The sequence below is a fragment of the Chrysemys picta genome, chromosome 5 (assembly GCF_011386835.1).
Source record: "Chrysemys picta bellii isolate R12L10 chromosome 5, ASM1138683v2, whole genome shotgun sequence".
Lineage (NCBI taxonomy): Eukaryota > Metazoa > Chordata > Testudines > Emydidae > Chrysemys > Chrysemys picta.
Window position 1 is genome coordinate 131,108,038 of NC_088795.1, and position 72,089 is coordinate 131,180,126.

Sequence of the window (72,089 nt, forward strand, 5' to 3'; positions counted from 1 at the left end):
ATGGTAGGAAATGAATACAAGTCTTTAGACATTTGCCCATTGATAACTATAACTTGGATTATATAGACAGGAAACAACGGTGAAGTCATGAGCATTATCAAGCTCGCTCTCTCTGGCTTTATACTATGCTCAATGCAGTGGCATCTAAACACATCCATGGCATTGCTAGCTATCTCTGTAGCCATAGTAAGTCTGGTTCCAGCTTATTTTCAGCAAGCGCTCTCAACCATAGCTTTGTCATTCTGCCCACAGCATATTGCTGCAGGAAAAATCAAGCAGGTTAAACCATGGGGCACTGCAAGAGTATGGATAGTTAATCCCCTTAAAAGGAATCCTTACTTCTGATTTTCTCTGTGTTATTTACAGATGGCAGATGAGAACAAAGCTGATGTTTCAGCCCCTCTGGGCCATTCTCAAAGGACTGAGATGTTGAGCTTTTATTCTTGCCTACCATCTGTCAATAAAACAGAGAAAATCACAAGCAAGACTTTCTGAAAGTTACTTCTTTATAAAGGGCATTAGCTCTCCTTACCAAAGCAGTGCTCTGGAGTTTATTCTGTTTGATGCATGCACACATCTGCAGGTTTTTACATTTAATCTGGGATTTGTCTTAATGGCCTGGGATTTATTGGAGGGAGTGTTAATGGGCTGCTCAGACTGTTGGCTCTTTAAGCTATTGCCTTGATGAAAGTTGGCAGCATAGTGCTCTGAAATGGTCCTTGCCTCTGAAACGCCTGCTTCCCTTACTGTTGCACCAGAGCCTTAAGTTGGCTAGTTCAAGTCTTATCTGTTTACCCAGGCCTTGAACTAGCAGCAGTTTAGGATGGATGTTTATGGTAAGGAAGGGTCAGTATTTCAATTAGACCATCCATATGGATGACTTGATCATTTGTTTGTTCTTAACGTGTGAGGCACCCAGAGACAAGGGTGATGGGTACTAGAGAGATAATGAAATTAATATTTATTTAATCTTCTCCTATAAAACTGTGATTCAGGGTCAGATCCTCAGCTGGTGTAACTAGGCGAAGCTCCAGTGAATTCAAGGAAGCGATTATGAAGCATTTATACCACCTGAGGATCTGGGCCTCAGTCTCAATTGTTCTCTGTAAAATCTGCTAAAATTAGACCCTAACTCTGTCTTATGCATTCATCAAAGGGCTCCTAATGCTACAGTAGGAGGATTGCAGGTCTGGAGTGCACAGAACAATGTGTTATGGATGGAATAAAGGTCTCTTTGCCATGGCCAATGCTAGGAGACAAACTCATTTGGCGTTCCAAACAGGAGGCACATAGCCTTTCCATGGGTTGAAATCTCAGGTGTCTACACAGGCTGTTTTTCCTTTGCTGCTCTGCAAACTGTATTGCATATATGGCCACTGACATGAATTAAATCTGCTGATTTTTTTTTTAAATATCCCTTTTAATATGTGGGCCATGCCTCCTGTCTGCTGGCCTCCTCCCAACATCTCATGGATCTTGCTGTTGTTATTATTTGTTTGCATTACAGTAGCATCCAGCAGATGCAACCGAGATTAGGGCCTCACTGTGCTAGGTGCTGTGTAAACTCATAGTGAGAAATGGTCCTCAACCCAAAGAACTTACAATCTAAACAGCTCAGACAGACAAAGGGTAGGAGAAGGAAAGTACTATTTTACAGGGAGAAAATGGAGCCACAGAGTGATTAAAGGCCAGATTTTCAAAGGCATTTGAATGCCTAAAGTAGGCACCTGTTAGGATTTTCAAAAGGCCTATGCAGGTTAGCCATGTAAGTCCCACTAATGATACTGGGAGTTAGGCTCTTAGCCTGAAAATCCTAGTAGGCATGTATCTGCAGCTGAAGGTGCCTAAATACCTTTGACAATCTGGCACATGGTGACTTGCCCAAGGTCACACAGGAAGTCTCTGACAGAATTAGGGGTGAAATCCAGATTTCATAAGTCCCAGTCTAGCACCTTGACCACAAGCTCATTATTCCTTTATATGATGGGTTCCCAACTTAGGGGTCACCATTTCTAGGTGTAAACAGGTCCTTTGAGATCACAATCACCCTCCCTTTCTTCATCGTTAGGTAGAAGTGGGGTGCCAACATGTTTTTGTTGTTGAAACATGAGGTCACAGCATGGAAAATGTTGAAAACTGCTGCTCTATATCCTTTGTACAGCACTCAGTGTGCATGATGCATAACAGACAGGTGCTGTGTGAAGAAAAGGTCCCTGGCCTGCAGATTTTACAAGCTAGAGATAAGAATTTACAAGTCGGGTAAACCTTATGTGCCAAGAAGGCACGACGTGATGAATGGACCTGCTGTAATAAATGACACCTACTAGGCCTACTCAGGGCCGGCTCCAGGCACCAGCTTAACAAGCAGGTGCTTGGGGCGGCCAAGGGAAAGGGGCGGCACCTGCGGCAATTTGGGGGCGGCACGTCCCTCACCCCCTCTAGGAGCGAAAAACCTGCCGCTGAACTGCCGCCGCCAATCGCGGCTTTTTTTTTTTTTTTTTTTGCTTGGGGCGGCAGAAATGCTGGAGCCGGCCCTGGGCCTACTCCAATTGTGAGCTCATCTGTCAGAAAGTGGGTGAAAGTTCATAAAAGTTACAATCACCAATAACAATGAATGTAGATAGAAAATGGTACAAAAGAGAGGCAGAGATTACTCCATATAAAAAGGTTTACTGATACCACGCAAAGACTGTGCTAAGAGCATGACAGGTAAATAAGAGGAGACTGGAACAGGAAATTATTGGACCAAATTGATGTGTCGTAAATTAGGCCTAATTGGCGGACAAAATAATGAGGCGATGGGCTCTTCCCACCCACCATTGCTTTTTTTGCATCCTTAAAAAGAGGGACTTTGAGGATTAAAATGGAGTGTATGGAACTAGCTATGTAGGATTCCCTGGGGAACAGCTGACAGGCCTCTGCTTCACACCAGTGTTGGTGAGCCTAGATCATTGGGATATCCTGATCAGCAAACAGGTGAGGATGCTTGACCATCACTGCTAGACCAGCAAGGACCCCAGGCTGATACATGTGACACATACTGCTTTGTCTTCTCTTCCCTTGTGTGTTCCTTTCTGCCCGCCATTGTTTTCCTCCTGTCCTCTCTCTCCCTCTCTCTCTTGCTCGCTCGGTCTTGTCTTTTCACCTAGTTCTGAAACCAATTGCATGCAGCACCAGTACAATGAGATCAGAGGGCACTGCCCATCCTTAAGAAGACCAGTAAAGGAGAGGGCCTGATCAGACTAGCTAGATTTCTTCCTAGACCAGGAAAGTGAGCCAGGGTCCAGAGCAACAGTTGTTGTGGCCAACCTGGCAGCCAGAACAGTTATCCAGGACTGACCAGCCACCTTGTCTCCCAAGAACCTCCACAAAAGCTGTATTTCCACCACTGTGAGTAACTACTTCCTTCTTGTGTCTGTCTGGTCTGTTTGTCAAAAGCAGGAAAAGTAACCACCATTCACAGCAGTCAATGCAAAATTCAGCAGCAGAACTAACTCTCTCTCCCCTACTGAACTGTTTGACAGAATAAGAGACTTTGATATCCTCTCTCTGAAAATGAGACTGTAAGTTTCAATTGGTTTTGCATAATCAATACATTTGAGTTTCAAAATGCCTTATGTTCTGTTTCCCTTTTCTCTTGTACAACCTAATCAATACATTTCCAAACTTTGGCATGAATTTTCTAATTTTTGCCATGGGACTATGAGGGTTGAGTCTCTGTACTCAAACACCTGAATCATGCTTAACTGTTTTGTTCTGTACCGTTTTGTGGTAGGGTCATGTTAACACCTTTGATCATCTGGGCCCAGTTATTCTATCAAAATTAACACATCAGGCCCTCTTGGCATGTATATGGTTAAATGAAGTCTGTGTCTCTCATGAACTTTGAGATCCACTGCTGTTAAGAGCATGAGTAGCCAGAGAGAATTGAATCTTCATGAAACCCACATTAGAAACGGTTCTCTCTGTTTTAGTACTACGTATGTTTGAACTGACTCTGATCTCAGTTACACTGAGGTATATCAAGAGTCAGTCTGTGATGTTACAATGGATTTACACTAGCACCAGTAACAGCAGAATTTGGTCTATTTTCTGTATCCTATTTGTCAAAACCCAGAAAGCCCATTTGTGGGAAATTCCAAAATGTTTTCCTTCCAAATCAGAATCATAAGAAGAAATTTTGAAATTTCTTGTGGAACAAAATTCTGAATTGTTTTGAAATTACATATCGCTTTGACCTCGTTGAAACATTTTGTTTTGATAAAATTGAAACATGTTTTGACTTTACTGACTTGACTCTATAATATAATATAATATAATATAATATAATATAATATAATTAATATAAGTAAAGGTTTCAGCTATTAATGCCATGTCATTGTTATTCTGATTGGTTTGGTAATTGGAATTTGATCTGCTCAACTGGTATTCTAGTTGGTCATTTGTAAATGCTGTTCTAAGTGGTAACTGGCATTTACTTTGGTAACTGGTTTGATAATGGATACTTTCCTATAGTAATTGGTATAACATGAAATATAAAAATAAAACAATAAAATAACAACATAAAATAAAAAAATATAAATGACATGAAAATTACATGAAAATATCACTATAAAATAAAAAAATAAAAACAACATAAAAGTAAGGTAATATAAAATACATTTTAAAAAACAGGAAGCTGTGGAACTGGCCAGCTGGCAAGCCATCAGGTCGGCCTGACCACCTGGTATGTCACCCAGGGAGCTGCCCCTGCCCACTCAGGCAACCAAGGGAGCTGGGAACCCAGCCATCCTGGTTTTGTGCCAGTTTACTGGCAGGCGGGCAGTGAGAAGGAAGGATGGCAGGAAACCAGGCAGGCTGGCCACATTGTTTGGTTTCCTTCAAAAGTTTCAACAGAATTGTTACGTTCCTGCAGAACATTTCATTTCTGTCAAATCTGCATTTTCAGACAGAAAACTGTTTCATGGGAAGTGTTTTCAGCCAGCTCTACTTGTCAGCATAGTATGTGGGTGCCCCACAATCTAGAGGTGTTACTCAACTCTGTGATCGCTTCTTCATGGTGCATGTAACAAACTTTGAAAATAATCATGATAAAAGGTTTAGAAAACCTGACCTATGAAGAAAGGTTAAAAAAAAACTGGGCATGTTTAGTCTTGAGAAAAGAAGACTGAGGGTGGACCTGATAACAGTTTTCAAATAAGTTAAAAGCTGTTATAAAAAGGATGGTGGTAGGACAAGAAGTAATCAACTTACTCTGCAGTAAGGGAGATTTAGGTTAGATATTAGGAAAAATTTTCGAACTATACAGGTAGTTAAACTCTGGAATAGGCTTCCAAGGGAGATTGTGGAATCACTGGCATTGGAGGGTTTTAAAAAGAGATTAGATAAAAACCTGTCAGGGATGGTTTAGGTTTACTTGGTCCTGCCTCAGGGCAGGGGGCTGGACTATATGACTTCTCAAGGTCCCTTACATCACTACTTTTCTATGATTCTACCTTTAACTAATGAACATGCAGGCCTGTAGCCCTTTGGGCACCCTAACCAAAATAAGCAAAAATATAATTTACAATAAGTAAGTAATAAGCCCAATTAGATTTCAAAACTGGAACCAAAGCATCTGAGTCTCTTCTCATTTATGTTGGTGTCAATTCAGAGTGACTAAACTGAAGTCAATGGGCCCTGTTCATAGGGAGCAGAATCAGACCCAAAGTCCAAAAAGCTCAGTATAAAATGCAAAACCACACAATGCATAAAGGCAGCAGAAACAAGTAAGCAGCAATCAAAAAGCTGCAGTGCTTTAAAATGTGAATCTATTCGGAAAGAACGTTGTGTGAAAATGACCTGGTGGGAAGAACATTGTGTGAAAATGACCTGGTGGGATTGATTCCATGTTTATTGTCTCCCAGAACCAATTTGCTCAGTTTACAAATAGAAAGATTTTTTTGTAAACCACCAGCCATTCAAACTTAAACTTGAGCAGAAAATGACTTGTGGTGTTTGCCCAGAATCACTCTACAGAGGCAAAAAAGGAAGTAGAGTAAAAAGGTACCATTTTTACATGCTCACTTTTCTAGCCATAATAACACTTTAACCGCTATTGTAAGAATAATCTGAAAATAAAGACTGGGTTTTGCATTGCTTCAAGGAGCTATTCTGGAAAACCAGAAGCCAAAATCAGGAAAGGGTGCAAAGGAGACCGACATATCATTCATCACTTTGTCCTGGGCTAGAGAAAGGTGTTGAGGACTGTTTCAGCACTGGTGACATCAAGTGCATGTTCACAAAATAAATAAAAAGGAAACTGAGACTTCAAAACAAAACAGTGTGCCATGCTGTCTTCTTTATTTTGGTCATAATAATACTGTCTTCCTCTATAGCATCTTCCATGAGAAAATCTCACAGCACTTTACAAACATAATTTTAGCTTCACAACAGTTTTTACTATCCATATTTTATAGATAGATCTATTATTTAGGAGTCTATATATGGATTTAGGTGCCTAGTTTTAAACTGCAGCTTTTGAACTAAATTACTAGCCTCAAGGAGACACAGAAGTTAGTGGCAGAATCAGGAACGGAACTCAAGAACTGCTGACTCCCAGCCTTGCTGTCATTCCAAGCCATCACACTGCTCCTCATGGATTTTGTACCACACAATGTTATTTTTATTACTTGTGTCACAGCAGTACCTGGCTGCCTTGACCAAGACTGGAAATGAGGTGTACATTTTTAATGGTGAGAGTAATTGATGATTGGAACAATTTACCAAGGGCCATGGTGGATTCTCCATCACTGGCCATTTTAAAATCAGGATTGGATGTATTTCTAAAAGCTCAGCTCTAGGAATTGTTTGGGGAGGTTCTATGGCCTATGTTATACAGGAGGTCAGACAAATGGTCACAATGGTCCCTTCTGGCCTTGAAATATAAGACAGATCATGTAGTCTTTCTGCTGTATTTTGGGAGGGTGCATTTGCTTTGTTGTGTACCTAGAAGTGTTCTGATCCCATACCAGTTTATGAACGTGTTGGTAATTGCTATATTATTCCTACCTAGACAGAACAAGTTCTTTCCTGGCAGTTTACCAAAGCAGTAAATTTAAGTGGTGTGAGTCACAGTGTTCTCTGGTGTGAGCCAGTCTATTGTCTTAAAAACGTGGAATTTTTTCCACCTCCACACATATATATACCCAATTATACATTTTCTAGCTGGGGATGGCCAGGCTTCTGTACCTTAATATTTTCTGATGTAATGATGATTAAAAACCTCCATGTATGTGAGGAGCCTGAAATGAACTTTCACATCCAGAAACAATGTTCAGGTTTTGAATGGCTAAAGGCCAATTTCAGCTTCTGGGGTTGGGAGTCGAAACTAAACCTTGACCATGCCTCTTTCCCCAGCAATACTCCAAAACGGAACACTTCTTATTTTTTTTCATACTACTCTCTTCATGCATGGATGTCCTTTCAATTTTGAAGCCCTGCAAGGTATTCACGGCTGGCATTCTTTTTGAGACCAAATATATTAATCTAAGATAAAAAGCACCATTATATAATCTAGAAGTGGACTCGTTCTTTAGCTCTGGATACTGCCAAAGTTAGAATTCAGGGATTGGATTCTTATCCAGCCCCTAACAATGGTGTAGATTTGAATTAGGCTCCAAAACATGAACCAAAATGAGGGAAATCTCTTGAGAACAGCTGTTTCTTTATTCTCCCTTTTTGTTTTCTTTATTCTCCTAATTTCATTCTTTCCTCTTCTCCACTTCATTTTCTGTCTTCGTTTTCTCCTTTTGAATGGCTGTCTCATGGCTGGGCAGTTTGTATAGAAATGGCTAACAGGAAAGATCAGCTACATATGCTGATAATAATACAATGGCTTCTCAACTAAAACTGCATAATCATTCCATGAGTCTCAGTGAAAGCCACATATTGAGGAAAATTAGGTTATCACATGGACCCAGGCATAAATCTTATGGCAGTCAATGTACTTCTAAAGCTAATGTGAGATGGTGGGGCAAAATTTAACTTCATCAGAAATTGAGCATCCAAAGGCTTAATTTAGCATTTAAGATCATTCTGATCTTAGTAACACTAGCATTAAGTGAATTGATTAATTTGAGATGTGCTGGTGTAGAATCAGTGTTTATTTTTACCTTAAAAAGGGTGCTTGAACTCTCTTTCTCTCTCTTAGTTTTCAGACCCCTGTGATTGATCATTGTTCTTGCCAACTTATCAGGTCCACAGTCATCTTGTCATCTGCCTGCCTAAATTATTCTGTCAAACTGGTAAATTTGGAAAATCAGCTGTGGGTGGGCACAAATTCCTCCAAGTTGTAGCTCAACTGTAATTTTTCAACACAAGAATGTAGTCATGACTGGTGTAAACTTCATCTATATAGTCTGTGGATGGGATTTTCAAAACTGCCTGTGTAATATAGGCATACAAGTCCCACTGAAAACCAATGGGATTTGTGCTGCTAAATCATTTAGGTGCCTTTGAAAATCTCCTCACTACCTAGAAAGATTCTGAACCAGATCCTCATCTGGTATTCATTGGTGTAGACCCATTGACTTCAGTTGGACTAAAGTATAATTCCAGTTATCCTAATTCCCTTTATCCGAAAATCCTATTTATATGAATCCACAGTGTGTCCCCCGCATAGTCTGATGTTAATCACCCACTATTAATTTCCCAATCAGTCTCTTACTGCCTGTTAGCCTTAATCTGTGACTTTGTATTTGTATAGCAGTTTTGACCCGTTACCTTAAATTACTGAGACCTAATACCATTTCAGCTGATTTTTTACTCTTTAATAAAGTACAAAGTGTTAAGCAAACATCAGCACTACTCTCTTTGTTCCCTGTATTTTTATATCAGGGACACTGCAGCTGAAAATAATACTTCCGTGTATCTGAAAGCCCAGTTATCCAAAAGTTTTGAATGTCTCTCAGGCCATTTGGATAAATGGACACGCACTGTATGTTGATTTACTCCAGCTGAGAATCTGGCAGGTATGTCAGCAAGTGATGGATGAATGAACATTCAAAGGTTTAGAGGAGAACCTAGAAGTTTAGAAGCTCATCCGGACATTACCCAAACTGCTTCAGTGTGCAAAAACTGGGCTGCAAATCTCACAAGAGCAGCTTATCTTGTGGTTATTTAAGCATTTCCTCTTTCAATACTGGCCACAAGAAGTGCAGGGGTGCATGAAACTTGGGAGAAAAACCTCAACCTTTATGAATCCTCCCCAAAAATTAAGTTTGAATTTTGGTTGAAGATTCAGGTGATTACTTAATTTATCCAAACATGTTCACTCACCCCTAAAGTCAGCCAAATCAGTAAACTTCACTGTACATGAGGAATAGGATTAGAAATTATTTTTCAATTCATTTCAAAATCATTTAATCTCCAACCATTTTGACAATGATTATGCAGTTTGTGTGTTGTGACTGTTGCTCATTATGCTGATCATAATCCCCTGACTGTTGCATCCGTCTGTTGCATCCAACTGTTGTCTCTTGTTTTATATTTACTTTGTTCTTTGGGGCAGAGACTGTTTTTTGTTGTTGTATGTTCGTATAGTGCCTAGCACACTGGACCCTGGTTCCTGACTGGGGCCATTATGTACTACTACAATGCAAATAAATAAATACATAATATTTGCTAGCTAAATGTTCTCAGTAATCAGTATGCCTTTTAACAGGGAACACTGGGTTCTATTGTTTGGCCAGTATCTTTTTAATTATTTTTGTTAAGTTCAAACAGGGAAATTGGGAGTTATGTGGGCCAGTTTTCATTGTCTTTCCTTTGTTTAGGTTGGTTATTATTGGCTTTTATTTTCATAAAATGATGGATGGCAAAGTCTGGCACAGTATAGGGAAACTCTTAATTAGAGATCAGTCCAAACTAAGGACTCAAGCCAGCAAGATGCCGAGCACTCTGGTGTCCAGATCTGATCTAGGGTTGCCAACTCTGACTGAAGCTATTCCGGGAAATTATTTTCCCCCACATGATGCAGTGTCATTTGCTTAAAATAGCCTATTAAAATCTCCCGGATTGCTTTCAATAGTCGCCGGGAGATGGACGCCAATTCCGGGAGACTCCAGGCCAATCCTGGTGGGTTGGCAACCCTAATCTGATCCAGTCAAGCACTTAAACTTGACTTGAATGGGTCTACTCAGATGCTTACATTTTGGCAAGTGTTTAAGAGCTTGTTTGCTGGATCAGGGCCAGGCTGTGCCACACCTTGTAGGGCTGAGTCCTAAATGGAGCCTATAAAACTGCACGGGTTGGCAACCCTTTTTTTCTGCTGCATTAAAACAGGGGCGGTAGCAAACACCAGAAGCCTATAGCCCGGTTTACACCAAGGCTCCATGCTTTGCCATGAGGGGTTGGGCTGAACTGATGGTGAAAGGAGCCTTACAACTGATTTGCTCTGAGTCTTGGATGAAAATCCCCCCTCTGCCCCCTTTTCCTTTGGCTCTTCCCCCTCACCTCTTCCCCTTCCCTAAGCTCTCAGCCTTCTCTGCTCTTCTCCCCTCCCTCTACCACTGAACTACAATCCCCACAACCCCCTGCGCGGCGGGGTCCTGCCCTCAGCTCGCGAGGACCCCTCCCGGCTGGCTGCGGAGTCGCCACCCAGGGCCGGATGTGGGATTGGTGGCCTGGCCAGCGCCGGGCCCCATATCCCCGTGGCAGGGCGGGGCTGTCCCGGGTTTAGGGGTGGTTTGGCCTCCGGCGTTCTCGCTGGCCGCCTGCGTGCGCGCGCGGAGCCGCCCGCCCGGGCCCCGTGTCATTGGCGAAGGAGACGATGTCTCACTGCAGCGGCGCTTCCCGCCTCCTGGGCCGCCTCCTGCTCTGTGAGTATCGGGCCGGGGCGGGGCCGGGCGGCAGCCCCGGACCCCGCGCTGACTGGGGCCCTCGGAGCCTCGCGGGCGCTAGGTCTGGCTGGGGGGAGGCCTCGCGGCCCCCCTCCCCCAGCTGGGCAGGGCCCTGGGGGCCTTACGCCGGTCTGGCCTGGGGCTGGGAGACACCCCCCCCCCGGGGCGTGGCTTGGTGTCTCCGGGCCCCGCGCGGCTGGGCTGCCCCCCCCCCCCCGGCTTCGTGCATCGCGGGGGGGGGGGGGGCTCCCAACTGCTCCTGCTTTTTGTGGGGACCGTCCGTGGGTAGCTGCCGTCTGGGGGAACAGGAGGGCGCGATTAGCTCCGCTTTGGCGGGCGGAGGCGATGGCTGCCCCCGTGGCGGCCCGGTTGGAAGTCATGCCTGGCTCTTGCACGGGGCTCTTCAGCCGTGGATCTCCAAGCGCCGTGCCGGTGAAGCTGGGATCGTTATCTCCCTCTGAGGGGTGCGGGGGACTTGCACCCAGAGCAGGGAAGTGACTTTCTGTAGGCTGGTGGCAGAGCCAGGAAAAGAGCCCAGGTCTCCTGTGTCCCAGTCCAATGCTCTAGTCCAGGGGTAGGCAACCTATGGCACGCGTGCCGATGTTCAGTGGCACTCACACTGCCCGGGTCCTGCCACTGGTCCGGGGGGCTCTGCATTTTAAGAAGCTTTGTTTAAAATTAAATTAAACATTTGAAAAACCTTATTTACTTTACATACAACAATAATTTAGTTCTATATTATAGACTTATAGAAAGAGACCGTCTAACAATGTTAAAATGTATGACTGGCACATGAAACCTTAAATTAAAGTGAATAAATGAAGACTCAGCACACCGCATCTGAAAGGTTGCTGACTCCTACTGTAGTCATTAACTTGCTTTTCAATATCCGATTAGAGCTGCACGGTGAGTGAAAACACTATCTTTTATTGGACCAACTTCTGTTGGTGAAAGAGGCAAGCTCTTGAGCTACACAGAGCTCTTTTTCAGACCCGGAAAGGTATTTAAAGTCGTATGTCAGTGCCTTGTCAGGCAATCCAACATGAGTGGCAGCCCTCAGTGGGCACTTTAGATGGTACAGGTGAGGTTGTCTTTTAGCAAAACTTTGTAGCTGTTCAAAAAAAGTTGAGTGTGATTGTTCTGCATACTTTTCTTTCTCACACTTAACACCTGTTGCTGACAGCCTGTATTTTTTTAAAAAAAGAGAGAGACAGATCTGAGTTATAAAGTTCAGTAAACATGTACTGGAGAAAACATTCTTTTTAGGACATAATTGTTTTATAGTACTGTAAATGGTGAGCAAAGCATGAACATGCAGGTCCAACTGTTGAGGGTGCTGGGTGGAGCTGTGCCAGTCAGCAAAACCAGAGGTGGTCATCGGTTACTCTTTCTTAAAATACCTTTAATTTTCTTTTCCTCTGTTAGCTGAGAGTCCTGTATGTCATAAGGCGAGCACTGAATGAACTGGGGAGTTTCTTGAAAGGATAAGAACAAATGGTATTTCTTTAAAGTCCAAATTCACAGTATATTTGGTCAATTTCATAGTCATAAGAGTTTAAAAATCATAACTATCATGATTTCAGCTATTTCAATCTGAAATTTCATGGTGTTGTAATTGTAGGGGTCCTGACCCAAAAAGGAGTTGAGAGGGGGTCACAAGGTTATTGTAGGGGACGTTGCAGTACTGCTACCCTTACTTCTGCGCTGCTGCTGATGATGGCGCTTCCTTTAGAGCTAGGCAACCGGAGAGCGACTGCTGCTGGCCGGGATCCCAGCTTTGAAGGCAGAGGCGCCGCCAGCAGCAGTGCAGAGGTAAGGATGGCATGGTATGGTATTGCCACCCTTACTTCTGCGCTGCTGCTGGTGGGGCACTGCCTTCCGAGCTGGGCGCCTGGCCAACTGCCGCTGCTCTCCGGCTGCCCAGCTCTGAAGGCAGCACAGAAGTAAGGATGGCAATACCGCACCCCCTCTAAATAACCTTGCAACACCCCTCCCCCTCTGCACCCCGCAACTCCTTTTTTGGTCAGGACCCCTAATTTGAGAAACACTGATCTCCCCTGTGAAATCTGTATAGTATAGGGTAAAAGCACAAAAGACCAGATGTCACGGGGAAACCAGATTTCACAGTCCGTGATGTATTTTTCATGGCTGCAAATTTGGTATGGTAGGGTCCTACTAATAACTAAAAAAATATGAAGTTTATTTAAACTTAAAAATCATAATTCTGCTTGAAAACTTTTTGTGGTCATAGGTGTTACTTGTAACTATTAAGATCACTGTAACCGAAAGAGATTAGCGAAAACATTCTTTGTCTTTACAGTTTGTTTACCTTGCAGTTGGCAGCGCTGTGTGTAGCAAATTTCACTGTATCCCTTTGTAATAAGTTAGACAGACACCGATCCCGCAGTGAGTGCTGAATGGACAGATTGAAGTCAATGGAGATCTGCACAGGGATCTGCTCCTTTGGAGTCCATTGAAGAATCGGTCCCTTAGTTGTCAGGCTTCTATCCTACAACTGATAGCATATGGACAGACTGGCGAGGCCCCCTGAATTCTTTGGCACTCCATGCAAGTGCAGCAATCTGCCTGTGTGCTTTAAATTACAGGATTGGAGCCCAAGTCAGTTTCCACTCTTGCTGAAACTAACATCCCTTTCTGCTCCCTTTACAAAACTTTGACAGGGCATCAGGAAGAAAGACACTCACATAAGTTTTTTGTTTTTGTTTTTTAAGGGATTTTTGGGAAGATATTTAGTATGTACTGGTTAACAGCTACTCTGTTAGGAAAAACACTTTTAAAAATAATATTTACAAAAATAAACTGCCAGTTGACAAATTCAAACACCTAAAGTTCCAAACGGGAAGGCTTGGTAAAACTTTTGTCCAGGAGTCCAAGCAACTGTATCTGTGCACCGAACAGCATGTGTTATTTTGGTCGTCATCCAACAACATACTCCATCATACAACTCCACTTAACAACACTTATTCTATAACAACATCTTCTGTCATACAATTTCACATTAACCTAGTCCCTTTTCCACAGGGATTTTGAGGCTGAACATATTTTTTTGTATAAAAACAGTTAATAAAGCTATTCTGCACAGTGATGATTTTGATCATAAGTTGCTGATTTTGATTGTAAAACAGGTACAAACTTATTCTTGTTTGTGCTTGATGATCTTGCAACATGCCCTTGATCATCTTAATTGTAAAGAATCAGCGTTTAAATCATGGTGTTGTGAAATAATTTCTGTAAAAGGCTAATGAATGGCAAACTAACTCAAAGGTTAGAAATTATGCACCACTTATATATGGAATGTTGAGGCGATAGAGACTGCTCACATATGTATGTAGACAAGCACACACTGTATTGTAAGTGAAGGTATTGCATGATTGAATTGAAATGAGTCAGGATGCTAGTTGTGGGGGGGGGGGGATCATGGGAATATTCTGAGTTTTTTTTTGTTTGTTTTTTTTTAAAACACCACCTTTTAAAAAAAAAATGGCTAGACATTCCTGGAATAGCTGGGTGTGGGTGGGAGATTTATAGGAAAATAAGAGAAACTTATAAGGTTGCTGTTTCAGCTACAAAGTTATCTTGAGTAACATAGTTATCATTTTGATATATAGATAAATATATTGAGGCTTTTGTATCTATAGGACAACTATAACAGTAGTCATTATTGGGTTTCCTTTCTCTTGGCATGAAGGGGAATGATTACACAAGATGGCTATCTGATATAGGGCTGATCAGCTCAGCCTGTCATAGCTAAAGCACCTACTATTGACGTGCTTCACTGCAGTATCCCAGGGTGGCCGTGGTGGTGGTTGTGTGTCTCCCCCCCCCCAAAAAAAAAGAGTTAGAGCAACTTCTCTTTTGGATGCCATAGTTGGTCCATTTCAATGCAACTGAATCAGCCATATGGTTTATCTGTGACCATATGGTTCATCTGTATGTTGGACTCCTTGATATAGGAGAAGATGGGGAGGTTGATAGGTACTGAGGTTTTGCTAGTCATTAGTGCAGGTGCCCATTAGTATTGGCTTCATTGGTAGAGACCTGCACGGATACAAAATTTTGATCCACATCCATCCACGATCCGCAAACATGGTCCGTGCATATGCACGGATATAAAGCAGATTTGCAGGACTCTATTCGTTCGGTGTGGTGAGTATAAGCACTCATAACGTTCAAGCTATTCCTTCCATACTGGCCTATCTAAACTCCTCAACTCTTGTCAAGTTTATCGCTGGGAATTTCCATGTCTGTAGGATATTTTTAGTTAAAACTTGAGTTATCTTTGGAACATATTCTTCAAATGAAATTAGAAGTAAATATAGAGTGAAAGCTGTATAAAGCAGCTCCTCAAAGGATTGACAATGAATTGCTTAATTGAAGTGGCCTTGTAAGGAGAGGCAAACACTTAAGACAGGCACCCAGTAAATGCTCCTCTTGGACAGGCAGGTCTTGAAAAATGTACCCAGCAAATACTAGCTTGGGGATTAAGCCCAACTATTAAACAAGATAGAAAAATAGCTGTATTGCTAGGCTCCTCCGTTGTTGCATTCTGTAATTTGAAGGAATGAAAGTTGGGTACTGTCTGGGCAGAGGGGGGTTGCTAGCTGTGGTAGGCAGTCCTCCTAGGAGAAGAGACTCGGGTTTCAAACCAAGAACATCAGTTGATCAGCCGGTTTGTAGAAGCTGTGCCAATCACACGTGCCCTTTGGATTTTTGTCTTCAGGTAGTTTATCACTACAATGGTAGGTTGTCCCCTGGAAGCGATGTGCAACCACTTTGCACGACTGCTGTGGAAAGGGCCTGAGAGTACAAGAGGTAGTAGCCCCGGGATAAAAACCATGCGGGGGAGGGGGGACAGCAGGGGAGGGGCCGGGGGCAAGTCTGCCGCTGGATGTGGCCCACAGGCTGGGGTTTGCCCACCCCTGGACTAGCTGAAGCAATCTCAGAACTGTTAGCAGTTACCTTTGAGAACTCATGGAGGACAAGTGAAGGTCCCCTGAGGATTGGAGAAGGACAACTCTAGCACCTATCTTTAAAAGGAAGAACAAAGAGGGCCTGGGGAATTATAGATGAGTCAGCCTGACTGATACCTGGAAAGATACTGGAACAAATTATTAAATCAGCTTGTAAGAAATTGGAGGATAATGGGACTGTAAAGAATATCCAGCACAGATCTGAACAAATAATGCCAAGCCAACCTAATTTTCTTTTTTTGACAGAGTTACTGGCTTACAAGGGGGGCAAGCTATAGATGTGATGTATCTTGATATTAGTAATGCTTTTGGCAGAGCCCCACATAACATTCTCCTAAGCAAACTAGAGAAATGTGGTCTAGATGAAATTACTGTAAGGGGGTGCACAACTAGTTGAAAGTCTGTACTCAGTATCAGTGGTTTCTGTCAAACTGAGAGGGCATATCTAGTGGGGTCCCGCAGGGGTCAGTCCTGGGTCCAGTACTAGTTAATTTCATGAATGACTTGGATAATGGAGTGGAGAGTGCGTATAAAACTTGCAGATGACACCAAACCTGCAAGGGGCTGCAAATACTATGTTGGCAAATTAGAGAATTAGTCTGAAATCAACAAGATGAAATTCAATGAAGTGCAAAGTGCTTCATTTAGGAAGGCAAAATCAAATGCACAACTACAAAATGGGGAATAACTGGCTAGGCAGTACTACTGCTGAAAAAGATCTTGATTATAGTGGATCACAAATTGAGTGTGAGTCAACAATGTGATGCAGTTGCAAAAAAGGCTAATATTCTGGGGTGTATTCACAGGAGTGTTGTATGTAAGACGTGGGAGGTAATTATCCCGCTCTATTCAACACTGGTGAGGCCTCAGCTGGAAAACTGTCCGATTCTGGACACCACACATTGGAAAGATGTGGATAAATTGGAGAGAGTCCAGAGGTGAGCAAAAAAAAAGATAAATGGTTTAGAAAACCTGACCTATAAGGAAAGCTTAAAAAATACTTAGTTGTGTTTAAATCTTGAGAAAACTGAGGGATATCTAATAACATGTGATGACTGTTGAGAGCTGTTATAGGAGAGGACTGTGATCAATTGTTTTCTGTGTGCAGTGAAGGTAGGACAAGAAGTGATGGGCTTAGTCTGGAGCAAGGGAGATTTAGATTAGATATTAGTAAAAAGCTTCAAACTATAAGGATACTTAACCACTGGACAGAAGGACACATATCTGTCAGGGGATGGTCTGCTTTTACGTGGTCTTGCCTCAGCCAGGGTGGTTGGACTAGATGACCTCTCAAGGTCCTTTCCAGCTCTACATTTCTATGATTCTGTGACATGAGGAAGGTTGGTGTCAGCCTGGAAGATGCGCTTGACAAGAATGCTTGGAGACGAGGAACAAGAGCTGCTCATCCTGATTGATGAAACAAGGCAAAGGTGAAGAGGAAAAGTGGGGTACCGTATGTGCGCGTAACAACAACTTGCTATTCAATAAACTATTTAAAAAATCTTGCTACAGCCCTCTTGCTTTTATTATACTTTCTTTCCCGTCATATTGTCACTCCATTTTTTTTTCCCCTTCACATAAGAGGTCATGGTGTATCTTTTCCAAAGTTGTCTTCTGCATGTTTCCTCTTATCTTAGAGTGGATTGATTTAAATCACAAAGTGGAAAGCCTCAATTTTGAAGTCTCAATTTTAATCTACTTTTCCATTTGTACCTCAGATCTTTTCTAAGGAAAGATGAATTATCATTGGTTGATATAATCATAGAGCCTCTCTACACTAGATCTGGTACATCTTTTTGCTACCCAGGAGGGTACGCTATAACTATATACATTTATTTTAAGCAATTGCAGAAACTCTCCTTGAAAAGAACAGGGTTGGGCACTCCAGAGGGACGCTCAGAGGACTAGATGGTTGTTGTGTGCCTATCATTAATCTACACAGAGTGAGTCAGGCCTGGAAGGCTCAGCAGCTCTACTCATGTTGCCAGAGGCTGGTGGTTTCACGGCAGGCACATACAAGACTTTCTCACGCTAAGGGCAGGTCGTGGTGATGAGATGCCTCACAACTCTGAGTACCCCAGGAAAGTGTTACAGGGGCCTCTAGCACTACTGTAACAAACAAGAAGTAATCAGTTAAGATTAGGATTCTTGGTACTCTTTGCCAGTATAGAGAAGGTCTTAAACAATAAACGTGGGGCCTTATTATGCCATTTTTACAGTCACTTTTTGGACATGGTTAGGATAAGTAGACCTAAGAACATAAGAATGGCCCTACTGGGTCAGACCAAAAGTCCATCTAGCCCACTTGCGTCTGATGAAATGGGCATTCACCCACGAAAGCTTATGCTGCAATACTTCTGTTAATCTTAAAGGTGCCACAGGACCCTCTGTTGCTTTTTACTAAAACAATGTTGACTCTTCCTCAACAAATTATGTTCATTGATATGTCTGACAATATTGTTCTTCATTAGAGTTTCAACCAGTTAGCCTGACTTCAGTACTGGGCATACAGGCCTGTAATTGCCGGGATCGCCTCTGGAGCCCTTTTTAAAAATTGGAGTCCCATTAGCTATCCTCCAGTCATCTGGTACAGAAGCTGATTTAAATGATAGGTTACAGACTACAGTTAGTAATTCTGCAATTTCACATCTGAGTTCCTTCAGAACTCTCGGGAGAATACCATCTGGTCCTGGTGACTTATTGCTGTTTAATTTATCAATTTGTTCCAAAACCTCCTCTAATGATACCTCAATCTAGGACAGTTCCTCAGATCTGTCACCTAAAACGAATGGCTCAGCTTTGGGAATCTCCCTCACATCCTCAGCCATGAAGACAGACGCAAAGAATTCATTTAGTTTCTCTGCAATGGCCTTATCATCCTTGAGTGCGCCTTTAGCACCTCAATCATCCAGTGGCCCCACTGGTTGTTTAGCAGGTATCCTGCTTCTGATGTACTTTAAAAAAAAAATTGCTATTACTTTTTGAGTCTTTGGCTAACTGTTCCTCAAATTCTTTTTTGGCCTTCCTAATTGTATTTTTACACTTTTTTTTGCCAGTGTTTATGCTCCTTTCTATTTTCCTCACTAGGATTTAACTTCCACTTTTTAAAGGATGCCTTTTTGTCTCTGACTGCTTCTTTTACATTGTTTAACCACGGTGGCTCTTTTTTGGTTCTCTTGCTATGTTTTTTTTAATTTGGGGTATACGTTTCAATTGAGCCTCTATTCTGGTGTCTTTAAAAAGTTTCCATGCAGCTTGCAGAGATTTCACTTTTGGCACGGTACCCTTTATTTTCTGTTTAACTAACCTCATTTTTGTGTAGTTCCCCTTTCTGAAATTAAATGTTACAGTGTTGGGCCGCTGTGGTGTTTTTCCTGCCACAGGGAAATTAAATTTAATTATATTATGGTCACTATTACCAAGCAGTCCAGCTATATTCACCTCTTCGACCAGATCCTGAGCTCCTCTTAGGACAAAATCAAGAATTGCCTCTCCTTTGGTGGGTTCCAGGACTAGCTGCTCCAAGAAGCAGTCATTTAAGGTGTCAAGAAACTTTATCTACGCACCCCATCCTTAGGTGACATGTACCCAGCCAATATGGGGATAAGTGAAATCCCCATTATTATTATTATTGAATTAACTTTAATACCCTCTCTAATCTCCCTGAGCATTTCATAGTCACTATCACTATCCTGGTCAGATGGTCGGTAATATATCCCTCCTGCTATATTCTTTATGGGGAATGGAATTTCTATCCATAGAGATTCTATGGTACAGTTTGATTCATTAACGATTTTTACTTAATTTGATTCTATGCTTTCTTTCACATATAATGCCACTCCCCCACCAGCATGACCTGTTCTGTCCTTCCGATATATTTTATACCCTGGTATTATTGTATCCCATTGATTATCCTCATTCCACCAAGTTTCTGTGATGTCTATTGTATCATTATCCTCATTTAATACGAGGCACTCTAGTTCACCCATTTTATTATTTAGACTTCTAGCATTGCCCATTTATTGACCTTGCCCATTTGCTGTTCAGATACAGTGCACACACTAGACCAGTGTTTCTCAAATGTGGCCACGTGCTGCATGCAATCACCAGTAGCTTTTCTTGCGGCCAGGACAGCCTCCTGAGTGGTGGAGGGCAAAAGAGCAGCTACTCCCCTCCCTGTTGCCACTGTATACAGCTGCCTTGGGGTTTGCTAATGCCGCCAGCAGGGGGTGGTGCTCTGCACTGCATCTGGAGACATGTAGGCATGCTGCGGGAACCTTGGACTCCAGATGGCCAGTGAGTTCCTGATCCACCTTCGTGGGGCTGGTGGGGCTTCAGGCTTCAAATCTGGGACCCCAGGCCCCCCCTTCCACCAGAGCTTGCTGTGTTGGGGCTTTCCCAGACTGAGTAAGCCTGCTGTGAAAGGTGATATTTGTATGTTTCGTTAATATCACTTTTTACGTCAAACTTACTAATGCAGACTTCACAGCAGGCTTTCTAGCTAGGTTGGGGCTGTGAAAAGTGCTATATTAACAAACATAAAAAATTCATTTTTCACAGCCTCCTGGCCAGCTATCAAGTCTGCTGTGAAAAGTGATACTAGCTGGGAGGCAGCGAAAAGTGATATTCTGTTTAGTTCCAGTAAAGAATAGAGACAACTGTGCATTGTTTTTATTATTGAATCTGCCCCCCCCCCCCCAAAAACAACAACCCTACATGAATAAATTAAAGATTTGGGTGTGTATACGTGCATATTTATTTTTCTAAAGTTAATTAAGTATTTTAGGGAAAAGTGTCAGAACGCACACTAGTAAGAGTTGGTGACCACATGCTGAGGCCACCCAAAATATTATGAGAACCCTTGCACTAGACAGTATACAGCTGAGGATAACAATCTGCACATGCCTATATCCTTCCCCCCTCTTCCCCCCCCCCCCCCAACTACATTTTTTCCTGAATCAAATTTCTTCTGCCATGTAAAAACCATGTAACATGCTTCAGGACAAATCCATAGAAAGCTTGGCGTTTAAGCTGGTTTTGAGTTATCAGAGTGCATAAAAATTAACATTTTAAACATTGGAAGATGCATCTCTTTTCACACTTGGCCGGCTTGTGAAAGGCTCAGCAAGTGTGCGCGCTCTTTTTTTTTTTTTTTTAATTATTATTTAATTCTCCATAGGACTGAAACTGACACATCTCAGCCTCCAAAAATTTTTAATAAGCCCCCGAAAATAGATATGGAATAGTCAGTTGAACCTTAACAATGGAACTGGTGGTATCATGTTATAATATAAATTTAGTCCATCACAGTTTTTTTAATAATGTACAGATTTAATCACTGAAAACACTTAAAATAGACTTTGTGCTGCATTATAAATATGTTCACTGAGAACATCTTTCTACTGTCTAGCTTAGAGTCCTTCTCAATATTGAAATGTTAATTGACATGGAACCTTGACCGTGGATGATTCAGCTATGCCTGTTCACCCTAGAAGGGTCAGCGTAGTAAGCCTTTTAAAAGGATCTTTTTTTATAAATGTACTTTAACTAGCCAGTGTGTAGGAGTGATTCTTTATATACAAATATATGGGAAGTCAAATTTCAAGTGTCTTTTTTTGGCTCTGGACTTGCTGTCAATGTCTGGGCACACACAGGTTCCAACATACATGGACCTGGTCTAACCACATAGTTACACTGGTTCAACAAGCCACGTTTATGTTTTGTGTGTGGGTGTTTTTTTTTTTTTTTTTTTTTTTTTAACCATTGTCCATTTTTGTGGATGCTTACCTCCATTTAAACCTCACAGCAGTTTAGTTTGCCCTTGTAATTGATGTAACCAGGTTTAAATTGAGGTAAGTATGTCCACACTTAGCTGCACTAGTTTAAAATAACACATTTTTCCCTGACTGAAACTTCGGTCTGCTAAAGATTACCCTAAAATCACATTCAATATGTTTATTAGGGCTTCAGACCTGGACCTACTTGATCTATTGGCTTAATGGTTTCTCTTAAAACTTAAAGAAATGTATGTAACATTGTTTATTTCGAATAATACTTATTTGTTTATTGCTTCCAGCAATATTGATCAAGCAGACAAAAGCAAGTGATTAGATTGAACTATTGCAAAGGCTTTTCTGACTTCTTAACAGACTGATGACATGCATATCTAGCAGTTCTGTTATATGCTGTTAGCCTCCCTATCCATTTTCCCTTTAAACTCTAATTTTATTGACTGTTCAAAATGTTTGGTGCTATGTAGAGTCTCGTGTAACATTCTTTTCCCAATGTTTCTTCAAGAAAACAAGACTGATTACCTGATAGGTTGGAATCAGACATAGAATCACAGAACTGGACGGGACCTCGAGAGATGATCTAGTCCAGTCCCCTGCACTCGAGGCAGGACTAAGTAATATCTAGATCATCCCTGGCAGGTGTTTGTCGCTGACTTGAACGAGGCTCTGTGTGGGAGTAAGGATCTGCCCATGAAGTCTTATTTGATGTACTGCTTTTCTTAATGCTTTAAGTAGAACACTTAGAGTTAAATTTGTTTGACAGGCATATGCTATTATAATTCTTCACATTTTTTGGCATGACTGAAAAGTAGGGAAAAGACTACAGCGCTTGCTGGAGAAATCAGACTTGACTTAATAGTGTATAAACTTCTTTTGATGTTGGTTTAGCCTTGCTTCTCATTTAGGTTGAATGGAGGTACACACACACACACAGGCTTTATCTTTAAAAAGTTCTTTGCAAAGAGAGATCTCAGTAGGATTACTGCCCCTTTAGCCTCTCCGTGGGGAAAAAAAAACTTGCAACTGCTTAGGTTTTAAATATTGTGTAAATGAAACCTCGACTAATAAGCCTTCCATAATTGCAATTTCTATCTGGTGCCTTTATTTTAACATGTCAGTAACATGTAGTGGTAAGTAGACAAGTACGTGTATCTGGTCATAAGAGCTTGTGTTGAAGCAGAGTTGGGAGGGATAGTTCAGTGGTTTGAGCATTGGCCTCCTAAACCCAGGGTTATGAGTTCAATCCTCAAGGGGGGCATTTAGGGATCTGGGGCAAAAATCTGTCAGGGACAGTACTTGGTTCTGCTGTGAAGGCAGGGGACTGGAGTCAATGACCTGTCAAGGTCCCTTCCATTTCTATGAGATAGGTATATCTCCATATAATATGTTGTTTGTAAAATACTTGGAGAGTTATTTTTCTTTTATGTTTTTTCCAGCCAGTGAACTCTACATACTGTGGTCTTGTTTTTTAAATGATGTGGCTCCCCTACAGGCACACTTGAGCATGTGCCTGTTCAAACCGAAGACAGTCCAGATAGGATATCTTTATTTTAGCTTCCCCTTACTTTCCACTTCCTCCCTTTTTCTTAAAGTTCATCTCTTAACGTTTTTTCCTCTTAAGACTTTAGGTACCTGAACAGCACCACATCTCTTGTAACGTATACTAATATTGACTGTGCTGTGTGCTAGGAATGTACAATTTCCTGCTTAGAATAAGTGTCATAAAATACAGCCCGGTTAGGGAGGATTTCTAAACTATCCAAGGCCCATTATAGGGTTGAAATTCTCTGCTACAGCTGACCTTTTTGCAAAAGGATTTGTGAAGAATCTGTCCCTCTTTTCCCTAGCCATCTCTTATCTTACATTTCACACAAGTAAATTAAACTGTGCTTTGCCATCGAGCGGATGATGCAACAATAGAATGCCTTAACTGTTCAATGGGAAGGCAATTAGTTCCCTTTTCTGTACTCATTGGTTTTCTTTAGCTGCATATCTTTAGGGCGTTAGAAGCAGTGAGAAGAGGCACATGCAAGCATCCTCTTGCTGAATTAGATGGAAAGTGGTGCTGGTGGTGTTGATGGAGGGTCTTCCTTTTTCCCATGAGTCCAAGCATGATTTTAAGCTTGTGGTTTCTAAGCCCTGGCAGCTAGGAAAGTATTGGAAAAAGCTTCTCTCACTGAATCTTCACCCTGGAGTGATCCTTCTGAGGATCACTCAACATGCTAGATGTTTCAGATTTGCTAAGAGGTAGGGTAGGGTGTGTGTGTGTGTGTGTGTGTGTGTGTGTGTGTGTGTGTGTGTGTATGAGGTTGTGTGGCTATTGGGACCGAGGAGCTGGCTCCATTCCCAGTTCTGACAATCCCTCACTCTGTGGCCGTGGTTAAGTCTTAGGCCATGTTTTTAAAAGTGTCCTCTATTGTTGGATGTATTTTTTTTGTTTTTTAAACAGTTACTTAGTTAGGGCCTGATTCTTCATATGCTGAGCACCCACACTTAGGGTTGCCAACTGTCTAACTGCACAAACCCAAACACCCTGCCCTGCCCCTTCCCTTCCCTGAGGCCTTATCCCTGTCCCACCCCTTCTCCAAACCCCCCCTCCCTCCAGCCTCTCTCCCTCCCCCACCCTCACTCACTTTCACCAGACTGGGGCAAGGGGTTGGGGTGCAGGAGGGGTGTGTGTGCTCTGGGCTGGAGGGTAGGGCCGAGGGGTTCAGAGTGTGGGAGAGGGCTCCAGGCTGAGCCTGTGACAGGGGGTTGGGGTGCAGGAGGGGGTGCAGGCTCTGGGAGGGAGTTTAGGTGCAGGAGGGGGCTCAGGGCTGGAGGGGGTTGGGGTACGGGATGGGATGAGGGGTGCAGGCTTTGGCTGGATGGTGCTTACCTCGGGCAGCCCCCTGAAGTGACTGGCATATCAGCTCCAAGGTTCGGGGTGGCCAGGTGGCTCTGCGTGCTGCCCCTGCATGCAGGCACCACCCCCACAGCTCCCATTGGCTGTGATTCCTGGCCAATGGACACTGCAGAGTTGGCACTCAGCATGGGGGGGCAGCACGCTGAATCCCTCTGCACCCAGGAGCCAGAGGGACATGTCAGTCACTTCCAGGAGTTGCACAGAGCCAGCGCAGGTATGCTTACCTTAGACCTGCTGCACCACCGACCGCACTTTTAGCAGTCTATTAAAATCTCCCGGACTGGTTTCAGTAGCCACTGGGAGATCGATTCTGGGAGACTCCCGGCCAGTCTGGGAGAGTTGGCAACCCTACCCACGCTCCAGACAAAGTCAATGGGAGCTACAGGTTCTCAGCACCCCTGGGAATCAGGCCTGAGGTATCTAAGGTAGGGCACCCAAAATTCAAGCTTTCTGAAAATCTGAGTCTGTCCTTCCCTTATGTAACTGTAGAATGAAGTCGTGTCTGATTCATGGGGTGTTGAAAGGCTTAGTTCAGTAACATTTGTAAGGCCATATAGAAGGGTAAAGTAAGATTCTAGAAACACAAGCGATTATTAACCTTTTTATTTTATTATTTTTAGTGCAGCAGAATGGAGTACGTCACTGTTCCTATTCAGCCACACGGAAAAATCTTTATATCAATAAAAATACAAAGGTTATCTGTCAGGGTTTTACTGGCAAACAGGTGCGTATCTTTGGTATAGATGAAATGCTTAGTATAACCTTCTTTAAATGGAAAAAACTGAGTAGCCAAGAGATTTAACAGGTGTTCCATATTTTTGGTTTTATTTGTTGTGCATATATATGTCCTTCTAGCAAATGCAGACGTTTTAAAAGCTGGGTTATCTTATTATATCACTGTTTGCTTTATTTAGCCTTGTCACCACATCCAATATAAGGTATTTCTTCAAAAGGTTCTGTGAGGAAAATATTCATTCTTTGTAGAAACAGCTTTCCTGTTTTCCGCTTTGAATTTTTTCTGCTGAATTATCTTCTGGATAAAGGGAAATGTTCTTCATTGATGAAGCAGTTTGCTTCAAGCATTGTGTGTTGCTACGCTGCAAAACCATATCCTGTATATAATTCTGTTACTGTTTGACACCACTGACTTTCATCCTTATTTTGTTTAGAACCAATCCTCCATGATATGTGTTAATTGAAGCTTTGTGTCCTCTGAATAAGAGGTTGCCTTGTGTAGTCACTTTATTCTTTGTATTTTCAATTTCCGACAGCAACCTGGAATCCCACTGTTTCCAATCCAGTTCATGCTCAAATTCAGCAACTGCGCTCTTTAACTTCTCTGGTTAGTGATTGTTCATTCAAATGTTATCATTGAGACAATGCCTTTTGTTTTAAATTAAGAGTTTATTTTCCACAGAGAATCAGTTTAATTCTTTGTCATCTTAATTCATTTAATCCTTCTTTCACATTCTCTCATTGTTACACATTTGAATGATGAAAAGACTGCATTAGATAGCAGAAGTGCATTGATATGAATTAGCAGCAGCTGCCAATATTGTTTTTTTGCACTTGATTATCTTGTTTGTGATCTCTTAAAGCTGATTTGGAATATTAAAATGTGGGCCTCTGCTATGCTGTCTGAAAATGTATTGGCAGGGGAGGACTAACTAACTGAACTATTACCTTGTGATTTGGAGCCTAACTGCTCTGATCTAAAAGAAAAAAAGGCATGCTGTATTCTGAAGGTCATTTAAAACTTTAATGTGCACTGTAAAATAGCTATTCATTATGTCCACGTCCCATTATATTACTCCTGTGGGAATTCTGCGCCATTGCATGCATGCAGAATTTGTGTCCCCCCGCAGATTTCTTTGTTTCCCTGTCATTTTCTGAGGGGAAGCAAAGGGAAGCTATGGTGTGGGGGGGGGGGGGGAGGTGGAGGGGAGGGAACAGAACAGGGATGCTCATGCGTGTAATTTTGTGGGTGGCACAAGCAGGCAAGGTATATAGGGACACATGGAGTCATGTGCCACTGCCACCCCATTTCTACGAGTGCAGAGCTTCCCAGTTCAAGGAGGGTACCACTTAGATGCTGCCTCCTGGGTACTAGTGCCGGTCATGTTCTTCTTCTGTGTGCTGGGAACTATCCTGTTTTCTGCACGACAGTGAGTGCCAACGGGGGAAATAGGGGAGTGGGGGGCAGATGGGGCAGGAGGAGGGGGATGTAAGAGTTAGGGAAGGGGGTTGGGGCAGGGGATAGTGAAGAGAGAAAGGGGGGGGATGGGGGAAGCATGGGGAGGGGCAGGAGCCCAGCATGTGGTGTCCCCTGGGCGGCAGCAGCTGGGGCTCCCCCCGTTTTAAGCAGGCATATCAAATCCCCACCTCAACAAGCCCCACCCCCCTTCACCTGGACCACTCTGACAAGCCCTCCACATGGAGCCCCAACCACCTGCACCTGGACCCCCACCCCAGCAAGCTCTGCTCCCCCAGCACCCAGATTCCCCCTGCCAAGCCCCAACCCCCCGCCCCCCCCCCACTGCTCTTGCTGAGCCTCAACCACCTTCCCCTGGACCCCCCTGCATCTGGAAACACCTCCTTTCCCCCTCAATGAGCCCCTGTGCATTCAGATCCCCCCACTGAGCCACTTGCACCCAGATTGCCCCACAGAGAACCCTCACACTTGGATCCCCCCACTCTAAGCCCCTCTACACTTGGATCCTGCTGGGCTAAACCTGCCTGCCCACACCTGATGTGCCTGGTGCAGAGGGGCAGGGCCCTGGGGTGTTTCTCGGGGAGGCCTAGCCCTTGTGCTGGGTCAGGGTCGGGTGCAGCCTCGTGGCCAATTCCATGTTCAGGGAAGTGTATGTTGGGGGTAGGGAGGGGCTGCAGGGTGATCTCCCACCTCCATATAGCCAGTGGCCTGGGCTCCCCACTGCCATGCTGTAGCCTCCGCATTTATTTATTGACAAATAAAATGTGCAGAATTTCTTTTTTTTTTTTTTTTTTTTTTTTTTTTTTTTTTTGGTACAGAATTTCCTCAGCAGTAACTATATATTGTGTATCTATAGTGCAAATGACCTCTAATTATAGCCTTCATTTCCATGTGAATACCCAGAATTCTTTTTTCTGTTCATAACGTAATGCATTTTGTTTGAATTCTCAGCGGAAAGGTTTGTATGCACCGTGCTTGTGCATCAGCCTTCTTGTCTTCATACATTTTCGATAGAAATTTATTCCCTGAGTTGGCCCTTAATCTACTACCTTTCTCCAGAAAGTGAGATAATATCTCCCTCATTCTCCACAGCTTTTCCACATACAACAGTTTCCCTCTTGACTTTTTCAGATCTCTCCAAGAATTTACTCCACTCTTCCCCTACGTCACCCTCCTTTCCATGGACATCCTCCTCTGTCCTCATTTATTCACTTGTGCTGCCTCATTTATCTAGAAAACTTGCATCTCTTTATTTCCCTTCAAGATCGAGATCACTCCCTCTCTTCTAAATCCCATTCCAAAACTTTTCTTTTCACCTCAGTTTAGAACCGTAAAGTTGCTTTGATTCTACATAGATTATATAAACACAGGAACATGTTAAGAGTACCAACAGTTTTAATAGGGAATAATTGGGTTTCCTTTTTTAAACAATATTTTGATTTAGACTATTACACTTCTTTAGAATGTTTGACAAACATGCTGCAATTTCACAAACATTGAAATGAGCCTTTTAGATGGCATACACAAAACTTGTAGTTTATATTTTATTCTGAGTTTGACATGCTTCTAATTTACTTTCTCTTGTTGGCATATATTTGATCTTAATTACAGTTCCATAATGTGCCTTCAGTTTTTAAATGTTTTATTTAAAGGGGTATAAAAGTGTTCTTTCTGGCTTGCATCTTCTGAAGTTTTCTGTGTATCTTTTATAGGGCACCTTTCATAGCCAACAGGCATTGGAATATGGCACCAAACTAGTAGGTGGAATTTCCCCAGGGAAGGGGGGCAAAACTCATCTGGGCCTGCCAGTCTTTAACACCGTGAAAGAGGTAATCGTATAGTTATTGAATGGACCACTAGACAGTAAAGATGGGGGTGGGAAGGTTGTCAAAGTTGAACATTCTAGAACTTTCTAGCATCCAGAGTTGCAGAGGGACAGAATCTGAGAGTGGAGTCATGGTTACAGTTCTGGTTTTAAAGTATGTGAGAAATAAAACCAAGATGGTCTGTGGTCAGTGTCTGTATAATAGTGGACACAACCAATGTATCGAGTTGGAGTTCAATTTCCATTTTAAAAGTCACTTTTTCATTTGTGCATATAAATAAAATAAGGGCCTACAAGTCCTTTGGTGTCAACTTACCTTTATTTTCTATGGAAAGTGTTCGATATCCCTCGTGACTTTAGCTCTTGATAAATAGATCATAAAAACTGAATGAATAAATGGACTGAAGAGTACACTTTGGTGATTGTGTTAGTTGCCCAATGTACTCTTAAGGTTTACTGAATGTTTCATATGCTTTTTGTTAATGCATATTTAGGCTAAAGAACAAACAGGTGCCACTGCCTCCGTTATATATGTGCCTCCTCCATTTGCTGCTGCTGCAATTAATGAAGCTGTTGATGCAGAAATCTCCTTAGTTGTGTGCATTACAGAAGGTATTCCACAGCAGGATATGGTTCGGGTTAAACATAAACTGATCCGTCAGGATAAGACTCGACTAGTGGGCCCAAATTGCCCTGGAGTCATCAATGTAAGTGTTTGAAAAACATTTCTTTTAATGTTTTGGAGACTAATCCATCTTTGGTGAATTTTCAAAATTATTTTCATCGTGATTTTTTTTTTTTTAAGTATTTGTTATTTCTACTCTTTTAGCCTGGAGAATGCAAAATTGGTATCATGCCAGGCCACATTCACAAGAAAGGAAGAATTGGTAAGTCTTGCATATTCATGCTGAAGCTGAAATATGTTGGTTTATCATTTCATGTCATGACGTATAACTAAGCAATAGGTATACAGTGTAACAAGTTGTTAGTGAATTTAGCAATGGTCAGTGGAGCCAGATTGACAGTTCTGGAGACTGAAGCCCCTTATTTTGCCACAGGCATTGCTTGAGCAGAAGTAATGCAAGCAAGGGGTTAGAAAGGATTCTTGAGGCAATGTGGGCCGCTTTGTTTTCTTAAAAGGAGCTCTAAAAAACATTATCTAAGGATTTTAAAGAACCAAATTCCTAAACACTTGTCTTCTCAGCAGTCGGAGGGTTTTAGGAGGGAAGGGAACTTATAAGAAGGAGGAAAACAGGCTTCTCACTGAATGTTGATTTGTCTGCACCTATATGCCATGGTGATGAGTATGTGATAAATACCTGAATAGGGTACATATTTCAGATAGTGGGCAGGGAGGACAGACGATAGCATCACACATTGGGTCAATAACAAAACTAGGAATGGATGTCTGGAGTCTTGATTCCCACTCCCCTTCTTAAAACACTAGAAACTTTTTTTTGTTAAAGATACAATGTACGATATGCCATGTAAATTAGGCACTATTACACACAGAGCTTTTGGGCTTCTATTGTAGACAGGGTGCACTTGGTTTGACTTCAGAATTGTGCACCATCTGGTATCACTCTTCACAAGATTTTTACATGTGAGATGATTCTTCTTGACTGCCAGTTGGGACATGCTGAGTTAGGGTTACCGTATTTCAGCAAGCAAAAAAGAAGAGGATGGGAGGAGACCCGCCCTAGCCCCGCCCCCGTCCTGCCCTAGCCCCGCCCCCTCAGAACCCCCAACCCTCCCTCCGCTCCTTGTCCCCTGACTGCCCCCTCCTGGGACCCCTGCCCCTAACTGCCCCCCAGGACTCCACCCCCTACCTAAGCCCCCCTGCCTCTTGTCCTCTGACTGCCCCCTCCCCCCATCCTAACTGGCCCCCGAGGACTCTACCCCCTACCTGTACCCTGACTGCCCCAACCCTTATCCACACCCCCACCCCCAGAGAGACCCCTGGGACTCCCATGCCCCATCCAACCACGCCCCACCCCCTGACAGCCCCCCCAGAACTCCCGACCCATCTAAACCCCTCTGCTCCCTGCCCCCTGACAGCCCCACCCCCAGAACTCCCAACCCCCCCTCCGCTCCCCCGCTCCTTGTCCCCTGACTGCCCCCTCCTGGGACCCTTGCTCCTAACTGCCTTCCAGAACCCCACCCCCTACCTAAGCCTCCCTGTTCCTTGTCCCCTAACTGCCCCCTCCTAAACCCCCCCACCCTGACCCCCAGGACCCTACCCCCTACCTGTACCCTGACTGCCCAAAACCTTATCCACCCCCCCCCCAGAACTCCCAACCCACCCCGTCTCTTGACTGCCCCCTCCAGAGCCTCCCTGCCCCTTCTCCGACCCCCTGGCCCCCTTACCCTGCCGCTCATCCCTGCACACTGGGCAGCAGGGGAGGAGCTCCAGACTGCCGGAGGCGATCTGCGAATGCAGGGAGGAAGGGAGGAAGTGATCTCAGCTGCAGGGGAGAGGAGGAGGGGCTCTCTCTGGCTGTCGGAGCCCCATGTAAGTGGTACCATCCGGCCGGTTGCCCTGTTAGCCGCGCGCGCTCTACATGGGGGGGGAAGTCCGGACATTTATAAATTCCCCCCGGACACTATTTTTAGCTCAAAAAGCCGGACATGTCCGGGGTAACCCTATGCTGAGTCAAAACCAGAAGGAGAGGAGTGTGCTAGCTAAGCTTCAAAACTCTTGCGTTTAGTGTCACTGCAGTGCAGATTCGAAGGTGAAAGCAGAAGCTGGCTGCAGTAGTATTAGCATTCGGGTCACGCCTCTGGTTTCAAAAGTAGCCATAAACCTGAAATTGAAAAATCAAAGACGAATGTAGTTATACCCTTTGTAGATACATGCTTTTAATAGTCATAAAGCATTGGTTTAATGGTATCATCTCAAGTTGTCTTGTATTCCCTTCTGAATCAAATCTCTTCTAAATGTCTGCAAGAGATGTCAGATACTCATAAAATTTTTGAAAGAGAGAGAATCCAGGGCAAGGCCCATGAAGTACTTAATCTTTTTGCATCTGCATTGTCCACCCCCAGTGGAAGCACAGCCAGCAGTGTTCTAAGAATCCCGTGAGTGCAAATGTGAGCTTTATGGCACCTTTGCACCCTTCTCCCTGACTCCTTTTGTGCTATGTGCTTCTTGGGTCTCTTTCATCCCATTTCTCCCCCTCCCTCCCCATTTCTGAAGGATTTTAGGACCCTTCATAGTAATATATTTTAGTAATACTCTAAAGAAATATAGACTACAATTAAAAAAAGTAAAAGTAGCCTGTTTTCTGCTGTTTAATCTCCAGCTGTTTAAAGGATATTTGATCTCAATTTAAAAAAAATTACCTTTATTCTCATGGACTGAGCGAAACTCTTCACCATCCAACAACAGAATTAGGCTTGAAAGAACTAGATTTAAATTAGTACATAGAATCATAGGACTGGAAGGGACCTCAAGAGGTCATCTAGGCCAGTCCCCTGCACTTATGGCAGGACTAAATATTATCTAGACCATCCCTGACAGATGTTTGTCTAACCTGCCCTTAAAAAATCTCCAGTGATGGAGATTCCACAACCTCCCTAGGCAACTTATTCCAGTACTTAACCACCCTGACAGTTTCAAAGTTTTTTTTTTTTCCTAATGTCCAACCTAAACTGTCCTTGCTGCAATTTAAGCCCATTGCTTCTTGATCTGTCCTCAGAGGTTCAGAGAACAATATTTCGTCAAGCGCTTGCTCATGTCCATTCCGTATTAGGTGTGTGTGCTCCCCACGTGCACCGCTGCTAGACATTTTTCCTTCAGTGGTATCCGGGTATCCATAGGGGACTGGCTCTGGCACCCTCTGGAGTGGCGCACATATGGCACGGTATAAGGGGCGCTGCCGGCTCCCCCCACCCTCAGTTCCTTATTGCTACCAGACACAGGAGCGTCTGCTGCTTCAGCTAGCCTTTTCACTTTGTTTAGTGTTACGAACTTTTTCTTGTAAAATAGTTGTACATAGTTAAATTATCCCTTAGTGTCTTAGGGTACGTCTATACTTACCTCCAGGTTCGGCGGTAAGCAATCGATCTTCTGGGATCGATTTATCGCATCTTGTCTAGACGCAATAAATCGATCCTGGAAGTGCTCGCTGTCGACACCGGTACTCCTGCTCCGCGAGAGGAGTACGCGGAGTCGACCGGGGAGCCTGCCTGCTGCATCTGGACCCGCGGTAAGTACCTTGTAGTTCGAACTAAGATACTTCGACTTCAGCTACGTTATTCACATAGCTGAAGTTGCGTATCTTAGTTCGAACTGGGGGGTTAGTGTGGACCAGCCCTTAGTGTTAGTGTGTTTGACTTGGTTAGTCCTGAACAGGACTCGGCCTAGGGACGGGTCATGCTTTAATCCCTGCAACCACTGCAAAAAACTTATGCCCATCAGCGATCCACATCACAGTTGTTGAAGGTGTGTAGGCGAGTCGCATATAAGCAACAAGTGCTGTAACTGCAAGTCCTTCAAGCCTTGGACCAAGAAGGAGTGAGACATCCGTGTCAAAGCTCTCCTTACGGAGTCAGCTCCAACGCCGGCACTGGAGTAGTTGAGGTCCGACTCTGCCCTGAGCACCGCAGCGTCGATGCGGAGCGCCCCACGGGTGCCGTCGACTGACTGTCACCAATCCCCTTCCCCGGCACCGGCCAATCGACAAAAGAAGACCAGGAGAGGAAGATCTACATCCCGCAAGGGGAAGGAGAGGAGAGGAGGGCAGCTCGGCACCTCCCAACTGGGAGTCGGGCCCCAGCTCTGGTCGAGCGGTCCAGCCCATCCCAATCCATGTCTGCCACACTGGACAGTGACACGGGCCTTCGTCAGTTAGAGGTCCCGTCAATGCCCGAGGCCCTGCAGGCAGTGCAGGATATCCTGGCACTGCCAGTGCTGCCCACACCAGCTGCGGCAGTACCCCAGTCTAAGGGTAAACCCGCCTTGGGTTCTTTTTATAGGTCCCCCTCTTAGCAGCACCACTCCCTATCTCTGGGGACGTCCCGCCTGCACGGAGCCACCAGGCCTCGAAGGCAGAGAGGCAGGCTAGATGAAGCTTTGGCCGTTCTCTGGTCTCAGGGCACTGCCCGCAGGGCTTGAGACACTCCTCATCGATGACCTGGCAAAGGCCTGTAGAGGCACACCCTTCCTGGCATCAACAGCACCGAGACCAGACCAGCGCTTCACCCATTGCTCGGCACCGGTCGCGGGCCCGAGACAGTCGATCCCAGGAGCAGAGTCACCCGTCGTCAGCTCGCCAGTACGTATCCCCGTGACATGGATCCCCTTGGTTGGGAGGAAGGTCTTCGGGGTGGCTGACCCGCTTCAGATCCCAGTCTTGCTCTAGATCCCAGTACTGATTGAACAGCGTAAGGTGTAGATCGCCGGAACGCCATTGCCGATCTGCCAAACGCTGCCGGTCTCAGAGGACCCGCAGAAGGGACTAATCCTGAGCGGAGAGCTCCCAGCGAGGCTCAGCGATAGGCACCGCAGCGAATGGGGTCGCCAGTCCACTCGCTCGAGGTCGCCTGAGAGCAACCACTCAGGATCGGTTTCCAGCACCGGGCAGGAGTCTTTGCTGGCGGGCCAAAACCCAGCACCGGTGGCTCCCTCGATGTTGGCGGTACTGCCGACATACTCCATGGCCCCAGGGCCAGTGACCGGCTGCCTGGTACCTGTGGAACCCATGGGGCTTTACCCAGCCTTCAGGTCTGTGGCAGGGGCCTCGGACAAACCATCGGCTTCAGTATCCCAACCTCCCCCCGAGCCAGCTGTTCCTGAAGAGAGAACTCCTCAGGCTCATGTGGATCCCAGGGATCAGCCAGTTGGACCACCAATGGACGCGTCGGACCCAATGGCACCGGATTCTTCCTCCTCGTCTTCACCTGGTGAGGCGATTGCGGGCCCTCCTCACCCAGTTCTTCAGGATGATACTAAGGCTCATCAGGAACTGTTGAAAAGAGTTGCCTCTAACCTGGTGCTCCAGGCTGAGAAGCTAGAGGAACCATCAGATTCCCTATTTGATATCTGCTGCTCAACGGCACCGGCCAGGGTGGCTCTCCAGATTGTCCATCTTTCCTGAAATGTTGCACCCAGAACTGGACACAGTACTCCATTTGAGGTTTACCCTATAGCCGACGGCCACGTGCTGCCGCTCCTCCAACTCCCGCCGCCTATTTCCCTGGGCCACTTCCCCACAGTCATAGAATCATAGAATATCAGGGTTGGAAGGGACCTCAGGAGGTCATCTAGTCCAACCCACTGCTCAAAGCAGGACCAATCTCCAACTAAATCATCCCAGCCAGGGCTTTGTCAAGCCGGGCCTTAAAAACCTCCAAGGAAGGAGACTCCACCACCTCCCTAGGTAAAGCATTCCAGTGCTTCACCACCCTCCTAGTGAAATAGTGTTTCCTAATATCCAACCTAGACCTCCCCCACTGCAACTTGAGACCATTGCTCCTTGTTCTGTCATCTGCCACCACTGAGAACAGCCGAGCTCCATCCTCTTTGGAACCCCCCTTCAGGTAGTTGAAGGCTGCTATCAAATCCCCCTCATTCTTGTCTTCTGGAGACTAAACAATCCCAGTTTCCTCAGCCTCTCATAAGTCATGTGCTCCAGACCCCTAATCATTTTTGTTGCCCTCCGCTGGACTCTTTTTCCAATTTTTCCACATCCTTCTTGTAGTGTGGGGCCCAAAACTGGACACAGTATTCCAGATGAGGCCTCACCAATGTCGAATAAAGGGGAACGATCACGTTCCTTGATCTGCTGGCAATGCCCCTACTTATACAGCCCAAAATGCCGTTAGCCTTCTTGGCAACAAGAGCACACTGTTGACTCATATCCAGCTTCTCGTCCACTGTGACCCCTAAGTCCTTTTCTGCAGAACTGCTACCTAGCCATTCGGTCCCTAGTCTGTAGCAGTGCATGGGATTCTTCTGTCCTAAGTGCAGGACTCTGCACTTGTCCTTGTTGAACCTCATCAGGTTTTTTTTGGCCCAATCCTCTAATTTGTCTAAGTCCCTCTGTATCCGATCCCTACCCTCTAGTGTATCTACCACGCCTCCTAGTTTTTGCAGATGACACTACTTGCTGAGAGTGCAGTCCACGCCATCCTCCAGATCATTAATAAAGATATTAAACAAAACCGGCCCCAGGACCGACCCTTGGGGCACTCCGCTTGAAACCGGCTGCCAACTAGACATGGAGCCATTGATCACTACCCGTTGAGCCCGACAATCTAGCCAGCTTTCTATCACCTTACAGTCCATTCATCCAGCCCATAATTCTTTAACTTGGCAAGAATACTGTGGGAGACCATATCAAAAGCTTTGCTAAAGTCAAGGAATAACACATCCACTGCTTTCCCCTCATCCACAGAGCCAGTTATCTCATCATAGAAGGCAATTAGGTTAGTCAGGCACGACTTCCCCTTGGTGAATCCAGTCCTAGCACCTTCCCAGCCCTTTGTGTCAGAGGCCTCAGGCTGGAGCTCCCTATTGCTCCTCTGACCCTGCCCAGCACTGCTCTATCTAATACTCCTCTAAGGCAGCCATTCGTTCTTTGCACTCCAGGGAGAGACTGCCTCTGCTCTGTTGAGCAGCCCTTCTTATATGGCTGCCCTGGCCCTGATTGGCTGCTCCAACAAACCTTCCCCTGATTGGGGAGGAGGGCTTGTAAAGAGCCAATCTCCCGAGGACTGCTTTAACCCTCCATCTACCTGTGTGGGGCAGCTGCCCCACCACAGACACATTTTGACAACTCAGTTTTGGGTCATGTAGTGTGGGAAGCTCTGGGAGGTTAGGTCTTGAAGTTGGGGGTTCGTGTCCTGACTCCGGGAGGAGGCTGCAGCCCACCCCATGCTCACCTCAAAGCAGCTGCTCCTGTGGCTTCAGTCCTGCGAGACTAGCCGGGCTTGGCTTGGCTTCCCACCGTGATCGCAGTGGTGCTCAGGTTTGGCCCAGCTGCCCCTCTGTCATAATGACTGGATGGGACCAGCCACACGAAGTTTGAGTGACTGACACTGCAACCTCATGCACCAAGGCGCAATACCACTCCACAAATTTGGTCCAGCTGTTCCTCCATCAAGGGGCCTGGGCCAAACTTGAATGACACTACTGCCCCAATGGTTGCAATCCCCAGAGCAGGGAACCAAGCCGAGCCAGTCTTGCTGGGCAGGAGTTGTAGGAGCCGCCAGTGTGGTGTACACAATGTACTTATGTAGTACTTATTTTGTTACCCACAGTATAGAATATACCAATTAAGAAACATTTAGTAAGCCAGATTTTTTGTATTAAAACTTATTTACTGGGTCATGATAGGCCATCAAAATTTACAAATGGGTCCTGAGCCTAAAAAGGTTGAGAACCACTGTCAGTTTGCTTTTGTAACTGGCTCCATGTGTAAAACTCTACTGTGAGGAGTGCTGTTTTGGCCAGTGCTACTGGTTTGTTGGACAACTTTAGATAACTCCCCACTGAGTGGCAGGAAAGCCAATCCGAAAGCAAGAGGGGAGGACAAATCTAATCTTAAATACTATATAGTATGAATCTTCATGTGTATGCAAGTATATCTGGGAAGTATTGAATATTCCCTGTAATCTTCTAAAGTTATATCCCTAAACATGTATACTTATGCATATCCGGAAACCAGCTAATTACATACAATACTATCAACCTTGTCTTCTTCCTTTTAAGGTATTGTGTCAAGGTCTGGCACCCTGACGTATGAAGCTGTACATCAGACAACGCAAGTTGGATTGGGACAGTCCTTCTGTGTTGGTGGGTTTCTTCCACCAAACCTCTTCTGTTAGACAGACAGGCCCAGTCAGTGTGTAAGAACCACAACACATTAGATTGTAGAAACTATTGAAAAATATTGAATGCCTTTTAATTTTGGTTAGAAATGTTACACCTTTTCAACCAACCTAACTCAGGCACTTTGCATCAATAACGATGCAGCAGAATATAACAAGCCTTTTCTGTTAACTAACACTTTTATGTTCTGAGTTCATCAAAAGCCTGGCCAAAGCAGTCTTGCATGGAAAACTGCCAATATGTAGGAACCTACTGTGGTTTTATTTCTATTTTAAGGCACAACATAGAAAATGTTACACTATTGGAGAATGCGGGCACATATTTGTTGTTTCTCACGTGTTCATGGAATAAAAATCAAGATCTGGCGCTTAGCCATAGAAACTGTTTTGAGAGAGCAGAGTTGCTTTGCGTATTTTGTTTTTAAATGATACAACCCTTAGGGTATGTCTGCCTTTGAACTTCTAGGTGCGATACCCGCACTAGGTCTGCTTGAGCTAATGCCTAAAAATGGCAGTGTGTCCATGGTGGCTCGGGCTAACTAGAATACATACGCAGGGGCTCGGATGGGTTTGTACTTGGGGTGGCTGGCCCAAGGTGCCACAGCAGCCACATTGCTATATTTAGGTGCTAGCTTGAGCAGAGAAAGCGTGGGGATCACACCTGACAGCTCAAATGTAGATATACATTTAGTTAGCCTTTAGATTGAACTATCTTTCAGTGTTTTAAAATTAGTACATTCAACAATTCCTGCCTGCTAGTGGCAGATTATCCTGGTCATCTCTGGCTTGGAAGTACAGTGTAGGAACAAAGGTGGTAAAGACAGGTTTTCTTTGGGCATCCTCACACTGACAGTTTTGAGCACGTTCCTTAAGCCTGACTACGGGTGAACGTGAGTTGTCACGTCCATTACATTCTTATTTGTTTTGCAAAGACTGGCACACACAGATGCATGTTGACCTACAATTTTAAAAAGCTCTGACTTATGTGTATTGAGCTTCCAGACTTGGTGAGCTCTTAGTTTTAGCCTATGTTTTCACTGCCCAAAAAAGATGTGTGTGTTTTTTTGTTTGTTTACAGTGAGATTATTAATGCAAGTCAGTTATCTTGCCATAATTTTTTTACGTTGCTTGGTGAGTTAACTATGCCCTCCGTCTTAGGCTCACCTCGCCTAGCTGCATTGAGGTAAAAATTACCTGTGCCTTGTCTCCTCTTGGATTGGACAGTGAATTAACTGGCATTAGTCATCCATAGCACTATAAAACATACCTTTCTTGACAGTGAAGACATAGCCTTATTTTAGTGTTTGAAATACTTCCCAACAACCAAACATGTAGTGGCTTTTTTAAAACTGTACTTTGACTTGCTTGAGATTGAGAGGATCCCAGCTCTACCACAGGCATCTTGTATGACCTTGGGCAAGTCACTTAATCTGCCCATGCCTCAGTTTCCCATCTGTAAAATGGGATTAATAATCTCTTCTCCTCCCTTCCCCCCCCCCCAACTCTGTGCACTTTTTATCTATTCAGATTATAAGAACTTGAGGCAGTGATTGTCTTGTACTATGTATACAGTGCTTTGCAGAGAGGGGCCCAGATCTTGATTGGGGGACTCTAGGTGCCAGTGTAATACAAATAATAGACTGAAATAAAATTTGCCTTGGTTGTTCATGTTCACATTTACTCATGTTTGTGTTTTAATTCCTTTCAGGGATTGGAGGAGATCCCTTCAATGGAACTAATTTTATTGACTGTCTTGATGTCTTCCTGAAGGATCCCCAAACAGAGGGGATAATATTGATTGGTGAGATTGGAGGCAATGCTGAAGAAGATGCAGCAGCGTTCTTGAAGGAAAATAATTCCGTAAGTTTAAGAGAATGTGCCATTCATTCCAAAAGACCCCATTAAATGTGCACCTTGTTTTAAGCATTTACTGCTGTAGAGAAACTTGTCTAGTTCTCAATTAATAAAAAGCCATGACTAGAAAGTGTGGAAAATGCAGTTAAAGCCAGTTAAAGACAGGGTTTAAAGACACTCTTGAGAATAACTTTAGATCACAATTCTGCAGTGCTGTCTGCTAGAAGAAGAGCCTTTGGGTAGCTCAAAGCTTATCTCGGTCCAATAAAAGATGTTACCTCCTACACCTTGTCTCTCGAATATCTTGGGACCAAGTTGGCTACAACAACGCAGCTTATATTTTAATTGTTTTGTGACCCATATATGGCTGCTCTGTAGAAGAACTGTTTTATATTCATGACTGCTGTTTACATACACACTTCTTCTGAGAGAAGCCATTCTAAGTATCCTAGGCCAGTGCTTTCGTATCCCTTACCTGCAGGGTTTTCCTAGTCTAGATGTCTAGTTATTGCCTTCCCCCCTGCTACCCTCTTGAGCACTTGGCCGGAAGCAGTCCATCTCTTTCATGTTAAGTGTTTCTTCTTTCACCACAGAGTCCAAATGCCAAGCCTGTAGTGTCATTCATAGCTGGTCTGACTGCTCCTCCTGGCAGAAGAATGGGTCATGCTGGGGCAATCATTGCTGGGGGAAAAGGTGGCGCTAAAGAGAAAATTGCTGCTCTTCAAAATGCTGGCGTTGTTGTCAGTATGTCTCCTGCTCAGCTGGGTAGCACTATACACAAGGTTAGTTACATGGATGTCATAAGTGCTTTGAAATGATGGCATTTAGCCAGCGTAACCAGAACGGACATTTGAAAACTGCCTTTTGCTTTTGTCAGTTTTGCTTCTTCCCAGTGAACAGTTAGAATACACTGTTTCCTCATTTAAGTCTATTTAAAACTGCATCTCGGCATGTAGTGGCTCTGCTGAACAAAGAAAGCCATTAAATAACAGTTGCAGCTGAGTTTTTATTCACACAAGCAGCTTTATGTGTCATGTTCTCCTTTGTCAAAGCCATGTGGCAAAATTCAGAGAATTATATTTGGCTCAGCAACAGACTAACACCACTTTTATTTTACAGCAGCTAAACATCATCTGAACCTAAATTGATTCTAGATCAGAAAACACCCTTTATGTTTTTTTACATTACAAATACTAGGTAACTTTGTAACAGTGCATGGACTCTTATCTTTTTCTACAGCTGTCTATTGATGTCATTTTAAGAAAATTATTTTAACTTTTAAAAAAAAAAAGGGCTAATTCATATCCCTGGGCACATGCATGCAATTCATAACAATCATGTACCTCATACAGAAGTTTAACTCCTTCCTGATTTCTCCTGCATAGATCTACAAAGGGTCTTGGGCATTGCAACACTCAGCAAATTGCAATGCTGAACTTCTAAGCACCTTGTCGTCTGGTGGAATCCACAGCCCTGAGTTAGAGCCTAGGTTCTCTGTACATCTCATGGGGAGAGTTAGGAGCCTACAGATGGGATCCACAAAAGCCAACACGCTCAACATTGGAGCTGCCTAAGCTAGCCAGTTGGAAATGTTGAGAAGAGGGGCAGGGATTTCCCCTAACCACTGGACTATGGGGTATTCTGGTGTTGGAGACTCATTCTCACCTGTTGAAGTTGTTCCTTTGGGTATAAATTAAATATTCATTTGTCCAGAGAGAATGAGTGATTCTATTGACTGATGGTTTGGGCACTCACCTGAGATGGGAGCCCCAAGCTGGAATGCCTTCTGCGCATCGGGCAGACTGGGCAACGGAACTTAGATCTCCCAGATGAGTACTCTAACCACAAGGCTGAAAGTTACAAGGGAGCGCCCCCCCCCCCCCCCCCCCGACTGTTTTAGGTATGCTCAGAACGCACCTATTGGTTTGGGCCTTGCAGGTGAGATAGGTGGGGCAATGCCTATTTTGATGTTCCTTCCCCTGGGGGTGTAGGTATGAAACAGGGCTCTAGACTGATGTGGCTGTGTGCATGCTCACTGGCAGAAAAGTAGGATGCCTATGGAATTTGAATGGTGGAAGTTTAGATGCTTAGGGAATTTAGGTGTCTCCAGCATTAGGTGACAGCTGAACAGGGGTTTTGAGGATCTCTGTGCTGTCCACAGCTGCAGGTAGGCGCCTAAGGCCTTTTTGTGGATCTAGCCCTGATTTTTTCAAAGTATACACAGTCACTTAACATTTATTTTAACTATCTTTGCTTTTCTTTTGGGATAACTGCCACAGCAAGATATTTAGAAAATTTGCACTTTTTCTGCAGTATTTCTGCATACTTTACAATGGAGGTCTTAACTAAAGCTGGGTGAAACTTCTTCAGCAAATAGGAAATTCACCAAAAAATGCTTTTTTTTTTCAGGTCAGCAAAACTATTCACAAATTCAAATGGGTTTCAGCTTGGAAAAGTTTATTTTTTCAAAAAGTTGAAACAGTTCATTTTGACCATTTTGAAATTTAGCTAAAGAGTTCAGTTTTAGTTCCAAACAGAATTTCTTTTGGATGTTTTTGGTTCAGCCTCTGAACTGAAAAATCAATTATTAGTCTTACCCATTTCTAGTCAATTCTTTAAAGAGCTGAAATGCAAACTGCTGTTCTTATGCAGCACCGTTATAAGAATTCACTGAAAGAATGTTAGACCACAGCTGGGGACAACAGGAGAGCCCTGCAACATCCTATTTAGATGAGGCTGATGAGTTAATGTGTTACAGGTTCCTCACAGTGGGTTTTGTTTGGTTTTGGTTTTGTTTTGTTTTGTTTTCCCCTACCCTCCTGCATCTGCCATGGGCACTTTTGGGGGTATGAGATGGGGAGAGATATTTTCCTCCTCCTCTCCTGTGGAATCTACTATCTCCCAATTTTAACTTGGTACTAAGACTTCCCTGTTGGTGTATCAGGCTTCTGATTGAAAATTGAGGCATGTTGTCCATCTCGCTAGCAGGTGGAGGGGAGGGTTGGCTAGGAAATCAGTTTAATGACTGTGAGAAGTGGATATATAGTTTGCTGTTACCATCTTTTTCCAAAATTTGGCAGCAAAATTCTGCCATGTCTTTAATTCCAAAAATCAGCTTCACTTGAGATAAAGGCAGGAGCGGAGATTTTTATATATATAAATAATGGCATAGGCAGATGCATTTAATAATAAAATGAAGATGTAAGACTGTCAATATTTTCACTGTGCTATATCCTGTTTAAGAACGTGTCAACAAAAACCAAGTTGTAATGTGAAAATGAAGTTATGAGTGAATCTGTATATGGGAAATTTTAAACAGACCCAAATAAGTGTGATTTGGAATAGCATTTCTTCTAAGTGCTCTCATTCTGGTGTAGTTTGCCTGTGTTTTTAAAAGGATACTGAAGCTGACAGCTTTTTGGCAAACTCTCTTGTCACAACTGTAATATGTCTCCTTTTTTTTTCTCTCTCTCTGTCTCTCTCTCTGTCTCTCTCTCTGTCTCTCTCTCTGTCTCTCTCTCTGTCTCTCTCTCTCTCTCTCTCTCTGTCTCTCTCTGTCTCTCTGTCTCTCTAGGAGTTTGAGAAGAGGAAACTGCTGTAAAACCCCTGGAACATTGTCACAGAAAAGTCAAGACAGCACCTTGCCTCTATATATCTGTCGTCCACTAATCTTCAGCTGCCTGAATGTGACTGATACTTGGTTTCAATTTGACTTTAAAGCCATAAACATTATTTCAATGTCTCCTGCTCAGAAATGGTCGCCTGATTGTACATCATAGCAAATTAATAAATCTACCACTAAATTTGATTTTTGAATTCCTGAAGCTCAGTGATTTTTTTTTTTTTCATTGCAAGACAGCATTTTTTACTTTTAGGAGGAGGAAAAAAAAAAACCAGCACAACCCTATCTGGAAGCATTTGAGCGCATTTTTATAGCTTGAGATTTACATACTCATTGCACTCTGAGTTAACATAGCTTGTACAAAGATGCATTGAGTGAGGTAAGTTACCCACTTGGCAAGCACACACATTTTAAAAACCAAGTAGTCTTAGTTGCTCATTACTGACTAGTAAATAGTTTATCTGAGCTTTAGGCAAAAGTTGATGCCATCCCCTGAATTACTGCTCTTGGATCCACAGGGTGTGTCCTGCTGATCCTTGCAGCTGGATATGTTGATATACGTCCAATTGTATTGTTCAGAGCTGCTGAACTATACAGAGCGTAGCCCCACATTAGTGAGGGGCTTGTTATTTTGTGTAACTTCTGGGGAAGGCTTCAGAGTGTTTGTCTTCCTTTTAATGACAAGGATTACACTTGTCCAGAGTGGAGCCAGTGCCCCATAAATGCTTTAATTGATATTTCAGAGTTATATTTATGTTCACAAGAGTTTAAATCATAGTTTCCCATGAAAATGCATATTCATACTGTGTGTAACTTGGAAATCAAATTCTTTCTGCTTATATTAACTTTTCATCTTTTAACCTTGGTCCTTTGCTTTGAATGTTTTGAAATACTGATAATGTTAGGACTTGCTGCAGTAAAAAAAAAAAATTCTGAAAACAAACTTGCCGGGGTATATTTCTTGTGAACGATTCACCAGTGCTACATGCGAAGGTCCTATCTTACTATAGGAATAGAGCAAATTGAGTGTCTGTAAATGAGTATTACAAGTCATAATCAGAACTGACTGCATTTAGGATGGCTTTCATTATAAACAAATAAAATCAGCTAAGGAAACCAAAATTAGCTTCTTATGTAACATTTCTTGAAGGAAAAATGCTATGTCATAACAATTCTCTTCCAAAACCTCATGTCCTTATTACTTAAAGCGGTAGTTGTGGTTTTCAGCAGCACACTCTGCAGTTTGTCTTGCTGCTCCATGGTCAGTGGTGAACAGGTTTTCTAATGCCGCTGTTTCAGGTCTAGGAAACCTCAGTCCTGAAGCACTGGAAACATACTCTGCCAATATCGCCCTGGTATTTACAAAGTGGGCTGTTAATTAGGTACAAGTGCAATATCCATCTCCGATTAGTTTACAAAAGTAACTTGTCCTAAGACTGTCACTGGATGGTTGAAGGTGGTATGAGTCGGATAAATAGCACGTTTGCACAAGACTTTCAGAAAGACTTTGACGAGGTTTCTCAAGGCTCTTAAGCAAAGTAGGCAGTCATGGGATAAGAGGGAAGGTCCTCTTATGGATCAGTCACTGGTTAGAAGACGAAACAAAGGGTAGGAATAAATGGTCAGTTTGCACAGTGGAGAGAGGTAAATAGCTGCGGGACCGGTGCTGTTCAACATATTCATAAATAATCTGGAAAAAAGAGTAAACAGTGAGGTGGCATAGTTTAGACAATACAAAATTACTCAGAATCGTCAAGTCCAAAGCAGACTGTGAAGAGTTACTGGGTGACTGGGCAGCAAAATGGCAGATGAATTTAAAGATTGATAAATCCAAAGTAATTTACATTGGAATACACAATCCCGACTATCCTAAATTGGCTGTTACCACTCAAATATCTCAGTCATTGTGGATAGTTCTCTGAAACCATGTGTTCCAGGTGCAGCGGCAGACAAAAACTAACCATATTAGTAACCATTAGGAAAGAGAGATAAGACAGACAGTATCATAATGCCACTCTCTAAGTCCATGAAATGACCACACCTTCAATACCCCATGCAGTTCTGGTCTCCCCATCTCAACAACAACAACAAAATGGGGTGGGGAAAGAAGTACAGAGAAGGGCAACAAAAATGAGGAGAGAGAAAAAGACTGGGTCTGTTCAGCTTAAGAAAGAGATGAGTAAAGCGGATATAATAGAGGTCTATAAAATCTTGAATAGTGTAAAGAAAGTGAATAAGGAAGTGTTATTTACCCCATCATGTAACACAAGAACCAGGGATCACCCAATGAAAATAGCAGGTATAATAACCAGTGGTAGTATCATAGCTAATGAAGTTAATCTGAGGTGCGATTATTGCTAGTTGAAAAGTTCTTCTTCACACAACAAACAGTTAACCCGTGGAGCTTGTTGCCATGAGATGTGAAAGTCCAAGGTATAGCTAGGTTTAAAAAAAGAACTGGATAATTTCACAGAGGATCTGTTCATCAATGGCTCTTAGCAAAGATAGTCAGGGACACAACCCCATGCTCTGGGTGTCCCTAAACCTCTGTCTGCCAGAAGCCAGGACTGAACAACAGACAAATTGTCCTATTTGGTTCATTCCCTCTGACACAGCTGGCACTGGCCCCTGTCAGAAGACAGGATACTAGGTTAGATGGACAATTGAACTGATCCAGTAGGGCTGTTCTTATGTTAGACTTTAGAATAGTAATTACTTAATTATTCTTGCTAATATGCTGAGTTTGCAACCTATGCATGGTTTAATCTGGAACATTTGCTGAATAGGAGAGAAATTACAGCTATAAAGTTTCATTTATGAAAATGTAGACCTGCCCCTTAACCCGTAAACTGAGATGGCTTTGAGACCACTGTACCAGTGACCGCCTATTAATAGTTGAGTTTCCTTCAGTGGTGTGCTGGTGCTTCCCCAGGGGAAATTCTCATCAGGCAACTACTGCTCAGCTTGCATGAACTTCCACGCCATTAAAAATATGACATGCAACGTCCCAGCCCACCTTCAATGTAATAAGCTGTCTATTGGAGACTGATTCACTAAAGCCTTTTCAGGGGCACAGGCTACCATAAAACTAATGGCAGTTATCCCATGATGGAATGCCACCTCTACTTCTGAAAAGTGATGTTTTGTTTTTAGATTGCATGTGATCCTGTTTTAACCATTACAACACTTCACCACCTGATACTCACTAGCTAGCCAGCCAGCCATGGCCGACTCCAGGCACCAGCTAAAGAAGCAGGTTCTTGGGGCAGCAGTGCATCCGCTATTGGGGTGGCACGGCCGGGTCTTCAGCAGGAGTTCGGCAGCGGGGCCCTTAGTCCCTCTCTTCCTCTTTGAGCTGCCGCCGAAGAGGAAGAGAGGGAGTGAAGGACCTGCCGTCAAAGAATGGCGCGGCACCCTTGAGCTGCTGCCGAAGTGCTGCCAATTGGCTTTTTTTTATTATTATTATTTTATTTTATTTTATTTTTTTGTCGCTTGGGGTGGATGAAAACCTGGAGCTGGCCCTGCAGCCAGCTAGCTGTTCTCCTAAATAGGACGGCCTCTGCTAGCCTAGAACTCTGCAACACAGACGTGGGTGAAGTGTATCCTTACCTTGATATAAAGCTTAATTTGTGCAACTGCCTCTGAAGTGAGAGTATAACTCTGTTAACAAATGTAAGTTGTCAGCTCCTGCTGCTGTTACATTGCCTATGAAAATGTATTTCTTTTTAAATTGCTTCAAGACCGTGGTGTGTTAATGTTTCATGTGCTTGTGAATAAATACTTTAAAAGGCTGGAATGGGAACATTAGTCCTTCCCTCACCCCCCCCACCCCCCCCCCCAAAAAAGAAAAGGCGAATACCTTCTACCATTAAGTCTTATTACAGTTTTGGTTCACTGATCTTCTGTTTCCCTGTAACTTAATTCTTGCTGATGGAAAAAGAAAGAGTGCCTGTGTGTAATGACAAGCTAACTCTCAAGACTGACTAAATGTAATCGTTTTCCAAGAGGCCAATCCTCCTAAATTTTAATGGCCTGATTTTAGTTGTCTACTGCTTTTGTTCAGGCTGTATAAGAGACTCATGCCTCCTAAGGAGGAGCAATAGCAGATGCTTCATTTAGGTTAATGTAAGAAAGTTTAGCATAGAACAACTTTGGCTATATATTTAAAAAATGGCCATAGGTCTATTCTACGTTCCCTTTCATTGATCGCTGGGTCTGCCCTTGGACACTATGAGCCTGTCTTCTCACTAACACAGGTGTATGTCCATTGACTTCAATTGAGTTATTCTTGATTTATACTGTTGTGAGGAGAGTACTGGGCCCAGTGAGTGAATACTATGTATATACAAATCGGTGTATTGATTGGCCTGGCAGTCTACACAATAATTCTAAAAATCTTTTTTAGTGTGTATTCTATGATTTCTAAGGGTCAGCCATTTGCTTCTTTATGGAATGTTAGGGATATGACCATTTTTGCCTAGTCTCCCTACCTGGAAACTTACCTTCTGTATTTAAAAGATGTTATGAATTAAAGACTCTATTAAGTCATTTTATTGAAATTTCCAGGAATGTGGGCTAATAAACACTAATGCCATCAACCTCCATAAAATGGGTTCATTTGAAAGTGGAATTTAATGACAGAGCATTTAAAACATAAATCTATAGGACTTTTAAAACACATTTTTCACCTGGAATTCAGGTCATATACATTTACTGTACTGGTGTTGAAAAAGCCTTGGTCGATCTTTGACTAAGGTCACTTGCTTCTGCTGTAATGTCTGCAAGATATCGGTCGGCACCTGATGGCCGCATCGGAGGCAAAAAACCTCAAAACTTCTAAGCAGTTTGGAATCATGAAGTTGTGTGTGTGTAGCTACTGAATATAACCATGTGCTCTTCTTACTTTTACCCTTGTCCTCTCCAGCCATTCCCGCCTATTGTTCATTAATTGTCATGCCTTGTATTAAACTCAAATGTAAGTTCTTCATGAGAGGTCTGTCTTCCTATGCTTTTGTACAGCACCTATCACAGTGGGGCCCCAATCCTGACTGGTGACTTTAGATGCTCCCCTCATATCAATAAATAACACAGGCATGATGACTCCTCACACCAGCTAGTTTGCAGTTGCCCAAAGCAACAGTGTGATGATGCTCACAATTCAGTTTAACATCTTACAAAATGAAAAGTCCTGTCACTTTTGGTTTACTCTCTATCTATTTTGGCCACTGCCCTTCCAGCCTGCTTATAAAGATGGGAGCCCAAAGTCAGGGCTGCCCAGATGATTCAGAGGGCCTGGGGCAAAGCAATTTCAGGGGCCCTTTCCATTAAAAAAAAAGTTGGAATACTATAGAATACTATATTCTCATGGGGGCCCCTGTGGGGCCCAGGGCAAATTGCCCTTCCCCCCTCGGGTGACCCTGCCCAAACTGTGTTTTAATGTCCATGTTGCCAAATATCAAACAACATAATCAGACAAATGAACAGACATTTATTTTCTGAATGGCTCATGACATTGCAGCTGGGCTGCAGTCTGTACATTTACTGCAGTTTCACTGTAACGAGATGTTTTAAAAGACCCTTAATTGTGTAGCTGCAGAGGACAGAGGTCATTGTGAGAGACTCCGGCAGTTCTCAACAAGAATGGGTGATACATTTGGTTCAGCAATGCCATAGGGTGTAGGGAGTATTCTTTCCGTCTTGTTAATTTGGATATTTTGGGGGGGGAATTCTATAAACAGGCTTATTTCCTTTGCCCTTTCTAATCACACAACTAGTGCATGAGCACAGGCCGGTGTTTTCAAAAGTGGCTTCTGATTTTGGGTTCTCAGTTTACAACATTTTATAGATTTCAAAGCCAGAAAGGACCATTGTGATAATCTATTCTAATCTGTATAAATCAGCCTAGAGAACTTCTCCAAAATAATTCCTAGAGCAGATTTTTTTTTAGAAAAAACATTCAATCTTGATTTAAAAATTGCCAGTGATGGAGCATCCACCACTGTCCCTGGGAAATTGTTAATGGTTAATTATTCTCACTGTTAAAAATTTGCACCTTATTCCCAGTTTTATCTTGGGCTGAGTATCCCATTGGTGCTGTTGATTTCATTAGAAGCTACAGGTGCGCAGCACCTCTGAAAGACAGGCCAAAGGTTTTGCAAGTTCCAGACCAAAACTGAGGGCACCCAAAAGCAGAGCACTTTTGAGAATTTTGGTCTGTCTTTCTACCATGAGACCTTCAAGGGTCAGCTTCACAGATGACCTGATTCAACGGGTGCCATGCCACGTATTTCAATGGGCTTTTGGTCAGGCCTACAAGCCTCCTTGGACTCCGCCTTTACCCTTCCATGAACCCTCAACTTTTGGATGTGTGTTACCTCCTGTAAATTAGCCATCACTAGAGCTAACTGACAAGTTGCATCAAAACTTTTTAATAGAAAACTGGGTTTTTAACTAAACACATTTTCACAGAAAGTGTCTATTTTCTGTAGGAAATGTTTGATTGTTGTAAAAAAACCAGGAATGCATGAAATTGAAATATTTCAATCTGAAAATGCTACTGTAGTGTCTCATGGGATTTGTAGTTTAGTTGCCTCAGAACCTCATTCACCTCTATGGTCCTGTTTCCCCCGTCAAACTACATTTCCATGCCTGCATCACGGCTAGGTACTCCTGTGCTGCTCTGCACACGTCATGAGTTGTCTGTTTCTGTCTGACTTCCCGTGTGACGCGCTTCTGAGAGGCATGCCCTTGCCTGCTTTACAAGTGACAAGGTGCTCGAACTTGACAGGTACCCAGGATGTTCAGGGAAGTTCGGTGGTGGTGGGTGGGGGGCGTATCTTGTTTTTTACTTTCTACTTCCAAAACAATCCTTGTCAAGTTCACTGCTATAGATGTGTGCGAGGCAGTGAGCCACTGGGTATTAGTAAATGCAGCCTAGTCCTGTCACATGGTATTTATTAGTACTGAAGACAAGGCCACAGTTCATGTATTGCCTAGCACTGGTTGAAAAAAAAAATTTTTTTTTTCAATGTGGAAAATTTCAATGAAAACAACAATTGCAAAAAAAAAAATCATCGTCATCATTTTTTCTGTGGAAAAACTTCAGCTTTTCTGTGAAAATTCAAATACCAAAAATTATCAGCTGAAAATCTACAAACTTGGTCTGAAATCCCAAATATTTTGATGTGGAAATGTAGCTGTGCTGCCTCATGCTGCCAATATCCTCCATCTGTGGCATGAAAATAGCTCCCAGGATGCTGCGCAGTCCTCAGAGAGGCATCAGGGCCACGGCTCAGAGAAGCACCTTCCTCACTTTGAAATTGGATGAGTTTTAAATTTAATTTCTATAGGCGCCGAGATCCTCTGATACCTTCTTTGTGTTTGCTCTTCTGTCCACTAACAGAATGGAGCAGGGGTGGCCAACCTGTGGCTCCGAAGCCACATTGGGCTCTTCAGAAGTTAATATGCGGCTCCTTGTATAGGCACCGACTCCGGGGCTGGAGCTACAGGCGCCAACTGTCCAATATGCCAGGGGGGTGCTGACTGCTCAACCCCTGGCTCTGGCACAGGCCCTGCCCCCACTCCACCCCTTCCTGTCCCTTTCCCACTTGCCAGCACACACACATACAGGAAGACTTACAGGTAAAACACACCCATCTGCAGACAATTGTCCTGGTTAATGGGAGTCATCAAGATTCCAAACCACCATTAATGGCCCACACTTTGCATAATTACAATAGGCCCTCAGAGTTATAGTTCATATTTCTAGTTTCAGATACAAGAGTGATACATTTATACAAATAGGATGATCACACTCAGTAGATAAGCTTTGTAATGATACCTTACAAAAGACCTTTTGCATGAAGCATATTCCAGTTACATTATATTCACTCATTAGCATATTTTTTAAAAAATTATAGAGACTGCAACATCACAATCATATTAAAACAAAAGACTTCTGCAAGACTCCAGCCATTGGTTGCTCCTCTGAGATACGGATGGAGAAAATTAAACTGTGAAGAAAAGATTCGTCTCAATTACTTAGCTATATGAGCATGAGGCATTGCGCCGTAGAGCAGGTGAACCATGACAGCATTGTCACTTAGACATGATTGAGGTGTTGCGGCAAGCAAGCCTAGGGGTGGACATGATGCGCCCTCTCGGGCCTGGTTCTGAAATTGTTCCGCACACTTAACTCCCGTTGACTTCCAGCAACCAACAACCATGCTGCTGGGTGTTCAAATTTTGCACACAGGGCCCTCAATCACTCACAAAGGAGTCCAGGTCTTTGTGCCCTATGAGCAATGTTTGAGACTATCTGTCATATTTGAAGCAAGGCGACAACAACAACAACAACAACAAAAATTGCTCCTCCAAAGTAGTTTTGTCACATCTAAATTGTGCTGTGCCCCTGGGCCTGGCTTCTGGAGGGTTTGTGCCATAGACACAAGCGCGTGCCTGGCGCAGCAAGCCGCTGGGGGTGCCCTGGCGGTCCCTGTGAGGGTGGCAGTCAGGCTACCTTTGGCGGCTTGCCTGCAAAAGGTCCGCCGGTCCTGCGGTGGCAATTCGGTGGCGGGGACGCCGAAGTCGCGGGACCAGCGGACCTTCCGCAGGCATGCTGCTGAATTCACGGGACCAGGGACCTCCCGCAGGCAAGCTGCCGAAGGCAGCCTGACTGCCGTGCTTGGGGCGGCAAAAAAGCTAGAGCCACCCCTGGCCATAGACAGGAAATGCAGAAGACTCAGGCATGTACGCCAAACCTCTGTCTACCCCTCATCCCGCTCCTCTTGGACTAGAACAGTCAGGCTATTGGGGATCATGAAACTCTGGGAGGAGAGGTGGGTGGAAGGCACAGCCCTCTTTCCCCAAGGGGGCCCCTAACCATGCTGTGTCCTGGGGTCTCCTGCACCTGCAAGCCTATCAGTGTGCAATGATTGTGATGCTATGGTGCTACTGGCTTGCACCCTCTCTCCCACCATGCCAGTGAATCATGATTAACTTCACCAGGAGTTACACTGCTGTGCGATTAGGATCGGGGCCTGCAAATCAAGGTGCGGATTCAGCAAAGCACTTATGCACTTGGATAGTACGGGGCGGGGCCCAGATTCAGCCCTGTTAGCTCAATGGAATTGCACCAGAGATGAGTTTTAAACCACTGAGCCAGAATCTCAGCTCGTGTGGCTGTATTGCCTTCAATGGGCCTGTTTACACCAGTTGGGAACCTGACCCCCCCTCTGTATTTAAATGTATGTCTATCCTGCAGTCAGAGGTGTGACCCCCCGCCCACAGTAGAGAGGCTGTTGGGGACATGCTCAGGACATTTGGATATCCTTGCTGTTCTGCAGTGACCCCCCAGCAGCTGTGGCTATAGTGGAGCAAGTTAGTGCAACAGTCAAGGTTTTGCAGCCCCAGGTGAAGGGATTTGCTGCGTCTCCCCCTTGGACCCTGCGCTTGGCTCTGTAGTAGTGCAGGGATGGATTCAGGCTTGACTACCTATAAGTCAGCAAAGGCGCAGCACAGTTCCTGGCTTGATGAGATTACAGTCTAAATAGACAAGCCTGCAAGGAAACATTATTATCCTCATTTCACGTGTGGGGAACCGAGGCACAGAAGGAGTAAATGACTTGCCCAAGGTCACAAAAGAAATCAACCACAGCTCTCGGAAATCCCAGGCCAGCACTTCAACCATGCCCCAGCCCCTCCTCTCTGCTTATAGTGTAGATAAATAATAATAGACAATGAACTATCTTTATGTTATTTCATGTGTATGCGAGGGAAGCAATAACCCACTATTTTTCAATTGATCCTGTTTACTCGATGGCCTGTTTCTGTTGCAAAACCTCTACTAACGATTTAATACGTCTTTTATAAATGATCCTGCAACACTGGGATCCGCGTCTGTAACAAAGAAAGCCAAACCACACACCATTAATCCACGCTTTTTTGCAGCAATGGGAAACAATATCATGAGAAACCATTCTTTCAGGCTGCAAGTAATCGGATTGTAAATTTTATGGCAGCGGCTTCCAAAAAAATAAGCAAGAATTAGTGAACTAAAGAAACGTGCTCTGCTAATTTCCAGTTGGGCTTTGTTTTATGTTGTCCATCCTGACAAATAGTAGCTTTTAACTGGCTGGCCTGTCTTGCTGATATCAATCACCTCATGTGGGGTGAGGGGAGCTCGGCCAGCTACCCTGCTGCTTCCTCCGTCCCGCACTGCACAGACACATGGTGAGTGCCATCACTGGGGGGAGCTGCTGCCACCTCACTTCTGGGCTTACCCTCCAGAGGCATCTGGAGAAATGAGGGCATGTCACATCCGATGCCCCACCACACATTGCCTCTGCCCCCGCGATCCACTGAAAGGCTTCTGGCAGTCTAGAGTGGGACCACAGTCCACCTATTGACGACCCCTTACTGGCTTAGGGTTTTACACAGCCAATTCATTACCTGCTTGAACAGGCCACACAGCCTGATCCCGTACCGAGGCCCTCCTCAGGTCGAAAAGCACCTTCAGGCTCTGAGAGTACTGCCACTCTCATTTCGGGGCAGGCGTTGCTCTGAAGAGACAGAGGAGATGTTCTCCATCGTCGGCATTGAGGAAGAGGTCTCATAAGACCAATCGGGACTGCTCCAGGTGGTGGGGTGACTCCTCTGCCTACCCCAGGAAAAGTGTGGACCGGCATGGGACTGGATCTGGTGCGTGGGATGGCATGGATACCGCTGACCTTTCCCTGGTTACCAGTGGGAAGGGCAGAAGCCCCGTACAGTTGACTCTGCTTCTGGCCTCTAGCCGTCTGTTGAGTCTGGTACTGATGAGGGCAATGCCAGCACTGACTGTGACCGCTGCATCAGCCCAGCCTATGGCGGACCTACTCTGTCTTTCCGTTCTCTTCTCACCGTTGGCCGAGGACTTTCTGAGGCTTGAGCTTTCGGCAACCGCCTCCAATGGAGTCTTTGTACCTCTTGGCACTACACGCGCAGACATTCCCCTCCCCATGGTGGGCATGGACCTGGTACAGGAATCAGTGCAGGAGACCTTGGCACTAGGCCCTTTTTGCACTCCCCTTCCTCCCTCCCCATTCAATGCAGCAAGTGTTCCCGTCCATCCACATCGACGCATTCAGGGTTGGTCTGTATCCTATGGCCAGGACTGAGGCTGTCCTGCCCCCCTACAGGCCCTACCTATATCAGTGGCTGTGGACTCAGAGGGATGCTCCTCGTTCACAGAGACCCTGCTCTTCATCCTGTTTGAAGCCAACGTCACCTGCCAGGTCAATGGTGGCAGCTTTGGATTTGCCCCAGGCCCAGGCATCAGTGGTTTTCCTCGCCTCAGAGCCACGTCTTCCTGGAGTGAGAGCCAGTTTTGGCTCAGCCAAGACCTTCGTCCTCGTCGCTGGATGATGCTGTGCTTCTGGGTTTGTCCCCCCCACTTCTATCCCTAGAGGACTTTAAGGCATACCAGGACTGTTTATGCCACCAGCCGGCAAGAGCCCTGTAGCGTACATCAGCCTCGGTAACACCAGTGGCTAAGTGCATGGAAAAGTGCTATTTTGTTCCCATGCAGGAATTTGAGGGGTGTATTCCCACCCGGCCCCAAGTTCCCTGGTTGTATTGGTGTAATGATGTATTGGTGTAATGGTTGTAATGATGGGGCCTGGCAGGGTAAGTTCAAGTCTACCCCCTAAGGACAGAGACTCCAAGCAGTTGGATCTTCTGGGCAAGAAGAACTACACCTCATCATCCCTACAGATGAGGATCACAAATCAACAGGCATTACTGACCAAGTATGATTTCCTTAACTGGTTAGCTAGAGCTAAATTCCAGGACCAATTGCCCAAGGCCTAGAGTGAAGAGTTCCAGGTGTTCATTGCAGAAAGCTGCTTGGTGGCCAAAACATCCCTACAGTCCTCCCTTGATGTTGCAGACACTTCAGTCAGGGTGGTAACTGTGAGGAGGGGTCCTGGTTGCAAAACCCTGCAATCACTCTGGACGTCCAGCAATCTATCGAGGACTTGCCTTTGATGCCCGAGTCTTTTTCTTGGGCAAGACTGATGACACTTTGCACTCCTTCAAGGATTCCAGGGCTACCTTGAGGTCCTTGGGATTGTGCATATGCCGTATGCGCAAAGATGCCACTATGGTGTGCAGCAGCAACAACGATATCACCCTCAGCATTCCTCTGCACAAGCTTTTCCCTGCAAACAGCAGGACTACGCTAGGAAAATAAATAGATCTCACAAGAGCCAGCGGTTGGGCTCAGGCTTTGGGCAGCCCACACACCCTCCCTCGGCACAGGTTAAGCCTCTATTTTGACTCCCTAGTCCAGAACACTGGTCCAGTAGTTACCCTGCCATCTCCATTCCCCCATCCCTTTGGGGACAGGCTGGCCTGCTTTTACAAGGCTGGGGACTCGATTGCGGTGGTCAGGAGGAGGGGAATCCACATCTTCCTATACCTCAATGACTGGTTGCTGAAGGGCGATGGCAGAGAGGAGGTTCTCACCTACGTCAAAACCATGTTGCATTTGCTGGACCATCTCAGACTCATTTTAAAAATCGCATAGTCAATTTTGGCTCCCACTCAAAAAAAAAATCAAGTTTATTGGGGCCATGTTAGATTCCACGATGTTGAGGACGTTCCTGCCAACTGACCACTTCCAGGCACTACAAGAGCTCTGCATCAGTCCGCAGTCTTAGCCTGCCACAAGAGTCTGCATGTGTCTGAGCCTGTTGGGCCACATGTTCACTTGCACACAGGTGGGCCAGTTGTCCAGGCTGCACCTCTGACCTCTTTAGGTGTGGCTTAGGATGGTCGACCACACTGCCCTGCATTCTCTGGACAGGTTGGTTCGCTTTCCTCCACTGTCCTAGATTCCTTGCACTGCTGGAAGTCACCACACAATGTGTGCCAAGGACCTTTGTTTGGCCCTCTCTGACCAAGTCAGTGGTCACCGATGCTTTCCTTCTGGGTTGGGGGGGGGGGGGGGGGCACCCGTGGACTCGTGAAGAGTGCAGGACCCGTGGTCGGAACAGGAAACTTTGCTCCATATCAATACGTTGGACCTTCTGGCCTCTGCAATGCATGTCATGCCTTCTGCGACCGCATCAGACACTCAGTGGTTCACATACTCACTGACAATACCACCATGATGGACTATGTGAACAAGGAAGGGAAGGACATGTTCCAGATTACCAGAGTGATGTCCTATGATGACATCACTCTGGTAGCCGTCCATTTACTGGGGTGCAAAATCATCATGATTCATCTCAGCAGGGTTTTCTCCCTGAGCCATGAGTGGTCCCTGAAGGAGTGAGTTCTCCAGGTCGTCTTTGCAATGTGAGGTATCCCTGTGATCGACCTGTTTGCGATGGAATACAGATAGACCATCCCCTGCACAGCTGGCCTGAGGGTGAATGTTCAGGTCCCCTGCGGTATTACATTGCTAATTAACTTAGCAAGTCGTCCACTGGACTCTTGCTTGCTACAGTGGAAACTGAGGTGTAGTAAACACAGAGCTATTCTATGCAGGGTTTATTACCTTTAGTTTATGGTTAATATAAAACTGGTAACAACACAACCTCTGTAAAATCCTTGTATTCATAAATTTGAAATCCACATAAAAATGTTTTTTTCCCCGTGTACCTTTCCAATGCCTTTTGCTAGACCATTGTCTGACACTTGCTCTGGAAAGTCCTCTATTGGCAGCTTTATGTATGATGGTTGAAAAATGAACTGTGGCCCCTTGCAATTGTGTGTGTGTGGGGGGGGGGGAGGGGAGGTTTAGATTACAGCAGAGAAATCCAGCATCATGGTCTTCAAATGGCAACTTTATTAAACCTAATGAGATATTTAGAATGGCTTATAATCATAAATTGTCATTATGGAAGTAGAACCTGACCTGATAATAAGATGCTTGATAATTACAACTAGTTTTATACAATTAAAAATACTCCCTCTTGTAAACCAAATTTGAATAACTTTCTAATTCATTAGCACCCTGCCTAGGTAAAACATTGAAAAGCCAGAATCGCATCATCTTAGAGCTCTGCGCTGTCACCTTAATGATGCATCTATACGATTCAGATGGAGGTTGTTAAAAAGTGGAATTGTTTTATCATGATAAAAAGAAGAATGGAAACTGCTCAAGTGAAAAGGTTACTTTGTCAGTTCTGATTTAATATCTGAGTAATATTAGCAATAGCATTATAGACAATGTGTTCCCTTGGACATATTGTTTTTTACATTGCTACATGCTGGGCCTTCTGATTTATGGCTTGAAACTTTTTTAAGTGGACGATTCCATTATAAACTCATTTTCTTTTAAATACCAGTATCACTCAGACACTGGTCAAGTGTCACATACTTTGTGCGAAAGAAATTTGCTAACGATTGCTTGTGAGTCTTTCTTACTGAAGCCGGCATTGTTAAAACCTGCAATTTCATCATGAGTCGTGTGATACTGAGTTTGTCATTTAAAGCCCCAGCTTCTGGACTCAAGTGATTTCATAAGACCCACCAGTTTTTGTTGATTTGTTTGTTTTTGTTACTTTCTAGCCCTAGTTATAAAGAAAAGTTTGAGCATTTGACCTGAGTGTACCCAAAGAAGATAGAAGGCAAATAGAAAGAACCTCAAATTTATTGTAGTTTTAAAATCTCATGATTTTTAAGCCAACCATGATTTTTCCTTTGATATTTGAATGCTTGGTGTTAACAATGCTGCACAAGCTTCAGATTCAACGCTGGCCCCTCTGTGCAAATGATGCGACACAAGATGTGTTGGAAATTGATGCAGGCAGCTTGAAATGACATGAATGTGGAATATGCTATTGTAACCTGTTCAAGTGTGGGTTCCAGGTCCCCCTCTGTGCCTAGTGCACAGGGGATGAGAGCCTCTTACAGTCCCACTCAGAGAACGTTAGCTTAAGCTGTAGCAGCTTGTAAATGTAGCTTTGGAGAGCCTCACTTCTAATCCCTGGTGTGCTGGCCAAGATGGTGGCTGTTACACTACCACAAACCAGCCAGTCCTTGACTGGGCCGCCCAGGGAGGAGGAAGGCTCAAGGAATTCTCCTCACCCCCAAAATTTGCACCTCTGCTCAAGAGCTGGCCAGAACCCCTTTGGAAAGTGTAATCTTTGCTCCTTCCTAGATGCACTTCAAGTGCCTGACAGGGGTTGAGGGAAGGGGAAGAGCCATGATTTGTTCTCCCTCTCCTGCCCTGGCCAGCACTCCTCACAGGGTGTATGCCTGGTCAAGGCTGGTGTAGCTGCCATGACATTGTGGACTGCCTGGAAGTGGGACCCCTCACAGGAATTCTGCCCAAGTCAGCTAGATTTGCTCCTGGGAACTCTGGCTGCCGCACGGCCTCTCTACTACCACCCCTACTGTGATTGGTGGTGCCCAAGGTAAGATTTAGGCCTTGTTAATTATGAAGAATAACCACATGAGGAAGCTCAGCTGGCACTCTCAGCACAGAAGGCAAGGCCTGGCTCGGTGAACAAGCTGTCACCCTCAGAGATGGGGTATATGAGTAGAGCAGCACAGGGAAGCCTGCACCCTTTGCTGTATCTCTTCTGAGGATATATACCAGTGTAGCTGGGTGAGAGGAACTGGAAAAGGAGAGTTAGATTTCAGGACGGACCTGGTTTGGTGTGACAAGGGGTTTAGGAATGCAAGGCAAGGTTGGGCTGCTACCATACAAACTAGCCTCTGCATGGCCTTTCAGCATCCTCAATAAAGATCTCTTCCTCTTAGCTCTGTCCCCCGGTGTATCACTTACTGATAAAGAAACAAGCACAGGTCTCAGCCAAATGCCCTTCACCAGCGCTAAACTCCCTACCTTGAAGTCAATGGCGCTACACTGATTTCACCAGCTGAGGATCTGGCCAAATCCTCTCAGAACATTTCCCTTTGTCACAAGAATAAATGAGGGGACAATTGTGATAGGTTAATTACTGGGAAACTCTGAGGCTCATTCTTTCTTATGCTGATTTTTCAAATCTTCAGTGGTCACCGTGTGAAAACTTGACAATGGTTTTCAAAGAGGATCTAAAACCAGAAGGGAAAGTAAGTGTTTGCCTGATCAAATCCTTTCAATCAATAGGAGTTAGAACTGAGAAAAGGGTCAGAAGTTAAGCCTAATAGAAAAAGCCTATTTCGAAGTGTCCAGTTTGAAGGGGCTTAAGAGAGACACAGCTGTATTTCTATCCTTCCATAAAGCCTGCATTGCAGTGAGGCAAACCGAATAACCCAGCAACAGCCTTGCATACAAAGTTATGTTTAGATTAGAAGCTGCAATAGCTTCTCTCCTCCTTTTATATTGATAAGAAGCAAGGTCTCAGTGCATAAATGGGGCTGGTCAGAAAATGTTCATTGAAACATTTTTTCCTCAGCAAATGGCATTTTCATTAAACCAAAATTTGTCACGAAATTGTATCGATTCATGACATTTTGTTAATAAAACATTTTGAAAGTGTCAAAACATCCTGGTTCACTGTTGTCAGAATGAAAAGTTTTGATTTTTCATTCCAAAATGGCTTTTCATTTAGAATATCCATCTATCAAATCATAAAAGGGTCAAAAATAGAAACAAAACATTTCAATTGACTACACACTTTTTTTTTGTTTTTTTTTTTAGAATTTTATTTTGTGAAAGATTTAGAAATTTCAGTGATTTGGGATGATGATTTGTTTTTGAAATCTCAACATTTTTCATGGGCTGGAATTTCCATCCAGCTCTACATAGAACAAGGACTGCTATTACCTGTTGGAAATGACATGGAATTAGCGTGAGATGTAAGATGACACATTGGGTCAGGTTCAGCCCAATGTCTATGTCTGGTTTGGGCAGGTGGGTGAAAGTTACACAGAACATCCTTTGGCTTCAGCACCAGAAATGATGGAATGATGGACTAAACTGTGATTTGGGCTACACAGGGGATAGAGGAGAGTCAGCCCTCCCTCCTCCTCCCTTTCCCCTAAACCACCATGTGAGCTATCTGGACCTTGGGTCTGCACGTGCAAAGGGTAAGTAGATGCTCACTCTCCCCTGGAGCAGGTTGGTAACAAGTGGAGCTTTGGCTCTGCATCCTCCCCAGTGTATTGGGGAGCAAATTATTATTTCCCCAGGGCAAAAGTGCATCATGGGAGGGATTGTGTCTGGTGCGGGAGGGTGTCTCCCTGAGGCACAATGATGCCTCTTGGGGGGCACTTCTGGAGTGGTTCAGTTTATGCATCAGCCCTTGCTCAGGGCTGAGCCTAAAGGCATAATCTAGTGCTGAGGTTGCACCCTGTCAAATACAAAACCTACCGGTGGGTTTATTTCCTTAACTGGAAAAAACAGTATCACAAATAAAATGCTCACAGATAAAATGCCAGCAAGGAGCTAATCTCTCTCACTGTCTTTCTAATCAGTTGGTTCAGTTAATGACACCGAATGCTTTTTAACTAAGGAGCATCAGGGTTTAAAATCTATAAATCCTCCCTGGCTTGAGCCTATTCAGTGTATGTTGTGTGGCATTATCACCTTGGTTTGTCCTGGGTGCATCCCTCTGGGGTGGACAGGGAGATGTAACTGGCAAGTGAGAATCTGACCCTAGTGGTACCAGCTTCATTATCCTTCTTTAATGATCTCTCATTCTCATGTCCCTCTGATGCTGAATTCCTCCCTCCCCCTGAATAACTTTCTTTCATAGAATCATAGAATATCAGGGTTGGAAGGGACCTCAGGAGGTCATCTAGTCCAACCCCCTGCTCAAAGCAGGACCAATTCCCAACTAAATCATCCCAGCCAGGGCTTTGTCAAGCCGGGCCTTAAAAACCTCTAAGGAAGGAGATTCCACCACCTCCCTAGGTAACGCATTCCAGTACTTCACCACCCTCCTAGTGAAATAGTGTTTCCTAATATCCAACCTAGACCTCCCCCACTGCAACTTGAGACCATTGCTCCTTGTTCTGTCATCTGCCACCACTGAGAACAGCCGAGCTCCATCCTCTTTGGAACCCCCCCTCAGGTAGTTGAAAGCAGCTATCAAATCCCTCCTCATTCTTCTCTTCTGGAGACTAAACAATCCCAGTTCCCTCAGCCTCTCCTCATAAGTCATGTGCTCCAGACCCCTAATCATTTTTGTTGCCCTCCACTGGACTCTTTCCAATTTTTCCACATCCTTCTTATAGTGTGGGGCCCAAAACTGGACACAGTACTCCAGATGAGGCCTCACCAATGTCGAATAAAGGGGAACGATCACGTTCCTCGATCTGCTGGCAATGCCCCTACTTATACAGCCCAAAATGCTGTTAGCCTTCTTGGCAACAAGAGCACACTGTTCCCTCAAATCAACAGCAACATGCCAGAGAATTAATGGTGAGGATTACCATTAATTACCTGGAAATGTACAGGAGAAGGAATGTGATGTGGGTGGCAGTGGTTTAGCCTTGGACGTGAGTTAAAGTGTAAAGCTTGCTCAATCTGCCTGTACCTAGTAGGCCTGTAAAGTACGTTGCCACCCCCATATCCCTATGTAGATAGAAACACAACGGACACAACACACACTGAGTAGGCTCAAGCCAGGGAGGATTTATAGATTTTAAACCCTGATGCTCCTTAGTTAAAAAGCATTCGGTGTCATTAACTGAACCAACTGATTAGAAAGACAGTGAGAGAGATTAGCTCCTTGCTGGCATTTTATCTGTGAGCATTTTATTTGTGATACTGTTTTTTCCAGTTAAGGAAATAAATTCGAGCCTTGTAATCAGAATATGATGTTCTTTACAGACACAGCTCTGGGGAGCAGCTAATAAGCTCCAGATACTCCAGGTGGCAGAAGCTCCCTGAAGGGCTGAAAGCTACAATGCTGTGATGACTCATTTGAATGGAAAGAAACCTCGGGATTGAAGATTGTTTGTTAGTGAGCATGAAACGGCACTTGCTCTTGTTTTCTCTCTTAAACCTCTAATGCTGAAGAGTTTAAAAGACGGCCAAATTCTGGTCTACTTATTTGCATTGATGTCAGTGGGAACTAGGTAGGAAGTAAGATGCTCTTCATCATGAATAAGGGTATCAGAAGCTGGTCCATAATGAGTTACATTGAAAAGGTATCTTTCCCCCTGAAGGATCTCAAAGCCCTTCACAAACATGAACCGATACACTTCAACAGAGAGGATCACATCCACCATTAAAAGGCAGCCATCTCTGGGGGTAACTGCAGCAGCTGTTTAACAGTGCAAAATGCTTAGCACAGAAAGTAAAGAAAGTTGGCTAGAACCAGTCTCTAGTAGTTGCTGAATAAAATACTCTGAATTTCGGCATGAGGAAGAATTCTCAAACCAGTCCCATCCTTTGTGAATCTATTAAAAATATGACAAGTGAACAAAGTCTATGTATTATTCAAGAAGTGTTCTGTGGTGGTATTCAGTCCTGAGCTTCCAAACTGGTCAACTTGTCAGTAGAGGCCTGAATACAAGTGTTCAGCCTGGAATATGTTTATTCCATTTACTTCTGCAGGCAAAAAATTACAAGTGCATTTATATTTTAAAACTCTACCTTGGCTTGAACTACAAAATTTGGTTCAGATCTAGATTTCAGCCCTCTCCTCCACTCCCCATTCACAGAGTTAGACAGGCTTAGATAGATCTGGGGTCATACTTCAATCCTTTATAGGGATAAAGGCTAGTCATAAGATCTAGATCCAAATCCATAAGATCTAGATCCAGTGTTGTACTGGAAACTATTTAAAAATGATATGCTTTCACTTTAAATTCTATGGAGTTCTTTAACCTATATTAGGAACAAAAAGAATCCTGACAGTGGTATTAATCCATTACTAGATCAAAATGGTAGAATGATCAATAATAATGCAGAAAAGGCAGAAGTGTTCAATAAATATTTCTGTTCTGTATTTGGGAAAAAAAAAAACAGATAGTGCAGTTGCATCATATGGTCATGATAACACTCCTTCCATTCTACTACTATCTCTGGAGGGTGTTAATGTGACACATTGTACCTCAAAATGGCACCTTGTAATCCCCATATTCATCATTCTCGTATGATTGTGCTATTTCATACAAAGCATGCCACGTAAGAATCACACAAAAGGTCATGACCTGCTGAAACCCCTTGTTCTGTCAAAATATGTATATCATTAGTGTGTATGAAGTTATAAGATTTTACTGGATGGTTGGTACTGAAATATGCTGTAAGTTTGCTAGTGACATACAAAGGACCCTCAGCCCCAGGAGGGTGTTCAACAACCATTAATCAGCAGGGGAGTTGTAATTAAGGGATTTACAATTCAGTGACTGTTGCACAAGACCACACCAGTGGGATTGCCCAACCCAGTGACTCAGCAAAGCCCACCAGGACATGTCTGGGCATGTGTCTTCTAGGCACATGGACTAAAGATATAAAATAGGGAACGGTGACAGCATGCCTTTGCCTTTCTCCTCCCCCATGTACAGGGCCAGCTCCAGCTTTTCTGCCGCCCCAAGCAGCAAAAAAAAAAAAGAAGACGAGCGGTGGCACTTTGGCGGCAGCTCAGCAGCGGGTCCTCCCTCTCTTCCTCCTGCTCAGCGGCAATTCGGCGGCAGCTCAAAGAGGAAGAGAGGGAATGGGGGACCCGCCGCCAAATTGCCTCTGAAGACCCGGACATACCGCCTTGATACCGGACAGAGTGCCGCCCCTTTGAATTGGCCGCCCCAAGCACCTGCTTCCTACACTAGTGCCTGGAGCTGGCCCTGCCCACCTACACTGGAAGGAACAAGAATGATGAAAAGATGAAAACTTCAACTGAGGAGACTGGTCCAGTTTTAAGAGGAAAACCTGTGTATTATGAACTGTAACATCCGGGGTATGAGAAAATTGCTTGCTCTAAATAATGCCTAGAGAAATAAGATTTAAGATTTAGATTGTGTGTTTATCTTTTATTTTCTTTGGTAACTATCTCTGATCTTTTATGCCTACCACTTATAACAACTTAACATCTATCTTTCTGTAGTTAATAAATCGGTTTTGTGCTTTACCTAAAACAATGTATTTTGGTTGAAGTGCTTAGGAAACCTCAGCTCAGTTTACAAAGGCTGGTGCATCTCCTCTGCATATTAAGAGAGGGGCAGACTGGGTAATAAACTTACTCTGGTCAGGCTTTTGACCAGGGCAGGATGGTACAGCTTTGGGATGCAAGACTCGGGACCTAGGGCGAATTGGTTGGTGCCTTTCTCTATAAGATTTGTGAGTGGCTTTTGGAGCATTCATACAATCTAGCTGGGTGTGGGGCTCCACATGCTGTTGTGTTGAGTGATAGCAGCCCCTGGAGAGGTTTGCTGCTTGTCACTAGCAAAGCATTTGTGAGAAACAGGACCGGCTGGAGAATTAAGGGGGTACAGCGGTACACCAGTTCCAGGTTGTATCCTGGGGATCCCATCACAGTTAAACAGAAGCTACTAAAGTTAGATATTTTTAAATCAGCAGGTTCAGATAACTTGTATCCAAGAGTTTTAAAAGAGCTGGCTGAGGAGCTTGCTGAACTGTCAATGTTTATTTTCAATAAGTCTTGGAGCACTGGGGAAGTTTCAGAAGACTGGGAGAAAGCTAATCATGTGTCAATTTTTTAAAAGTGTAAATGAGATGATCCTAGTAATTAGAGGTCTGTCAGTCTGACATCGATCCCTGGACTTCTACAGGACTTGATTAATAATGAACTTAAGGAGGGTAATGTAATTAATGCCAAACAACATGGATTTATGGAAAATAGATCCCATCAACTAACTTGATATCTCTTTTTGAGAAGATTACAAGTTTGGGAGATTAAGGTAATAGTGCTGATGTAATATACTTAGATTTCTGCAAGGCATTTGACATGGATCTACATGATATTTTGATTAAAAAACCCAGAAAGATATAAAATTAACATGGCCCACATTAGATGGATTAAAAACAGGCGGATAGGTCTCAAAATGTAACTGTAAATGGGGAATCATCATCAAGAAGGTCTGTTTCCAGTGAGGTTCTGCAGAGAGCAGTTCTCATTCCTATGCTATTTAATATCTTTATCCGTGATCAGGAAGAAAACATAAAATCGTCACTGATAAAGTTTGCAGATGACACAAAAATTGGTGTGTGGGGGGAGTAAATAATGATGAGGACGGGTCACTGATTATGGACAATATAGATCATTTAGTAAACTGGTCTCAAGCAGACAATATACATTTTAATATGGCTAAATGTAAATGTGTACATCTCCGAACAAAGAGTGTAGGTCATACTTATAGGATGGAAGGATTCTATCCCGGGAAGCAGTGACTCTGCAATAGATTTGGAGGACATGGAGGATAATCAGCTGGCCATGAGTTCCCAGTTTGAAGGATAATCAGTGGCCAAAAGAGCTAAGCTAATGAGATTCTTGGAAGCATAAACAGGGGAACTCAAGTAGGAGTAGAGAGGTTATTTTACCTCTGTATTTGGCACTGGTGTGACCGCTGCTGGAATACTCTGTGCAGTTCTGGTGCCCACAATTCAAGACAGATACTGATAAATTGGAGAGGGTTCAGGGAAGAGCCAGAAGAATGATTAAAGGATCAGAGAACACGCATTATAATGATAGACTCAGGGAGTTCAATCTATTTATCTTACCAAATAGAAGGTTAAAGGGTGACTTGATTATAGTCTATAAGTATCTACATGGAGAAAAATATTGAAAAGTAGGAAGGTATAACATAATCCAATGGTTGGAAATTGAAGTTAGACAAATTCAGACTGCGAATAAGGTGTAAAATTTTAAGGGTGATTAATTAACCATTGGATCAACTTAATAAGAGTCATGGTGGATTCTCCATCACTGGCAATTTTTAAATCAAGATTTGATATTTTTCTAAAAGCTCTGCTTTAGGAATTATTTTGGGGAAAGTCCTATGGCTCAGATGTGCTATACAGGAGGTCAGACTAGATGATCACAATGGTACCTTCTGGCCTTGGAATCTATGAATGTATAAATCAGATACCTGCTGAAATTGTGGGAGTGCTGCAAAAATTATTGGCTGAGTGTTTTTGGCCTGTGCTATGCGGAGGTCAGACTAGCTGATAGAATGGTCCCTTCTGGCCTCACAGCTAGGAAATCAATGGGAGTCTTTCCATTGACTTCAGTAGGATTTGGATCAAGCCTGTAGTATTGTTGCAAGACTTCAGTCCTCGTGTTATTGGCCATTTCAGCCTCTTCTGAGGCTGCTAATCATGCTAAATTGTGCCCTGCTGAGGGTTTGATGGGCAGGCTAGAAAGCTTATTCCATAGGCAACCTAAGAAGACTGCAGAGTTAGGTATCAGGAGGTGAGTGACTGGGATATTAACTCACTGCACCAATCCCAGGCTTGCAACAGAGTTTTAAAAACAAACTTGTTACTCTAGGCTCAGCCACTTTTCTCTACCTTTCACCCCACCATAACCCTGCACTTGAATTTCATTTCTGCAGTAGCCCCCATGGATTTAGGGAATGTAGGATCTTTGCACACGTGGACACATCCTTTTTCGACAGCTCAATCTTTCTTCATTACTCCTAAACTCTTATGGCTGTGGCCGCTATTCCCTGAAGCCTTCAGAAAAAAAATCATACTGCTGATGCCCACTCCAGTGAACACGTAAATCTTCATCCATTTCCATTTACCTTGAGCCATGCTCTCTGGAGGTGACCTTTGAAAAATGGCAGAAAAATCCCATGGCTTTACTGTTGTTTTGCTGGCTCCATAACTGAGCAAAACCCGTGGAAGAGGAACAAAAAGTTTTGTCGCTTGCCTTGTAGACGTTGCATGATGCAAAACGTAACAAGCAGACAAAGCCAAGTAGGTGGAGAATAACGACGTGATCCAAAGCCCACTGAAGTCAACGGAAAGACGGCCCTTGATCTCTTTGAGCTTTGGATTAGATCCATAACTAGGAGAAATAGAATGGAAGTGAACCATTGGACGAAATAAGCTCCACCCCATTCACCCTATCCTGGTCTTCTCCCAGTTCTAGAACCAAACTTTAATGCTCAGATAACTTTTATGCCTTTAACTTATGGTCGTATTCTGAGCCCTGCATGACTCATTCCCCCATTCAAATAAGAGCAGAGCCCAGACAAGCTTTGTTCTATGTTCATTTGACAAGGAGATTATGCCCCTTCTCTGATGCAATCTAGCCATCCTCTTTTAGGCCAGATTACTGCTAAGCACTCTCTGTAGGTATGTCTACACTGCAACTAAAAACCCCTGGCTGGCCCATGCCAGCTGACTCAGGCTCGCAGGGCTCGGGCTAAAGGGCTGTTTAATTGCAGTGTAGATGTTCAGGCTCGGGCTGGAGCCTGGGCTCTAGGACCCTGTAAGGTGGCAGGGTCCCAGAACTTGGGCTGCAGCACAAGCCCAAACATCTACACCACCATTAAACAGCCCCTTAACCCAAGTCAGCTGGCATGGGTGAGCCACAGGTGTAACTGCAATGTGGACATACCTTATAGGGCTTACTGTGAAGGCCATGTGGAAGTTCCTGCTGCTCCAATGCGTCAGCTTGTCTCGACTGTGATAGATTGGTGAGAGCATATTACACTCTGCAGTGGATCCACATCCACTTCTGAAGATGTTTTAATGTCTTGGTCATCCTCTTCTAAACGCTCAGATAAATAGCTGGACTTTTTGAACCATATGCATAATACCCACAGCCAGGCAGCAGTTAAATAGTTTCCATTTAATTTTCTCTTTCCTTGCTTCCTTTTTCTTTTTCTTCTTTAATGTTTCCCCATGTTTCTTTGCACAAGATTAATTGCTGTTTGAATGACAGAGGTGTCACTTCCATGTGATTGTGAAGGATTGCACCAATGATCATTGCAAAGAACTGAGCTTTAAAATAAAAATAGTTGCATTCACAGAGCCAGGTTCTGATCTATAAGGCTAGACACGTTGCAAAGACCTATTTGAACTACTCATACACATTGATGTGTTCTAAAGTAACAGAAGCCACTCAGGGAATAAACTTTGTCATCATTGTTGACAGCTCAGTGAAAATCTCCGTTCAATATTCAATGGTGGGCCAGATGGCAAACAAGTTGTTAGACTACATTAAGAAATGGTCAGAGAACAATAGCGTAAATATAATAATAGCATTATATAAACTATAAACCTTGAATACACTCCTGGTCTGATCACCCCAGCTGAAAAAGGTTATAGCAGAAATAGATAAAGACCAAGAAGGGCAACGAAAATGATTAGAGGCATGAAAACGCGTTCGTATGAGCAGATGAAGAATAGGGACGCGGTAGAATAACGAAGAACATGGAACATGTCACTCACTCTCCTATATACACTTTTTCATAATACAAGAGACAATTACATTGAAAGGCAACACATTTAAAACCGATGAAAAGAAATACTTTTGACTCCACACTGAATTACTTGTGGAACTGACCGCCACATGGTATTTTTGAGGCAAAGTGCTAAGCCAAATTCAAGAAAGGCTTCAATGTTTGTAGAGACAACAGAAGTATCTACAGTTAAATAAGGAAGGCCAAAAATATATTAGGGATATGAACCCGCATGCTTCATTGCATGAGGGCAGCTGAGCTATTGCTTGTAGACGGCAAGAAATCCTTCTCTATGTGCCAACATTGATTGCACACTTACAATTACCAACCTTTTAAACTATAAACCACCACCTTATTTCTTTACTATGTGCGTAACTGTTAACATATGCACCTTAATGTTAGGGTGTACTGCTGCCACCCCATTTCTTACCCTATTTTATTCGGTTTTCCCTCTATTTTCACTTAATGGTGGCAAAGCAGTATTTTTCAGTGCTGTGCTTGAAAACAAAAGAGAGCGGCTACAAATTCTCCCGTATCACTATGATCTCAATATCCTGCTGTAAATCTGGGGTAACTCCACTGACTTCAGTGTACTGTTACTTTGGATTAGCAGTGGCGTAACAGATCAGAATTTAAAGCCACTTTACAATCCACACATACTATTTAACTGAATTACGGCCTATCCGAATGACAGCTCATTCCTGGTGCCAGCGTGCTAAGTAGTTTAAGGAAGGCCGATATCACCCATAGCTTGGAAGTTCGTTATGTTCCTTTATTATATTTTTAGTGGCTGAAGACTGTCAGCATGCTTGGCTCAGTATAAAATAGAGAGAAGTCCCGTCCTTTCCCCTAAGAGATTACATTAAACTAGACTGGCTTAACTGCTAAACTACACCCTACTAAGTAAATTGCCTTCTGAATTGCTGCACATAAGGCCAGTTTACCTTCTAAAAAAGTCATGAATAGGCAAGTTTACTTTATACATGATTAGTCTGTATTAGGCCAGGCCCTTTAAATTAGTCCCTATGAGATCAACTTCACCCTCTAAATTTACTAGTTCAATCTTCCCAGTTGGTTGTGTCATGTTAGGTGATGCCCACTGCACAGTAGCTGTGTAAAATGAGATGACATCCACTCATCCATAAACTCTGATGTAAGTTAAGGACAATGTCTTAGAGGCAATTCCTCTTGTTATTTCCATTTGCCACTCTTTCATCTCTTCTGTTTTGCCCTTTCCACCACTCTGTAAATTTTAACCTTGCATTTAGAGCCTCATAATGCGGTGGCAACCTTCTCTCTGTGCTCCCGTCTTGCTGACATTGTAGGTTTTTCATTTTCCACATATAAATGACTCATTTATTACAGTAGGGGACCCAGGTGTTCGACAACAGCTTACAAACGTCCTCTGAACTGAGCGCTGAATGGGCTTCATGAATAATAATACTAAAAAAAGGGTGATGTGCTTTGACTTTGGCTTTTTGGAATCCATACATCACCCTATGCACCATCAGTTAAACAGCATTTGCAGGGAGCAATATGCCTTCACCCAGGCAGAAATACGCTTTATGAACCCTGCTTACAAAACTTTAAAAGTTTAAAACAAAAAAGTTTTGCCGGTATATGGGTGTGATTTCCCCCCTCAACCCCTTATTGGCATAATGCAGTAGTCCCCATGCAGATGCAGTTATAAAAAAATCCTTTTGCCATTATAGCTGTTCCGGAAATTGGTTTAAGGTATACCAGCAAAGGAGTTCTCAGCTGTATCTCCACTGGGGGAGTTTGCCAGGATAGCTCCAATGGTATATCTATGCCAGCAAACACTTTCAAGGGCAGACAAGGCCCCAGTTCTATTTGTCCTTTTGCCCCTTTGTGACTTTTTCCAAAGTTGAGGACATTTAGAAAAAGCTAGAAGGGTAAAAGGAACATTGCAAAGAAGAAAGTAAAAGAGTGTGGAGGGAAATACCTAGATATGATTTGTTCTATTGCATTTCGTGGGAAAAAGGAATGAGAAGGGGGAAAACAAAACCCACAACATTTCAGAATGTTTGACTTTGGCAAAAACATTTGGGACAAATGAAATTTTGGAAAATGGAAGTTTTCAGTTCTGCAAGAAAGCCATTTTTCTGCTAATATAATTTTCAAAGGGAACATTTCAGTCAGCCCTTCCCAAAAGATTTTACACTTCCTGGATATCAGCCAAAAATGGAGGACATTTTTAACAATGCATTTCCAGTTTCAAGCGGGGTGGGTCATTTAGTAGTTAAAGCCACTTTGTATTTCTTCTGTTTCTCTAAATGGCTGAGCCTCTCCCATGTGCCTTGCAAGGTCAAAAATAAAAAGTGTCTGCTCTCTTTCTCAGAGGAAGAGTCTGCACTAACTATGCTCTGTGCCCCTGGGTGAGCCCTGTTATAAAAATTGTACTCCTCTGCTCTTTAAGCACCCCAAATCTTCTGTATCTTTTCCATTCTTACAATCCCCCGATCCAGCAGTGGGAATGGCATTGTCATTATCACGGGACAGTCCTGCCATAAGTTTGGGACCAGTTAAAAAGTCAGCATTGATTTAATTTTGCAGGGGTTGAAATTGATCCATTTTTCATTTGCAAAATTTGTCATTTATTGGAAACCAAATGGGTTTCCGATAAATTCCAAGTTCCAGCAACAAATTCAATAGCCATTTTGATTTTAAAAGATCACAAGAATTGCAAAAAAAAAATTTTTTTAAGTCAATATTGCTGATAATCTTGCATTAACAATGTTGGGGGAAAAGGCTATTTTTATTGATAGATTCTAAGGCCGGAATGGACCACTGAATGGATCATTGAGTCTGAGCTCCTGCATAATACAAGCCATAGAATATCCCCGAAATAATACCCATTTTAAGTGAAAATCTTTGTTTCCGTAGTTTCAATCAGCTGTACCTATTATACCCTCTTGCTTATGCTATTGCAGGTATATTGCCAGCACTTCCACAGGGAGGTAGGGGTACTGGGAACCCCTAAGGACCTGATCCAAAGCCCACTGAAGTCAATGGAGGTCTTTTTATTGACTCCAGTGGATGCTGGATCAAGCCCTGAGGGTCGGCTGGAGTGTTGCATAAGTATGCAACTAGCTCAATTCACTGTGAACAGGCAGACCAGTAGGAAAGTCACTGATTGCATCTGTCTGAGTGGTCACTGGGGCCAGCTACAGCAGCAGTGGAATCAGACCACATGCCTTCATAGAATCATAGAATATCAGGATTGGAAGGGACCTCAAGAGGTCATCTAGTCCAACCCCCTGCTCAAAGCAGGACCAATTCCCAACTAAATCATCCCAGCCAGGGCTTTGTCAAGCCAGGCCTTAAAAACCTCCAAGGAAGGAGACTCCACCGCCTCCCTAGGTAACGCATTCCAGTGCTTCACCACCCTCCTAGTGAAATAGTGTTTCCTAATATCCAACCTGGACCTCCCCCACTGCAACTTGAGACCATTGCTCCTTGTTCTGTCATCTGCCACCAATGAGAACAACCGAGCTCCATCCTCTTTGGAACCCCCCTTCAGATAGTTGAAGGCTGCTATCAAATCCCCCCTCATTCTTCTCTTCTGCAGACTAACTATGCCAAATTCCCTCAACCTCTCCTCATAAGTCATGTGCTCCAGACCCCTAATCATTTCTGTTGCCCTCCGCTGGACTCTTTCCAATTTTTCCACATCCTTCTTGTAGTGTGGGGCCCAAAACTGGACACAGTACTCCAGATAAGGCCTCACCAATGTCAAATAAAGGGGAACGATCACGTTCCTCGATCTGCTGGCAATGCCCCTACTTATACAGCCCAAAATGCTGTGCACTTGTGGCTTGGATGCCTCACACACTGTCCC

The 72,089-nt window shown here is 43.8% G+C and overlaps 1 protein-coding gene across 1 annotated transcript; it reads left to right on the plus strand.

Moving 5' to 3' along the window:
- The first annotated feature begins 10,621 nt into the window (after nucleotides 1–10,621).
- On the plus strand, nucleotides 10,622–43,856 carry SUCLG1 (succinate-CoA ligase GDP/ADP-forming subunit alpha). The gene is made up of 9 exons (XM_005292460.5): nucleotides 10,622–10,859; nucleotides 25,189–25,292; nucleotides 28,493–28,609; nucleotides 29,100–29,312; nucleotides 29,435–29,492; nucleotides 37,319–37,402; nucleotides 39,146–39,297; nucleotides 39,885–40,073; nucleotides 42,866–43,856. Exons 1-9 carry the CDS (start codon nucleotides 10,811–10,813, stop codon nucleotides 42,890–42,892), a joined length of 993 nt encoding a protein of 330 aa, XP_005292517.2. The 5' UTR covers nucleotides 10,622–10,810; the 3' UTR covers nucleotides 42,893–43,856.
- The last annotated feature ends 28,233 nt before the right edge of the window (nucleotides 43,857–72,089 follow it).

What these genes read in the sequence shown, in the direction of transcription:
- SUCLG1 (XM_005292460.5), top strand. Translation starts at nt 10,811, where the DNA reads ATGTCTCACTGCAGCGGCGCTTCCCGCCTCCTGGGCCGCCTCCTGCTC. An exon ending in AGGGTTTTACTGGCAAACAG is followed by an intron (nt 25,293 to 28,492) that starts GTGCGTATCTTT and finishes TATCTTTTATAG; the next exon opens with GGCACCTTTCATAGCCAACA. An exon ending in GGGACAGTCCTTCTGTGTTG is followed by an intron (nt 37,403 to 39,145) that starts GTGGGTTTCTTC and finishes AATTCCTTTCAG; the next exon opens with GGATTGGAGGAGATCCCTTC.